General features: G+C 35.0%; 2 protein-coding genes across 4 annotated transcripts in view; one reads left to right on the forward strand and one right to left on the reverse strand.

Annotated features, from left to right (window-relative positions):
* Positions 1-51,342: 51,342 nt before the first annotated feature.
* LOC126728138 (glycine-rich protein 2-like) lies at positions 51,343-55,172 on the forward strand. The gene is made up of 2 exons (XM_050434007.1): positions 51,343-51,568; positions 54,997-55,172. The coding sequence occupies exons 1-2, from the start codon at positions 51,343-51,345 to the stop codon at positions 55,170-55,172; spliced, it is 402 nt and encodes a 133-aa protein (XP_050289964.1).
* An 8,543-nt stretch (positions 55,173-63,715) lies between these two features.
* LOC126725830 (protein RAE1-like) overlaps positions 63,716-72,089 on the reverse strand; it is an 11,960-nt gene continuing 3,586 nt past the window's right edge. For 2 of the 3 annotated variants that reach the window (XM_050430803.1, XM_050430802.1), the window contains exons 7-12: positions 70,968-71,075; positions 66,730-66,858; positions 66,458-66,535; positions 66,064-66,135; positions 64,278-64,358; positions 63,716-64,162 (exon numbers count right to left, since the gene is read on the reverse strand). In XM_050430803.1, the coding sequence (XP_050286760.1) occupies positions 64,115-64,162; positions 64,278-64,358; positions 66,064-66,135; positions 66,458-66,535; positions 66,730-66,858; positions 70,968-71,075 (516 nt within the window). In that variant the 3' untranslated portion in view covers positions 63,716-64,114. The remainder of the gene's footprint in view (positions 64,163-64,277; positions 64,359-66,063; positions 66,136-66,457; positions 66,536-66,729; positions 66,859-70,967; positions 71,076-72,089) is intronic. The other variant, XM_050430804.1, reaches the window with a different exon arrangement.

Genomic DNA, 72,089 nt, shown 5'->3' on the forward strand with positions numbered 1-72,089 from the left:
ACCATCACAAGGTTTACATGTGTTAATGTATGCTCACTAAACTGTCTTAACTTATTTTTGGAATATAAAATTGGTTATACTTATTTAGTATGTGTATATGTTTTGAGATCAAAATGCTTGACATTTTTCTTGTTAAGAGATTTTTTTTTTTTTTGAGAGGTTAAAATGTTGTTTGGATCCTTGGTTGAGTTGCTTGTTTGATTGCATTCATATTTGTGTTTTTCCTTTCTTGAAAAACTGTTTTTAAGTAATCTCGACACCTCCTCGACACATGGCTTATCTATCGAGATCTTTAGCTGTTTTTTATCGCAATCTTGACACCTCTCGACAGGTAGGTGGATCGATTGACAAACTTTCTGGATCCTCGATAGCTTCTCGATAGCTAGGTGGATCGATCGAGCTTCTTTATAAACTATTTTGTTGAATTGTTCCTCAATAGAACCTCGATGGATGGCTCAATAGCTGGACACATGTTTAAACCTCGACACCTCCTTGACAAATTCCAATCGATCGAGCTTTATGAGGTTCCTATTTAAGTGCTATTCGCGATTTCTTCTCACTTTTCTCAATCTCTCTCTTGACAAACTCGTCTCCTCACCTTCCAAACACTCTTTTCTCTCTCAAAACCTTCAAACCCACATAATTTTGGCCTTTCCTTGCTTTAAATCACTTGGTCTGATCTCTTTTTCTCTCATTATTCATGCATTTCATGCATTTAGAACTAGGTTTTGGGGTTTTTGAAAAAATTTTGGGGCTTTTCAAAATTGTTGAGTTTTTGTTGAAATTTTGGGATGGCTCTTTGTTTAAATGATCTTTAAACCTCATGCATTGCATCACATGAGCATTATAATAGTATTATCACGCATTTAGATGTGTGCAACTGATTTTGTGCTGGTAGGATTAGATTAGGCTGAGCCCATGATGCTTTTTATATTGCATGTCACATGTTCATGCATTCCCATGCATACGTTGTTCCCCTTCAATATATCTTGATATATTTGAATTGTTTTGGGGACATTTTTTATTGTCTCTCTCTCTCTCCCTCTCTCTTCTGTTTGTGTTAGTCTATGTCTATGGCACCCAAACGCAAGTCTACTCCGTCTCGAAACCCTCTTCGTTCCGAGGCATCCACTTCATCTGATCCTACTCCTACATCTATTCGATTCCATGATGAGGATGCCCGAAAGGCCTTCTTGGAGAACTTTTCTCGACAAGGCATTCATTCTGAATGCCAAGTCATCCTAGCGGACTTCGCCGACACTAACCTACCCATTATCATTCACAGTCGGGGTTGGGAGTCCTTGTATAATGTCCCGGTCACATGTCCATCCAAGCTGATCCAGGAGTTTTACTCCAACATGCATGGATTTGATTTTTTAGTACCTCATTTCATCACTCGCGTTTGAGGCATTGTTGTCACACCGCAGATTGTTGCAGATGTGCTTCGTGTCCCTAGGGTAAAGTTTCCTGACTACCCTGGTTGTGAGCATCTGAGGACTGTATCCAAAAACGAGCTTATGTCTGCTTTCTGTAAGTGCCCTTCTAATTGGGGTGAGCATCAATTCACTTACTATTCAAGCTTTGCAAAAGGCCCTTGGTTTTTGAACATAGTCATGACTTTTGTTCTTCACCCTCTATCTCACTATAACTCTATCATAGAGCCTCGTGCTCGATTTTTGTTGTCCCTTCTTGAGCATTTTACTATAGATTTTCCTTCTCACTTTATTCTTTCTATCATATATGTCTATAGGGATACGGCGTCCCGTGATAAGCTCGTCTTCCCTTCCACTATTATAAGGATCTTACACTACTTTTATGTTGTTCCCTTTCCAGTGTTCAACCACTTTACCTACATGTGTGCCATAGACGTTGCTACCGTTAAAGGGAGTGAGGTGTAGTTTAGGTCAAGGCAATTTGGGTCAGCAGCTCCTCCCACTCATTCGGCTCCATCCCAATCTGCTCCATCCAAATCCGCTCCCTCCTCTTCTTCGAGCGATGTGACTCTCAGGGACATCATGACGCAACTTCAATGCATGGATGCTCACCTTGATACACTCTCTACTGAGCTATATCAGGTGAAAATCCTTGTCGGCTGTATTGCACGACGGCAAGCGGTCATGGGTAGCTTCGTTTTTTAGACTTCTCTTCCACCTACACCAAAGGCTTCTGAGGTTAAGGATGAGGATGGTGATGATGATGCTACTGCTTCCGAGGATGATGATGACGGAGATGCTAACTCTTCTGGTACAGATGAGTCGTCTACTTGACACTCTTACCATTTGTCACTCGTGACAAAAAAGGGGAGTAGTTTTGGATATGAGAGTAGTCATACTTAGGGGGAAAGTTAGTATAAGACCATTTTGTTAGGGGGAGTGTTGATATTTGAGGGATGTAGTGAGGATTACTTGTATCTTTTTCTTTTCTCCTTTTTAGATACATTTATTCTTGTACATGGGTCTTACGACCATTATTGACATACATTGTACTTATTTTCTTTGTATGTTGATGTATGTTCCTTTCACCTACCCTTACATGTGTTGTGCACATGTTTCTTATTACTTGCATGCAATCTATTATTTTTGTTTCACACAAATATGCCTTGATGAGTTTTGTTTAAAGTGTTTCAGAAATACAGGTTGTCAAAGTCTACTTGCCATAAACTCTCTTCTTGCAAATTTTTTTAAAAGTTTGCGTTAGGATAGATTTTATTGTATTAAACAAATGAATATGAATTGAGTGATTTATGACTTTTCTCATATGTTTATCTGTTTGTTGTGGTTTTGTCACGGATTACCAAAGGAGGAGATTGTTAGGACATATGTGAGTCACTTGTTAGGAACATATGTCACCACTTTATGTAATTGGCTAATCCTTTGACAAAACACATATTACTTGTAATTTGGTAAATCTAGGATGTGTTTAATGCTTCAAGAAACCTTGTTTCAAGTCTAAGTGTTAAAGTCATGCAAGTCTGTCCAAGATTCAAGCTGAGAAAGTGTCTGCCATTAAAGCTCGACAGCTAGTATCTATCAAGCTTTAAGAGCTGTTCTAGCCCCATGGCTCGACAGCAGCTCGACAAATAGCTATCTGTCCAGGTTTATGAAAAATAGAGTTTCAATTCTATTTTGACTCCAATCTGTGATTATGTGTTTGTGCTTTCTTTTCTCACAACCATAGACATATAAAAGAATTATTTTAAGGGCCGTCAAATGTGACATAAGTTACACAAGTGTTGAGCAAAGTTTGTTCAAGTAAACTGTGACCAGAGACAAAATTTACCCTAGTTTATCTCTCTTGTGAAGAAGTTGTTATGTTTGTGCATTGTAGGGTTTTGTGACCAAACATCTTCTCGATCTTCATTGTTTGGATGAATTGAAGAACTTTGCAGCCAACAACCTGCTCTAGTTGGTGATTGAAGTCACGTACTGGGATCCGCACAATTGATTAGTCACGTACTGGGAGTCGTGCATCAAAAGAAGAGATTGTCACTGTAGAACAAGTCCAATTGGGTATTGGGATAAGGGTTCAACTGTAGGTTGGTATAAGGTACTGGGATTCCTTTACTTGTAACCGCTTGTTTTGATAATAGTGAATTCTCGTGAGTGGTGACCTTAAAATCACCTGGTACGGTTTTTGCCGTGTAGGTTTTCCCCATTCGTAAACAAATCACCATGTTAATTTATTTTCCACTACATACTTTAGTTAATTGGTGATTTGTTTATGCTACCACGTACAATTGCATGTTAATTTGATTAATTAATAAACTTGACTAATTAATCAATTAATTTATCACAAGGGGTCAATTCGTTCTTGGCCTATCATTTTTATTGCAATTTGGATATTGAAAAATCAATTGAGGAGGTCAATGCATTGTTGGATTCTATTCCTTTCTTAAGTACTGATAGCTGGCAACCAAAAGTAGTCCCTCTTCCATTTTCTTCATCCCCACTCCCATCCTCCCATCTACTGTAAAACCACCAAAGTTGGATGACGTTTAGGAACATCAATTGGTAAGTATACTTCAAGAGCATAAGGAAGCTCTAGGTTTGAACAATTGCTGATATTAAGGTTATTAGTCCCTTTGTGGTTATGCATAGAATTCACACCCAGGTAAGTTACAACCTCATTGGACTAGTCCATTCATAATATGCATTATTTATCTCCATGGTGTTGTTGAGGTTTGGATGGTCCTGTTTATCAAGATTGATCTCTAGTTGTGTTAAATCTTTTTGCAAAAAAAAAAAAAAAAAAATTCTTTTTCTTGTTTATTTTCTGCTTTTAGATTAATATTTGTGTTTATTTTCTTGTTTAGTTTTATATTCTTTTGTTCTAGCTGATATTTGACAGAAATCAAAATTTATAACAATTAGCTTAATCAAGGTACGCCTCTTCCTTCTCCTTACCTTACCTGTTTCTACTTGGTTCTTATGTTGCATATTAATATTTTGCTCTCTTTTCATTCAAGACATATATTTGAGAGTCTCATTTTTAACATTGAAGACAATGTTTGGTTTAGGTTTGGAGGGATGTACATAGATTTCTATCTTTCTGTTGTGTTTTGTTTAGTACCCCAAAAAAAAAAAAAAAAAAAAATCTTTTGCCTATCTTGAGGTTTATGTTTTGAGATCGTTATACTACTCTTGCTTGAAGAATTTCATTGCTTTCATGCTCAATTCATTGCACATGCACGTAGTCACTCAGACACAACTTGTTGTTGAAGGATAAAAGTGATTAGAAAATCTTGAAGATAATAATGTGGAAACTATAACCCTTGTGAGTTTTGAGCCAGTCATTATTTTTGGAGGGTTATTTTTTTTTCTAATCTTAAAGTTCATTTGGAAGTGCATAACATATTTCCCTTATTGTAGTCTCATTGTTCTTTCTTTTGGCCAAGAAAAAAAATTTTAATTTTATGCCACACTTGAATCTTTTGAAGTCATTGATGTTGAATGAAATATACTATTCTTTGAGAGATGAGATTAGGCCATTTTTGTCTACTTTGAGAAATATATGTATTTTTCCTTTTTTTCTCTTGATACATTATCGCTAGTCACCCCATCGAGCCTTTTAATTAGCCTTTCTTTCTTAAAGCCCTTATCCATAGTGTTCCAAGATGGAATTTGATTAGTTTGTTTCAATGTGGTGGTTTGTGCAAGAATTCAAAGAAGAAAGAAAAAAAGAGAAAAAGTGTCGAAAAGAAGAAAATAAAAAGGGTTCTCATCAAATTTTAAGAAGTGAAATGTAAGGAAGGAGTATTGCTTTGAAGAAGAAGAGTTAAAAAAAAAAAAAAAAAAAAAAAAAAAAAAAAAAAAAAAAAAAAAAGTAGTTGAATGGAAATTCCAAAAAGAGTTGACATTCCAACAAATCTTGAAAACACTTCTTATTATTTACATTCACCAATTTTTATTTCATTCCCTTTGCTTTTACCCTACATTACATCCTAATAAAGTCCTTATTTGATCTTAAAGATTGTGTAGTTCAGATATTGATATAACTGAATAAAAAGTGTGGTATAAATTCTTTTTGGCATCCTTTCATGAGACTACTTGTTCTTTCTTGATTAAGCGTTTTTTTTTTTTTATGTGATTTATATGTGAGGTGTTTGATTTTGCTTACATTATTCCACTCACATATATTGCTGAGAGTGTTAGATCCCATTTTAGGGTGATTTCATTTGTTGAGTGATGAAAGATTTGAGTTGAAGCAAACTTTCAAATAGAGATTCGAGTCAAGTTTATTCTAAAACTAAGAGTATGCTTGGGTTGGCTACCACTTTTCACTCACATTGAGTTTCGATGGCATGAGAAATTGCTTTAGCATTTATAGTGTTTTTGAACTTGAACTAATCCTCTTTGCAAAAGGCTAATGAAAAAAAAAATGTTTGATTTTCTTTGTTTTGTTTTAATATTTGTTCTCAGAATTCTGTGGGTATATTCACTGTAAATCCTCACAAGACTACAACTTGTCCACTAGTGTAAGCTAGGGGTTTAAAGGCTTGTTGCATATGCTAAATGTAATCGAAAATTCCAGTGAAAATGGATTAGTTAGGATTTCATTTTTCTTTGTTTTCTTGTTATAAATTTCTTTGTTTTGTTTTACTCTTTATCTGTTTTGCTCGAGGACTAGCAAATTGTAGGTTTGGGGGTATTTGATGTGCATTGATAATAGCTTAATTTTACATATTTATATCATTATTAGAAAGCATTTTCATACTTATTTTGAGTTAATTCATGAATTTTATATTTGGTTTTGGAATAATGCTAAAAATAATGCTGAATAATCAATTTTGTGCTTAATTGAATTTTATTGCATGAATTTGTCTTTTGTAGGAAAATGGAATTAAATAAGTTGATTTGTGCAAAGAAGAAAGCTAGTGGACTTTACTTTTACAGGGGCCATGATGAAGTTAAAGAAGGCCAACCCAATTAAATTTAAGTCCAATTGGAGCAAGAAATAAAAGGAAATTTGCACCGAATTCAAGTCCAATTCGAATTAGGATTCTAGCCTACTCATCAGTTAGTATTACCAAAATGATTCAAGTTGGACTGAAAAGTTAACTTAAATAGCTAAAACTTTTTAGTATTACCAAAATTCTGAATTCTAACGTTAAATGGGTGAAAGTCATCGGTTAAGTGAAGCCTTTTTAGATTTTCTCCAAACGAGAATTCAACTTGTAATAAGATTCCTTGACCTATTTAAAGGCTCTTTATGGAAAAATTCAGAGGAGGCTAGTGCTAGGGCTGGGATGCAAAATAGAAAATTAGAGTAAGAGGCAGTGCCACATGTGGCTCCTCTGTGGCTTTTCTCTAGTATTGTGACTATTTCTTTCTCTATTTTATTTGTCTAGTTTAATGTTTAGTATTTTATTTTGGTGTTTTATTTCGATTACCATGAGTGGCTAAATTTATAATTGAGGTTAAGGATGAAACCTTGTTAAGCATTATCAGTATTATTTATGTGATTTGATTTTTCCCACAATATTTGTTCTTTGGTGATTTAAATTGTTCTTGCTTCATATCAATTGACTAAGATTGGATTCTAGATATGAGTTCAATCATGTTTTTCTCATGATTTAGGATTTGTCTTAATTAATTGAATGCTTGGTTTATTATTTCTTGATTTTAAAGTTGGATATCTCTTGTGATTTGTTTGGCTACAAATACAATTGATGATTTGATTTTATACCTAGGAAACGAAGAAGAGCATGCTTTAGATATTTAAATAGAAGTTTTAATGATAATACTTTCCATGGTAGCAATATTGATTTCTAGATTATCATGTAGTGGTTGGGAAATTAATGATCGTAAATATATGCTGATATGAATTAACAAGGCGAATTCTAAAACCTTAATTCCTTTCTCTAGATTGTTTACATATCTTTACTGCTTTATATTATATATTTGCTTAGTTTAATTATTTGCTTAGTATATTTAATTGCAAACAACCAATTTTTATTAAACTAGATTAGGATTAATTTGGTTAAGATTTGATTAATTTTCCTACGTTCATTCAAGTCCCTGTGGGTTCGACCTCGTTCCTATCAAACTGTACTTCGGTATGGTTCATACACTTACAAGTACTTTAAAATTTCACAACAGATATGAATAAGTTAATGGAGAGGGCAAAGTAGTACAAGAGATTAGAGGATGATCAACTGCAGGATAAGGCCAAGGCTAAAGCACATGTCGTGGAGAAGAAGGATGTTAAGGTAGATCAAGCTCCCCTACCCTAAAGGGACTTTTTCCTTGAGACTCAAAAGCTAAGATCTGAGATAGTGAGTTCCCTATACAAAGAGCTCGTGTATAAAATTGTGGAGAAGGTAAATAATGAGCCATATTTTAATTTGCCGAACAAGATGAGTAGAGATGTTACTAGAAGGAACCAAAGCCTTTATTGTTTGTATCATCAGGATCAAGGGCACACCACCGAGGACTGTCGAACCCTAAAGAATCATTTAAACCCGCTTAAGAAAGCAGGATACTTGAAAGATTTTTTTTTCTGGGATGATTCTCGGCTGCAAGATCTTAAGGGGGCTAGCACCTTAAGAACTTCGGCTCCAACCAGGGGACTTATAGGGGTAATACACACGGCCAGGAAGCGGGTTGAAATCACAAAAAGTTCACTACGGGTCTTAGCTATGGCTTCAAGGTCAGACTCAAAAGTGGATTTTCCCACCCACAAAAAGGGACGGTGGGAAGATGATAACATTGACTTTGCCAAGGAAGACCTTGAAGGCACTATTCAACCCCATAAAGATGCATTAGTGGTGTCACTGCGGATTAGGGGTTTCGATGTTAGAAGGGTTATAATAGACCAAGGAAACAGGGTAGAGATAATATATCTTGATTTGTATGAAGGGTTGGGCCTTACTTCTGACGATTCGACCAGGTATGATAGCCCTCCGGTGGCCTTTGACAGGATTGCTGTCACACCAACAAGAAAAGTGACATTGCCCGTGGAGGTAAGAGGAAGAAAAGAGTTGGTGGACTTTATAGTGGTACATTCTTATTCCCCTTATACAGCCATCCTCAGACGCCCTTGGATTCATTCCATGGGAGCGGTACCTTCATCTTTGCATCAGAAGGTAAAATTTCCAATTGAGCAGGGCATTGTAGAAATCCATGGAGATTAGATTATGGTGCAAAAATGCCAGGTAGCCACCATGAGGCACGAACAGAAAGAGGGGATCAAGTTGACGAACCCCTTGTAGCAGCTACAGTCCCCGCCCAAGGACATTTGTGAGCGATTGGAGAAGGTATTCATCGACCTCGGGGATAAGTACTTCTAGGTAGGGGCGAGCCTCCCTATCTCAAAAAAAGTAGAGCTAATTTTTTTTTTTTAATCAACAATATGCATGTATTCGCGTAGATTCCATATGAGGCGCCCGGAGTAGATCCAGAATTCATATGTCATCAACTTAACGTCAACCTTCACTGCTCCCTGAAGAAGCAGAGACCTCGTAGGTCCTCGGATATTCACGCTAAAGTAGTAAAAGAAGAAGTAGATAGACTTAAAGAAGTTGGAGTAATCAAGGAGGTCTATTATCCCGAATGGTTAGCAAATACGGTAGTGATGAAGAAGAAGAATGGGAAGGGGCAAGTATGTGTTGATTTCACGGATCTAAACAAGGCATGTCTAAAGGACCCTTTTCCAATACCTAAGATAGACCAACTTGTTGATGCAACTTTCGGACATCCTAGGATGAGTTTTCTTGATGCTTTCCAGAGGTACCATCAGATAGCATTGGCTCCGAGGACTAGGAGAATACTTCTTTTATCACCCCTACAGGTAATTTTCATTACAAAGTCATGCCCTTCTGGTTGAAGAACGCAGGGTCTACCTATCAAAGAATGGTCACTAAGATGTTCAAGAAGCAACTGAGAAGGAATATGGAGGCTTACATAGATGATATGGTGGTGAAGAGTAAGGCCACAGAAGATCATCTGTCTGACCTTGCAAAAACCTTCCAAACTTTACAGGAGCACCGATTGAAGTTGAACGCCTCTAAATGCACCTTTAGAGTTAGATTAGGCAAGTTTTTAGGGTATTTGGTTACTCACCGAGGGATTGAAGTTAACCTAGACCAGATAGTAGTGTTGTAAAATCTAAGGCCCCCAAGGAACCCCAAGAGGTCCAACGACTTACTGGAATGACTAAAGCTCTCAACCGGTTTATTTCACGATCTGCGGATAAATGCTGACCTTTCTTCTAGTTATTGAAGAAGTGGAAGTACTTTCAATGGATGGATGAGTGCCAGCAGGTGTTTGATGAGCTTAAGCTATATTTATCTCAGGCACCAATCTTGTCAAGACTGGTGCCCAAAGAGACATGTATATGTACTTAATTGTGATGGATCATGCGGTAAGTGCTATTTTGTTAAGGTTAGATCAAGGAGTTCAAAATCCAATCTTTTATGTTGATAAAACTCTTGTGGAAGCTAAAACACATTACCTCCTGTTGACACCCAATTTTACAACCTGCATTTAACCTCACACGGAGAGTAAAAAGGTAATTTCACCTTGGAAAAAAACATCTTAATTTTGACCATTAGATCCTTAATCTCACTTCATAAAAATGATCTTGATATTGTAACGATCAAATTGACTAGTCATAAGCCTTAATCGGACCATCAGATTGAAAGTTATCATCAAATCAAGTTTTAATAGCCGAGATGCACTATCACAAATTGAGTCTGACTATATGTGAATATGAACAATTGAGATTAATGATGTGTCATAATTTGATTGGTTAGGACTACATCTTATGGTAAGGTTGCACACACTTGATTAATTAGATAATTAAACATTAAATTAGGGTAAATTTGGAATTGATTAAATCTGAAATGGAAGTGATTGGATCCTATTAATGTTAATTGGAAACTAATTTGAGACTCATTAATGCTAATTGTGCTGGACTTATTTTCTAACAAATTACCTCTGCTCACCATTTCATTGATATCTCTCAGAATATTTTGAATCTGTGAATGAGGTCAATTTTCCCATAAACTAGACATCTGGGGTTTTAATTTGAGCACAAGAATGAGACAATTTTGATCAGAACTGAGTAAGATATGATTTTTTGAATTTAGCTCTATAGGCTATTACAATAGCTATGGGAAAACTGAATTTTTCTTGCACATCACTCCCACCAATCTCTACATTGTTAGGATTAGTGCCCTTAAATCCTAAGTATGACGCTATATATGACATTATGTATGACTTAATGTATAACTTAATGTTATGATTAATAAAGTTTTTTTTTTATTATTATCTAAAATAATGGTAACATGAATATTTGGACATTATCATATAGTCCATGAGATGCATAGTATGTGATTTAGTCACAGAAGATATAAGTCACAAGTTCTTCGTAAACTCAGAATTTTAGTTCGTAGTCGGTAATGAAATTGGGCATTTCATTTGTAAAGACTATAACATATCAACTAAGATGATTTGTCTTGATCATGGAAGTGGAGACTTCTAGTTGATATGTTGATATGTTTTAAGAGTTAAGACATATTGAACTGGACCGCTATGAGATTTATTATTCTCCTAACGACTGTCAAATGAATAATAAATCTCACAACTTCTAATTACATGAACTCTTAATCCTGAGAGAATAATGGACCTGATCATGAAGTGTATGTTGCTTTGATATATTAGGAGTGAAATCTAAAGTAATGGTCAAAATCTCAGTATGTTGGGCAGCCACATTTAATGTTGATAGAACATATATTCTCAAGATGGAATTCATAATCTCTTAACAGAGATATAAAATATTCCTTTGAGATAAGTTTAATGAGTTCATTTATTCAGAAAGTTAGGCCTTACCACTTTGGTAAGAAATTACTGAAGTATATACTTATGAAATTGGATTTCATAAATATATGATGAATAATTTAAAAGAATTAAATCGGGTATTCAAGGATTAAGATGTAGTGATCTACAAAGTGACAGTCTTCATTCATGACTTCGTATTACTACAAATATTTTATGAAGAGGTTGCATGTACAATAAAGTCTTGAGATATAATTTATTAATAAGGCCTAGAGTGCAATTATATTTATATAGTGGTATTAAATATAATTAATGGTAACTTTGGAATTGTCAAGAGTTGACAGAAAAGTCCAAGACCCATTGGAGCTAATGTCTTATTTGTTCCCTTTTGGTCCCACTCTAAGCCACATACTAAAACCCAATTGGAAAGGCCCAAAAGGCTAGCCTAATTAGATAATCAGTTATAAGGAGAGAAATATATAGAATTTTTGCAAGAACATGAAATGGTATGTATTTGAGTGTTAAACACTCTTTCATTATCTCTTGAACATACACATATAACTGATTGAAAGACCACACTTCTTGGGTATCAAGTGGAATTGGAGTGAAGATTAAAAGTGTTCCCAAGTGCTTCTAATATTTGGTTTTGAATTTCACCACTTCAAGGTACACTCTCTTGTTCTTATATTTTAAAACTTACATAGCACATATTATCAATTACGAATGAAGTAAATCCGTTAATTTTCCGCTGCATATGTATTTATCCAACATACATTTAATGCACCAAATTTCCCCAAAGTCTAAAATAAGGTCTAGGTTCATGATTCTTTTTGACCCTTTGTCAACCCTCATTAAATGACCTTCTGTTCATATTTTCTCCACCACTACTATATAAATCTCCCCTCTCCTCCATTCCAAAGCACACATAGAAACACCCTCTCTTCTCCATTTTTAAGTTCTAGTGAAATTGAGTAATCCTATCATACCTTAGTCTTCCTGAGACTCAAGGTATTGAGTAATACTTACTCTCCCTCTCCTAGTTCTTCTTTTCTACTCCACCCTTATGACTTCCACCAAGAGCCTCCTCCTCCACCTTGTGGATCTTGCATGCAGGTATAATCTTTATCCTTAACTTGTTTTTCATGTTGTTATAATGTTAATTTAAGATTAGAGCATGCTAGTGTTTATTTAAATTCCTTGAATATGTTTGAATGTTCTTATGTGTTCTTTACTTGTTCTTGGTTGTTCATTACATGTTCATACATAACACTAGCTTTGATCTTAAATCTACATAAAAAATATGAAAAAGATGTTTGTTTCACAATTCTTTCAAATCCTTGAATCTAGGATATCACCATCCACATACATTCACTAGAATTTATTTTTCAATCCAAATGCAATGTTTAATAATTGAATCAAGGTTTATCACATGCACACACATTAAATTAAACACGTAAATTGATTAATAACATATTGGATGATATGATATGAATGTTGGCCACCATAGTCTAGAAGATCGGTTTCACTGAGCAAGTTGGGTGCTTAATACCTTCCCACATTGTAACATAGCCTCTGAGCTTAGATCAAGGGTTGATAGATCAATGTTTATCCTTGCAATTTTCAATTTCTAGATTGTAACTAGGAAACAAAGCCATGTACTTTATCTTAGATTGTATCTAGAAGCAAAGCTATGTAATTTCCTATGATCAATGTAAATTCAATTTCAAATTAATAAAATAAAGAGTTTTTCAATTTTTGTTTTATTATTTATTCCAATAATTAAATAAGTGGTGACTCCATTGTAAAACCCTTAATCTAAATGGGAAAATATATGTAAGGTTGAATTTATTCAACCATCTAATTGGCTTTATTCCGTGCCAAATTTACTTGTATTTCAGCATTTAGTTACCCTGTATTTAGGTGGGTTTGTTGTAAGGGTAATGAGTGAGATAGAGTGAAGTTTGCTCAAGAGTATGCAAGAAAACAGAGACTCGCGACTTGGCCTCGCGGGTGACTCGCGGCTACAAGCCGCCAGACGCAGCACACGTGCCAAGCATGCCGGAAGGTGAACAGTCATGCTAGCTGGAGCACTACAGGACAACTAGCCATACGGTTATCTCACGACTGGATCTCGCAACTTAGTCAAGTCGCAAAGTCAAGCCGCGAGCCACCCCTGTTTTGTAAATCCTGACGTTTCACATTCCTCTCCCACTCCAGTATAAATACCCCTTTTACCCACAAATGTAAGAGAGCTTCCAGAGAAAATTTTGAGAGAGAAAACCTAGAGTAAAACAAGATTGATTCATCTACAATCTTTACATAAGTGCCTCTTCAAATTCCTCAACTCTCTTCCTCTCCATTGCCAAACCCTTGAGAGGCTTTTTACCAAAACCTTGTTCTCACCATATCCATTACTGTGAGAGAGCTGTTTGGTATTCTGGGAAGCAGTTAGGAAGGAACCAATCTTCATTGGTTGATGCTATGGTCTAGTAGCGGAATCCGGGAAGTTAGAAAAGAAAAAGGTTCGGCGCAACCTCGTTGGAGCAAGAAGCTTGGAGGGCTTAGGTGCACTGGGTAGATTAGGCTTGGAGGGTCTATTGCTGTCCATGTATCCCAACTACATTTTCTAGTGGATTGTTTACCGCTTGGAGGGCGGCGGAGAGGTTTTACACCGAGGGCTTCGGTTTCCTCTTTGATAACACATCGCATGTTGTCTTTGTGTTTGCATCTTCCTTCCCTTTTATCTTTGCCTTTTATTATCTGCTGTGGGTTGTGATTTTAATTTGGCTTAGATAGTTTTTCCAATTCCATATTATAGCTTATGTTAAGTTTCCGCACACTAGTTGTTTGACATAATACTTGAATTGGTTAAGTTGTAATTTGGGGGTCTAAACGTTCAAGGGTGTTTATACACATATTTGAACTTTCAATATAATCAGTCAAACCTCCATTTTGAGAGGCAATAACACGACTCCACCCATTCACATAGGTTTGGCCGAACATCCAAAAAACAGGCTGGGGGCACGGTCTCTCACACCTCCCCCAGGAAAAAGCGACACTAGCAATAATCCATGCTGCTCAGAAACTGCCTCATTACTTTCAAACCCATACGATAGTCATTTTGACCAAACATCCCTTGTAAGCATTGCTGAGAAGATTGGACCTCTCGAGGAGGATAGCTAAATAGGGAGCATCTTTGGGAGCCTTTGATATTTAGTATATGCCCTGAACTTCCATTAAAGGGTAGGTCTTGGCCGATTTTGTTGCGGAATTCACCCCTAGACATCTCGAAATCCTGCAAGTGAAAGGAGGTAAATCGTTTGAACCCTAGGAAAACAAATGGTGGGTATATGTAGATGGAGCATCGAACTGCTGAGGAGTAGGAGTTGGTATTATCTTGATCTCTCCAAAAGGAATTAGATTGGAGAAATTGTTCAAACTAGGATTCCTGGCATCAAACAATGAAGTAGAGTATGAAGCTCTTCTTGTGGGGCTCCAAATGTCCAAGAAAGTGGGAGTAGAAAGGATACGGATGCACTTTGACTCTTAGCTAGTTGTAAGTCAGGTTAATGGTGAGTTTGAAGCTAAGGATCAAAGGATGGTAAGTTATTTAAAAGAGGTTGGAATCCTAAAGCATCAGTTTAAAGAGGTGGAGATTTCACAAATCTCTCGGGGAAGTAATAGCCATGCCAATTCTCTAGCTACACTAGCATCATCCTTGGCTGATCCACTCCTGAGGATCGTTTCAGTTGAGCTTTTTCCTTTCTCTAGTGTTTCTCCCTCCGATATAGTCTTAATCTTGAGTATTCACTCGTCTGCTAGTTGGATAGATCCTCTCATACCTTACCTCCGAAGTGGGATTCTACCTGAGGATAAGAAGGAGGCTGTTCGGATTAGATATAGGTCTCCCATGTATTGGGTATCCGAAGAAGGGAAATTGTACAAAAGGTCATACTCGGGACCCTACCTGCTATGCGTGCATCTTGAGGCAGTCGAGGTGCTTCTAGAAGATCTACATCAAGGAATATATGGAAGTCATACAGGAGGAAGATCGTTAGCTACAGAGTCCTTACTCAGGAGTATTGGTGGCCGAACATGTAGAAGCAAGCACAAGAATTCTCCAAAAAGTGTGATCAATGCCAAAGGTTTGCTCCTAGTATCCATCAGCCTGAAGGTCTATTCAACCCAATATCCAACCCGTGGCCATTTGCCTAGTGGGGGCTAGACATAATAGGGCCTTTCCCTAAGGCGACCAGTGGCAGAAGATGGCTCTTGGTAGGAACAGACTATTTTACTAAGTGGGTTGAGGCTGAGCCCCTAACTAATATTCGAGACACTGATGTTAAGAGGTTCGTGTGGAAAAATCTCATGACACGGTTTGGCATACCAAAAGTTCTCATATCAGACAATGGATTGCAGTTTGATAGCAAGGCTCTTCGATGATATTGCTCGGAGTTGGGTATTGTCAATACGTATTCTACCCCATCTTACCCCCAAGGCAATGGTCAGGCTGAAGTGACTAACAAATCCATTGTGAATGGCTTAAAGAAATGACTTGATGACTCAAAGGGGAGATAGGCAAAAGAGCTTTTGAGTGTGCTAAGGGCATATCGGACCACTCCGCAATGATCAACAGGTGAAACTCCTTTCTCAATGACATACAGAGTAGAAGCCGTGATACTTGTGGAGGCTGGACTACCTACTTCTCAAACTAATGTATTTGAGGTAGGAAAGAATGATCAACTACTTTGTAAACATTTGGATCTTATGGAGAGAACCAAGATTTTGCTTCAATAAGGTTAGCTAATTACCAATAAAAGATCAGCCGAGGATACAACAAAGGCATCAAAAAAAAGGAGTTCATATAAGGAGATTTGGTGCTAAGAAAAGTTTTAGGAAATACTCGAGACCCTGCTATGGGAAAGCTAGGCCCAACTTAGGACATACCTTATGTAACATCACAGACACTAAAAAAAAAGAAAAAGAAAAAGAAAGTGATGGTTAGATTTTATTTAGACCATATGTGCCCACCTACCCATTTAACCCCCACCACTCATCTCACAAATATCTCTACTCTCTTTGGTCAGCCATCCCTTTCCTCTCATTTTTTTTTTCTTTCTTTTTCTCACAAACACACAAACACTACCTCACACTCTCCCGGTACCTCCATGCCACCATCTCCACCATCATTTTTTCAAGCAATGTCACTAGAAAATCCTTAGAAACCTATAAGCATCTTTATCTTTTATTTGAGATAAAATTTCTAATCCTTTGAGTTATAACATGTGATGGTTGGTAAATCTAATTTTCCATTGCTATTGGGTTTCTTTGAAGTTAGTTGAAGTTCTAAATTTCTTGTTTTGGAGGATATTTTGATTTTTCTTACATGGGTCTCTTGATGATGTTGTGTAAATCTTATGGAAGCTAGTCATAATGTTGGAGATGATATTGAATGGGTTAACTTTATGTTATTGATGAGGTTAAATACTAGGCTTGCCTAATTAAGTGCTTATTTGGCAATTCCTAAATTGTAGCTAGATACAGTTTTAAGCTTTATGCTTATTGTGATAGGTTTACTTGATATTGTTTAGGTTATAGCTAATCTCCTTGGAGCTTGAAGAATTAGGCTTTTGCAGTTGCGAGGTAAGTAGCTTTTTAATGGGATTTTTGAAAAATAACCATGTTACATAAATGTTGTTTTTGGGTTAGACACTCTTTTGGAAACTATGTATGGAAACTATATTTCCTAAAAACTATTGTGTCGTAACCTTAATATATATATATATATATATATGATTATATATATGAAAATGCATCATATTTGGTATTGTATTTGGGGAAATGCATGAATTATTGACATGAAAAATATTAGCATCTTTTATTTAATCTTTGACAAGGAAATCATGGATTTTATGGTTTATTAGAAAATTTAAAGATGCTTATCTTGTCTTGTTATTTGGGAAATTGATAAAAATCTTTTTGACAAGAATGAAGTTGAAAACCTTAGAAGCTTTGTGAAAGTTGGATTATTTAAGGTTTTTCTGAAACTACCTGGATATAAACTATGTGTTTCAAAGTAATGTAACATGTGAGCTTTATGTGGTTTTAACATCATGCCATGTGTGATTTCCCAGTGATCACCCGATTTGGTTTTCGTAGTCTTTGTGAGAACGGAATCAAATCCAGGTCAGTGCCCTTTCACTTTGGATGACGCTTTCTTCCCTACTGCCCATAAGGGGAAGAGGTTCCTTGATTGTGTATAGGTGAGGCTGCTGCCCATGAAGCCAAGAGTCTACATACCAAAGAGGACAATATCATGCCAGTTGTGAATAGGCAGATCCCCTGACTGGTTTATGTGGTAGTGTGGTATATTTGTGATAATTTACCCTATGTTAGATATTATGGCTTTGGAAATTATATTATTGGTGCTCATAGATTATAGTATATAGTTTCAAGGTATCTACTTTGAGAAACTTTGTGTTTCAATATTCAATCATTCTTGTCATATCATATTATTATTATTGAAGATGAAACTTGCATTTCCCCCTCCCCCATTAATTATGCTACTTACTGGGCTTTAGCTTATCCCACTCTTTAACAGTTTTTTAGATTAATTAGCTATATCTTGGGTATGGAGCTTACTTCTTTAGTGATGATTAGAGTGCTATGTTAAATTTGGAGACTTTTACTGTAAATGGTTGGTCACTTGATCTTTCTATTTTTAACGAGAGCTTAATTAAGTCTATTGGAGGTTGGTCGCTTGAGGTTTGTTAGCCTTTAGCGTGGTAGGCCTACACTTGATGTTAAGGTCCTTATTCTTGATAAGATTGTGACTTTTTGTAATTTAATTGGAGTTTTGTATTATATTCATGTATTATGTGGAGGCACATGGTTTTAGTTATTTTTTGTAAATGTGTTATAAAGCTCTAGCTTGTAATGTAAAGATTTTAGTATGGTTATATATATTCTTATCCTATGGAAAAGAAAGGAAAATGAAGATCTCTATATTTTGATTTGCCATAAAGGAAAAAAAAATCTACAGACACATTTGGGATGTATTTCTCATGATTTGGACCTTTTTAGGTTTAGGGTGTGACACCTTATAGGGTCACTTCCATTGCTGGAGTTGGGGCATATCAACTAGAGGACTTAGAGCTATGCCATGGAATGTGTTTAATTTGAAGAAGTACTACTTTTGATTATTATATAAGAAAATATGCATTATTCATACTTCTACTATGTATAAATTCAATGAACAACAACAAATTCTATGATAGGCTAAGAATGAATTGACCCATTGTGATAAATTAATTGATTAATTAGCCAAGTTTATTAATTAATCAAATTAACGTACAAAATGCATGGCAGCACAAACAAATCACCAATTAAACTAAGAACGCAACAAAAATTAAATTGACACAGTAATTTATTTACGAATGGGGAAAAACTATATGGCAAAAACCCCACTGGGTGATTTTAAGGTCACCACTCTCGAGAATCCACTCTTATCAAAACAAGCAATTACAAGTAAGGAATCCCAATACCTTATACCAACCTACAGTTGAACCCTTACCCCAATACCCAATTGGACTTGTTCTGTAGTGACAATCCCTCCTTTCAATGCACAGCTCCCAGTACGTGACTAACCAATTGCACGGATCCCAATACGTGACTTAATCACCAACTTGAGAAGAATATTGGCTACAAAGTCCTTCAGTTGATCACACAATGATGATCAAGAAGCTCCTTGATCACAAAACTCTACTGTGTATAAACACAACAGCTTCTTTAAGAGAAAGATGAACTATGGCAAATTCTATCTCCGATCACAATTTGCATGAACAAGACTTTTCTCTACACTTGTGCAATTGTGCGTAACTTTTGACGACCCTTAAAATAATCCTTATATATGTTTAGGGTCGTGAGAAAAGAAAGTCTAAACACATACTCACAGATTGGATGAAAAACAGCTCTGAAAAATTGAGTTTCATAAACCTCGATAGATAGCCATCTATCGAGCTAGCTGTTGAGCCACGGGCTTCAACAGCTTTTAAACCTCGATAGATGCTAGCTGTTGAGTTTTAAAATCCAACACTTTCTCACTTGATTCTTGAACAGACTTGCATGGTTTTAACACTTGAACTTGAAATCTTGTTTCTTGAAGCATTAAACACATCCTAAATCTACCCAATTACAAGTAAAGTGCATTTTGTCAAAGGCTTAGCCAATTACATAAAATGTTGACATATGTTCCTAACATTGAATCACATATGTCCTAACAATATCCCCCTTTGGTAATCCGTGACAAAACCACAACAAACAAATGAACATATAAGAGAAGTCATAAATCACTCAACTCATACTCACTTGTTGAATACAATAAAATCTATCCTAACACAAACTCTTGAAAAAAATTGCAAGAAGAGAGTTTATGGCAAGTAGACTCTGACAACCTATATTTCTGAAATACTTTAAACAAAACTCATCAAGGCATCTTAGTATGAAACAAAAATAATAGATTGCATACAATAAATAAGAAACATCTGTATAAAGAGAAAAGAAACAACACATGGAAAAATATGTGAATAACATACAACATATCCTCGAGAAGGAGGAGAGCCTTGCCTACACATTTAGCAACTTTAGCACCACGACCTTCCCTCAAAGGCCTAACCCTATTCGTGGCAGAAAGTGCCTCCCTGTCCACCATAAAAGCCTTAATGTAGGCTAGAGCACCCATCGCATCAATATGGGTGTTGCCTAGGTTGGGAGGGGAATTTTCGGAGTTAGGAACTGTCAAGGGTTGGTTAAAGCTCGACCCCCTAGGATGCTTTTGCCCAACCCTAGTTTCACGGGCAGGAGTAATAGTTACTGTAGTAACTAGAGGAGCAGGAGGAGCAACAGAAGTTATGGCAGCTTGATTAGGAAGAGCCTAACCTTGGGGCACAATAGGAGTAGCTTGGAGTTGGCTGAGAGTCATTCGTCCTCTCTGGAACGACATCTTAGCAGGAGTTTCTTCTTATAGGATAGTGGTTTGGATTACAGTTTCTTCATGACTTAGTGATGGACTGCGGGAAGGAACGTTGCCCGTCTTTTTCTTTTGGCAGTGCCGGGGATGATCGACCAGGGTTAGGATAGCAATAGTAACTCCTAAGTCTACTAGGGTAAAAGAAGGAGGAGAACTGCTTTTGTATCTCCCTTCTTCTCTCTGAGCATGTTCAAAGGGAGATAAAATGTACCCCTTGCACCTAACATCAATAAAGGGGAGTAATGGATGATTTTAGGTGATGACTTTTCCTACGGCTTGAAAACTTCAATATACAAGACAATAGCTAAGGATGAGATATGCTACCCGAAGTTGACCATTAGAGTGAGGATAGATCGAGGACCGCAATAGTCTATTCAAGTCGGTTGAATTAATTAGTTGCCTTCTCTTTTTGAAAGCGTGATCCTCTATATAAAAATAATAATAAAAACAAACAAACAAAACAAAACAAATAAAGATTATTAAACAGAGTGTATGTTATAGCTTGGGAATAAAAAACAATATATCTATAATAATAAATTAATAAAGAAGTTCCTATTAGATCTACCCACCTACTTTACCTGCACTTGTGGGCCAGTGGATTCCGGTAGGGTACCAATTCCCCGAGATGATCAGGTAATCTCCTTCTATCTCTTTGTCGAAATTCAAAAGGCTTAAGATAAGCCTCACCTCCCATGCCGTATTTTAAAGTAAAACCTTTGTCTTGGAAACTATAAATGTAGTTGATATCATGCTAGGTAAGCTTTAAGCGAGCCTTTTGTTAAGAGTATCTACACTACTAACTACTCTAAATACATTAGGGGACACTAGTTGGGACAAACTTTAAAATGCCATAGAAAATTGGTAAGAAGATCACTCATAGGGATTCTAACTCCCCCTTCTACAATGGCCACCAATGGAATTACCACACTGCCCTCCCTTCTTGAGAGCATTACCTCGAATTTCGGGCAATACCTCACCTCAACATCATCAGGGATGTTGTACCTTCTCCAAAACTCAACTAATCTTTCAGGGGTATCGACCATAGATCTAAACTTTCCCATTATCAACAAGATTCTATGATTTAAAAAATAAATAGATAAATAAGAAAAGAGGAAAGGAAGAAGAAGTGAACTAAAAAAAAAGATGAAAAGATTAAACTAATCTTAAGAAAGAAAAGGAAATAGACTTACAATAAGAAGAAAAAGCAAAAAAGGGAGCACTGATGGTCGCCTTAAGGTCGTCAAAAAAGATGGCAATTGAGAGGAATTTTTTTTCTTTTGAAGTTTTGGTGAAAGATCAATGAGAAATGAACCCAGAAGCAAGTCTGGGATCCTCCTTATATAGAGAAAAATGAGGGATAGGAAGAGATGAAAGAAACCCTTCCTTTCCCACCCATTTTTCGTTTTCCAAAAAGCCCATCTAGTCATCCATCTTATCTGATAATTGTGTGGGGGGGGAGCTCAGGCATGTCCGTGGAATTTATTGCCTGATGCCGCCACTATTCATAAATGTCAGTTAATGATTGCTCCGTTTTTCTCGAACCACTATCCTCACTTCACTGATAATGACTTGGAGATTGTGTGTGTGTGTGTGGGGGGGGGGGGGGGGGGGGGACTATTGTGGGGAGTGGAAGAGTCCCCATCCAGGCCTCAAGCCCAAGAAACAATTGGGCCATGGGGAACGAACTAGGCCAAGCACATATACTTGAAGGAAGGCTTAGAGGGCTATGGGATATGGAAGAAAGGTAATAGGATCATCTCAAGTACCAAAAAGGAGGAGAGCAACATGGGAAAATAGTTCCCATGAAAAAGGTAAGAAGCTAACCCTACCCGAGGTGAGGTGCACGGATGATCCACAAATGGTTTCTAGAAGATGCCTGGAACCACGAGAAACTTCCAAAACACGCAAGAAGATTGAAGATCTTTACCTCCGCATTAATGAGGGGGTTCTCACCTCACCTCTACCACATTGAATGCATGGAGATAACCTATACAGTACAAACACCCCCCAAAAGAGGTGAGAGAAGAAAGAAAAGTGAGCAGTCTAAGAAAAAGAGAGAGTGTGTAACACCACAGGAACAAGAAAATTTCCTGTTGTAACACTTTAGCTTCATCTGAAATATGTGTGGTCAATGAAATCAACTGTTTGAGTTTGCCATTATGGAGTGTTCATTCCTTATTGATCATTTACAAATAGATTGTGTTGGACCTTACAACTGTAATTCGCGCATTTCACCACGGGCTAGTTTTTGTTGCCCACAGTCAAATCATTAACTTTTTAGTCTAAGATTATGTATAAGATTACAAATGATTATGTATAAGATTATTTTAAACAATTAAAATTGATATAAAGAAATTTAAATATAGTCTTATCTAAAATATGGTATAAATTCAAATACTAGCTAGGTATATCTGAAAAATATAAATATGAATTCTTAAGAAGTTCAATTTTATATATATATATATATATATATATAGTTTAAACGTTCAAAATTAAATTTAAAATTCTTGAAATTAGAAAATTTATAAAATAATCTTAGTGACCATTTGGATACAAATGTGTCTGTGTTTGTGCTTGTGCTATGGTTTTTCAGTGGGTCCCGTGTACTGTTCATAGGACCCACAAGTACTTTATTTAGTAAAAAAGACTTTAAAACGAGGTCTCACGGTACTATTCACGCATTTAAAAATTATTTTGTTACAATATTTTCAGTTTTTAGCAATAAGCGGTATCCAAACAAACCCTTAATAGTGGGCTATTTGGGAATTTATATTTAATTAGGGCAAGGTGATGTATGGTTGTCAAAATTGTGATCTGGATCGTAGGATCGCACGATTTTACGATCCCACCTCAACAAAACATTTAGAATCGCACAAGGATCGTAAAAATTGTAGGATCGCATGTAGGATCATATAAGATCGTAAGATCGTATGGGATCCTACCAATCCTACCAAAACGTAAAAATCAGTTTTTTTTTTTTTTTTTTTTTAAGTTCATCTTTATAAGTTGTAATTTGTAATCTCAATACTAAGACACAGGGCCGGCTCAAGGCCTAGGCAAGTTAGGCCTAGGCCTAAGGCCCCACCAAAAAAAAAAAATTTCCTTGGAGAAAAAGGCCCTATTTTTTATAGTTAAAGGCCCAAATTTTTATAAAATTATATATATTTTTTAAAGGTTGTACATTTTTTTTTTATTAGTGATGTACAAATTTTACTATTGGCTTACAAATTGTCATGTTATTAATCACAAAAAACATGATATAAACATTCATTAGTTAAATTGATGAAGTTCATCAATGAGAGATAATATCACATTATATTTTGAACATTTTAAAATGCTTTTAATTAGCATATTTTTCTTTTTCATTTCATCTAAGACTCTCAAAGTATAAGACCAATAGAACCTTAACTCAATTGAAACCCTAAAATATTTCAAAAAGATGTTGCAAGTGTGTTAAATCATCAATTATAGATTAATTTCTCCTAATAGTTTGAGACTTTGATTTTTGTAAATTAATATCCTACAAAACCGTACACCAAATAATATTTGTCCCTCTCTCTCTCTCTTGAAATCAAAATATAAAATTAAAAATTAGATTACAACTTTATTTAACTATACATCGTCTTATATCCAAAATAAAGTATCTTTTTCAATTGCAATATATTTTTATTTCTTTTTATTAATATTTATAATTCAACTATGATATTCAATTCACTATATGAAATTAACATTAGTCCAGTTGGTATTATTTATGTATTTAATGTATCAAATTAACCTTAATTTGATTAATATTAAATAATTTTATTTAATTAATATTTACATATTAAAGGCCCCGCATTAATTTTTCGCCTTAGGCCTCAAATTATGTTGGGCCGCCCCTGCTAAGACATTGTACTTCATAAATGTATCAACTAAGTGGTGGGACTCATATGGAGATGATTTTCTAGAATTAAAAATTTTTGCTATAAGAATATTGAGCTTAACATATAGCTCTTCAGGTTGTGAAAGTAATTGGAGTACATTTGGAATAATAAGACCAAATGATTTTGGTATATTATCCCCCAGTTGAGAATTCTCTATTAAAATTGGTACAACTTTAAGTACACTCAAAAAGGAGAAAATTGTTTAAACCAAAAAAAAAAAAAAAAAATGAATGAGTTGGTATTTGTTATGTGAAACTTGAAGATAGAAGAGAAAATATCTAAACCATCAAGTGCAAAAGAAGAAATTGGTTTGAAAAACTTGTCTTCATATGATGAGTAATTAGCAAAAGGTGTCGACCAGAAGATGATCGTACAGATTTTGATGAAGATAATGAAGTAACAATTCTAATGCCTTCCTTTATAATTTTTTTTTTTTTTTTTAAAGTTACATGTGTATAGTGTGAATGTGTGATCACTATTGTATCATTTGGTTATCAATGTTAGGTGATGGTGAGGGTTTAAGAGCTACTGAAGGAAAAAGTGTGCTAGTATTTTGGTAATTGGTTGGTTTCTAATTAAACATTTACTGAACTTTTTAAATACATTGCGTTAAAACTTAAATATATTTGTTTCATTAGTATAAACGTAGCGATGTAAGACATGCAAATTACATCATATGATCAAAATCTTTATTTTATTTTATGGAAGATTCATATTTTACGTGATTATTCAATATACAAAGTCACTATCAACGTATTTTTTGCTTCAAATTTGAAAATAGGTAGGATCTTACGATCCACAATCCGATCCTACCTACCTCTTGCAATCCTATGTAGGATCCCGATTTTGACAACCTTGGGGTGAAGGTCACGAGAACATCAATCCTTTTCAAAAGAATTAAAAAGAAATGGTTGAAAGGGCAATTTCTCAAAATTAATTTTGTGAGAGACTCATCTATATATAATAATAATAGGTGAAGTTGAGAGAAACTCAAATTAGAATTCCAAATTAGAGTTCTAATTTTGCGCCATGTGTCCTAAATTATTTGTTCATAAAGAGTTTTATTTCTTAATTTTAAAATCAAATGTGGGACCACATTATAAATATTCATCCAAGTGAGTTATTAAGTACAAAAATCAAAGAGTCTAGAGTAAATGAATCATAAAAAAAAAATTAAAAAAAAGCTTCACAATAATAAATAATTAAATAACATGAACAATTTATATTTTATATCTAATAATATCCTTACAAATTTTTTTTAAAGAGTTAACAAAATATAAAAATGATTATCAATAGTATTTAAATCATATATATATATATATATATATTTATAAATTATATAATACATTTTATTGTATATTTTTAAGTGTATCCATGCATATACATAGGATTACAAACTAATAAATGTAAAGAGTAAAGATGAAGTCTCTCCATGCATAATGAGGGGACATGTGGCAGATTAGCCAAAAGAACAAGGACATATGCGATAGATATTTAATGTAGCCAAATTGACAATACGAGGACTCTTATTTTTCAAGTTCATAATTAAGGTAATAATTAGTATGAACTATGAAATTTGCTGATGAGGTCAAATTAAAGTAGAATGGCAAGAGCAAATGGCCCATAATCACCCTTTTATATTAATGCATACATAGTATATAAAAAGTTGGTAGGACTTGATAGAATGTTATTAGAGTCTTAGAAAGCTACATTTCATTAGAATTAATTTAAGTTTTTCATGATTATCAATGGCCATCGCAGACTATATTCCTATCACTTTTATTTTTGGATGATATATATATATATATGAAGTTAATACCAGTACATTAGGAGCTAGAGATTCTTTTGTAAAACTGAGATTTTCCTCCATCCACGTTACTAAATCAGAAATGCCTTCAAAATGTTGAGCTAACAAGTGGGCAGGTTTATTTCCTTGCCATCCCACATGTGAAAAAGTTTATTAATTATCAAAATTGAATTCCAAAAATTACAAAACAGCTACAATTTTTCATAATTACGCTCTCAACTTAGCATAGAACCAAAAGAAATTCCTAAATAAAAAAAAATAATAATAATAATAAATTCTCCTTCAGAAGTTGTCATCTCAAGTCTTAACTCAGCAGGCAAAAAGACTGTTCATATAATTAATGATATTTTATCTGGAAAATGAAAATGATGTTTAAATGAGTAACATCGGTCGGCCAGAATTGTAACTAGAAGTATCTCTAAACTATTTTATATTATATAGAGCCAAGTCCTAATTAAGTTTGGTCTATACTGCCAACTCATGAGTAACTCGATCGGCACGCAACAAAAATGTAAAATTTTCATTTGTTTATTTGCAGGCTCAATTCATCAATTCCATATATCCCTAGTGGGGTCCTTCTCCAATACCCCCTATATTTTTAGTGGGTATGGTACCCACACAAATCTCAGCCATTAAAACTATGTTGTTTTAATCTTAACCGTTAATTTTAGTTTAGTGGGAAACCTATTACCGGTAGACCAAGTAAACATATAAAAGCCAAAAAGAAAAAAGAAAAAAGAAAAAACTGTGGTTCCTCTTCTCCAACCTTCTCCCGTCCTCCCTCTCTGGTGTTCTCTTAAAAAACCCAGATTCCTTCTTTTCAAATGGGTTCCTTATGTCCATCAATTTCACTGTCATCTCCATGGTATCCCCATTTACCAACCGCTGAAGGTTTCTTAAAGGATCAAATCTTTTGATTTTTAAGGTAAGGATCAAATAAAACCCTAATTTCTTTGTTGGGTTTTGAGAATTTTTTTCAAATTCGCTCTTAAATTTCATTGTACCACAATGTAGGCAATACTTCTGTGCTGAAGAGGTACTAATTTTGTTATTTCTTTTCAGGTGGCACGTAAAGTGCTTGTTGAAATGCTTCATAGGAATTCAGTTTTTCCAAACTTGTTATGTCTATGTTTTTGATGATCAGGGGGTTTGGGTTCTTGTTAGTGTGGTGTTGAAATTTGGGTTTTTTTTTTTTTTTTTTGGGGGGGGGGGGGGGGGTGTGGATTAGCGGAGGGAAATGCTCTTCCTGATACATTTGGTCCGCTTGATAATTTGACCAAACTCAACCTGGACCAAAATCCTCTTGTAATACCACTAGTGGAGGTTGTCAAGGAAGGGGTTGAAGCTATCAAAGTTTTCATGGATAAGAGGTGGCTAGATATACTGTTGGATGAAGAAAGGAAAAGCATTCTTGAAATGCAAGAACTGACTCAGACTGGATGGTTGACTCGCAGCACCTCCTGGTTTATAAATTATGTTACAAACGTTTCAAAATACTTGGGATCTCCTAAAGACCTGTTTCTTAATCAGCAGCTATGATGCTCTGATAATTCATGACTCATACTTGTTTCTTTTCTACTGCATCCATTTCAAGCTTAAGGGTGATGAATATCTTACTAAATTTTGTTCTTTTTTTTTCCAGTTCAATTGTTGGGAAATATAAGTTTTGTAGAAAAAAATAATAGGTATCCAACTGTGCATCCTGTTTTTGATGACAATAGTTGAATGCTTATAGTTGTACTTGTACATTCACTAAATCTGGAGTGTCAAATTTTGGCACCAATCTTGCAATTTTCATTACCTTAATCAAAATTGTTTCAACTTCTTTTATAGAACATCATGCATCGAGAAGCTATGTCATCACTCTTATATATTGGCTCATCGATGAAATGATCAGAAATGTATTTATAGCTTTTGTTTCCTAGATAGGTATTTACAGTTGCAACTAAAAAAGATGTCCAACAAATTTGGGCCATTATTTTCTTTGCCTTTTGTTGTTATTGTTGTTGTAGTTTCTTATAAATATTTCAGTTTTACCAAGGATTTTGCACTACTTTCATGAGGAGTGTAGGTAAAAGAACAAGCATAAGCACCTACTTTCAAATGTGACGTAAGTATTGCCTAATGTTGACAATGGAACCATCAAATATGAATAAAAAATTATAAAAAAATTATAAAAAAAAAAAAAAAAAAAAACCACCGAATGTGACAAAAATACAATCACATGTGATGTTGGTACTACATAATGTGTGAATGGAACCGTCAAATTTGAGGAAAAAAAAAGAATCACTAAATGTGACAAAAGTACTGTCAAATGTGATATTGGTACTGCCGAATGTAACAATAGAAATATCAAATGTGAGAAAAAAAAATAAGGAAACCACCAAATGAGACAAAGGAACAATCACATATGATGTTGGAATTGCACAATGTGAGGATCAAACTGTCAAATGTGAGAAAAAATAAAGGAACCATCAAATGTGACAAAAGAACAGTCAAATGTGATGTTAGAATTGCACAATGTGAGGATGAAACCATCAAATGTGGGAAAAAAATAAAGGAACCACCAAATGTGATAAAAGTACAGTCACATGTGATGTTGTACTGCATAATGTAAGGATGAAACTGCTAAATGTGAGGAAAAAAACCACCAAATATAACAAAAGTATTGTTAAATGTGATGTTAGAACTGTACAATGTGAGAATGGAACTCTCAAATATGAAGCAAAAAAAAAAGGGAACCACCAAATGTGACAAAAGAACTGTTACATGTGATATTGGTACTGCACAATGTGAGGATGAAAGCCTCAAACGTGAGAAAAATAAGGGGAACCACCAAATGTGACGAAAGTATTATCAAATATGATGTTGGAATTACATAATGTGATGATAGAACTGGCAAATGTGAGAAAAAATAAAAGAACCACCAAATGTGACAAAAGAATTGTCACATGCGATGTTGGAACTGTAAAATGTGAGGATGAAACCATCAAATGTAAGAAAAAAATAAGGGAACTATCAAATATGACAAAAGAATTGTTACATGTGATATTGGTACTGCATGATGTGATGATGGAACCATCAAATGTGAGAAAAAAAATAAGAGAACTGTCGAATGTAACAAAAGAACTGTCACATGTGATGTTAAAACTGCACGATGTGATGATGGAACCATCAAATGTGAGAAAAAAATAACCCGATATAGCAGGTTACCTACTAGTAGGTACCGTACCCTCTCTTTTTTTTGGGGGGTACGATAGAATTACTCCCAATAATATATATGTCATGTTATGTGTAATTTACATGATTCACTTAGTTGATTGGATTAAATGACTCATGACAAGAACTAATTAATGTCAGCTCTTATTGATCATTGAAGCCCAAGACTTCAAACATGGTTAGAGCCGAACTTTGTCCTTAACATAATTAAGTACCAAATATGTATGCCATGGGTTTTGTAACTTAATTGGCTCCTCCTGGTGTTTCTAACAGAAACGTCCATAGTTAAAATTCTACTCCCATGACATGGTCAAATATGTATATTAAGTTCTTAGCAATTTTCTTTTTAATATAAACAACTAAATTATTTTCAATAAAACTTGTCCTTGGAGATCCTTAAGATGTTCTTTGGGAATTGAAGTTTCAAATGTTTTCTAAATTGTCAACATCTTTATTTTAAATAATGTATCAATACTTCTTAATTTGCGTATACTTACAATATATAAGGATTAATAGTGAAATATCCAAATTGAAGGAATTATTGTGGCTTTAAATTGAATTATCCTTAGCAAAGATAATATTATTTGTACTTTATTAATCAATATGACTATATATTTTAATTAAATTAAAGAACTTAATATACTGTACCTAAATTTTTTGCTCATGAAAAAACTCCAAGCTTAGTCAAGCCCGGGGTATGGCCACTTGGCCCCTTAAGCCACTGATGAGGAAACATAACACACAAAAGTGTGTGTGATTCTGCATAAAAATGAAGGTAAAACCATTAGTTCATGAAAAAGATTTAAGAGCACACACTTTGTCACAATTTACACACGTATTAAGTGGTCATTGAATTACTTTTCATTAAGTACCAATAATGTGGAATCCATGTGTAAGTGTTATAATTAAATTACAAGTTGACATATTCACAAGTTGTGGTAAAATGTATGGCTCTAGAACAGCTGTTAGTTTAGGGATTTGTTTCTTCTTTTGTGGGTCTTGCTTAGGGTTTTATTTAGTAATCGTCGCTCTAGACAGGTTCTTGTGGATGGTTTGGAGGAGAAGAATTTGAGAGAGACAAAACTGAAGAGAGAAAAGTAGACTAAAGAAAAACTGAGAGAGAGGAGAAGAAAGTCAGAGAATCAGAAAATGAGTACTCCCCAATGTGAAGATGGTACCATTCAAGTGGGAAAAAAAAATAAATGAACCATAAAATGTGACAAAAATGCAATTACATATGATGTTGGTATTCCATAATATGAGAATGGTACCATCAAATGTGAGAAATAAATAAGAGAATTATCGAATATGACAAAAGTATAGTCACATGTGATGTTAGTACTACGTTTTGTGAGACTAGTACCATAAAATGTGAGGAAAAAATAAGAGAACCACCAAATGTGACAAAAGTACAGTCACATGTGATATTGGTACTACGCAATGTAAGGATAGTACCATAAAATGTGAAAAAAAATAAGAGAACTATCAAATGTGACAAAAGTACAGTCACATATGGTGTTGGTATTGCGCAACATGTGGATGGTACCATCAAATGTGATAAAAAAACAAGGGAACTACAGAATGTGACAAAAGTACAGTCACATGTAATGTTGGTACTGTGCAATGTAAGGATAGTATCATCAAATATGAGAAAAAAAATAAGGAAACCATCGAATGTGACAAAAGTACAGTCACATGTGATGTAGGTACTGCGCAACGTAAGACTGGTACCATAAAAGGTGAGGAAAAAAAATAAGGGAACCACCGTATGTGACAAAAGTACAGTCACATGTGATGTTGGTACTGCACAATTTAAGGATGGTATAATCAAATGTGAGAAAAAAAAAATAAAGGAACCACTAAATGTGGCAAAATACAATCACACGTAATGTTGGTACTGCACAATGTGAGGATGGTACAATTAAATGTGAGAATGAAATAATTAAATGTGAGAAAAAAAATAAAGGAACCACCAAATGTGGCAAAATACAATCATATGTGATGTTGGTACTGCGCAATGTGAGGATGATACCATCAAATGTGAGAAAAAAAATAATTGAACCACCAAATGTGGCAAAATACAGTCAGATGTGATGTTGGTACTGCGCAATATGAGGATGATACCATCAAATGTGAGAAAAAAATAAATGAATCACCAAATGTGGTAAAATACAGTCACATGTGATATTGGTATTGCATAATGTGAGGATGGTACAATCAAATGTGAGGAAAAAAAAAAAAAAAAAAAAAAGGAACCACCAAATGTGGCAAAATACAGTCACATGTGATGTTGGTATTGTACAATGTGAGAATTGTACCATCAAATGTGAGAAAAAAAATAAATGAACCACCAAATGTGATAAAAGTACAGTCATATGTAATGTTAGTACTACGTAATGTGAGGATGGTACCATCAAATGTGAGAAAAAATAAGGGAACCACCAAATGTGACATAAGTACAATCATATGTGATGTTAGTACTATACAATGTGAAGATGGTACCATCAAATGTGAAAAAAAAAAATAAAGGAACCATCGAATGTGACAAAAGTACAGTCACATGTGATGCTAGTACTACACAATGTGAGAATGGTACCATCAAATGTGAGAAAAAATAAGGGAACCACCGAATGCGACAAAAGTACAATCACATGTGATGTTAATACTACACAATGTGAGGATGGTACCATCAAATGTGAGAAAAAAAAATAAAGGAACCACCGAATGTGACAAAAGTATAGTCACATGTAATGTTGGTACTACACAATGTAAAGATGGTACTATCAAATGTGAGAAAAAAATAAGGAAAAACCATTGAATGTGATAAAAATACAATAACATGTGATGTTAGTACTACACAATATGAGGATGGCACCATCAAATGTGATGTTTTGGTAACCTGATATAGCAGGTTGCCTACTAATGGGTACTATACCTCCCAAAAAAAAGAGGGGGTACCATAGAATTACCCATCCCTAGGGAATATGAGATCACAATCTCGTTTGAGTGTGTGATCTACTTCACATAAAATAATTATTAAAAGTGTAAAATCTTTAGATTTTTTTTCTTCTCTAACCTTTCATGTGTTGGTTTTTTTTAATATATATATATATATATATATATATATTTAATGGAAAAAGAGATTTGAATCTTGGATTATCCTAAAAGTCATTGGTTTTTTTGAAAAAGTCATAATTTCACGTAATTCTCTGTCTTATCATACAAATTTTGGACAAAATGGCCTTATGCCCTTTTCATCCAAATTATATAGCCTTATGCCCCCCTTCCCAAACTAATTAGGGAAATATCCTTCTTTTGTAACTCAATTTTCTCAAAATCGGGTTTAAAAAAAAAAATTCTGGAGCCCTATAGTGACGTTTTTAAGGACCTATAGTGACGTTTTAAGGACCTATAGTAACGTTTTGTAACTCGAACTCCATGAAATCGAGTTATAGGCAATTTTCATGGAACTCGAGTTACGAAACGCCACTATAGGTCCTTAAAAACGTCACTATAGGGCTTAACTTGATTTTAAGAAAGTCGAGTTTCAAAAGAGAAACATTTCCCTAATTAGTTTGGGAAAGAGATCATAAAGCTATATAATTTAGGTGAAAAAGGAATAAGGCAATTTTGTCCTACAAATTTATATCCTTTTTGAAAAGATACAAATTTATATCCTCAATTTTCATGCGAGTAACATTAAACCTCATTTTCCCTTTAACACAAAGTTATCTCCTGGTCGAAAGAAACTAGTCATGTACCCATTGAAGCTTTGATAACTGATCTAACATAGGGTTTTTACATTAACCTTTTTTCCTTTATTTTTCCCTCTGTTCACGTAATGCTGATAGAAGTATAAAAATTTTCCCTTGACTAATATTTTTAATTCTTTATATTTCTATTTGAATGTCTTTGGATAATGTAAAAAAAAAAAATGAAAATTATTTAATTTAATTATTTGATCATGAAATTATTTCTTGACTTGATGAAGCCTTTTTCTTCTTCTTCTTCTTCTTCTTCTTCTTCTCTTTTTTTTTTTTTTTTTTTTTTTTTTTTTTTTTTTTTTTGTGGTTTCAGATTAGAGACAAGAACCATTGAGAAAAATGTTTGTTAGCATAACTTTTGTTTTATGAAAGTAGATTTTAAAAACAATTTTGCAAAAACAGAATTTATATAATAATAAAAAGTCTTTGAGAGAGACTAATTAATTCGTACCAATCTGATGTTATAGATTAGTTAGAGAACTAACATTTCTGTGTGTAACTCTATTCCCAGTTTGAATAGGGAGATTTTAGATTGTCAGGGCAGATGCCCTTGTTTTTTTTTAGCCCAGTGATTCGAGTTTTCTGCTTTATATTGGGTTGTTTCTTAATCAATAAACTTTTCTGAATTTTTTTTTTTTTTTAAAAAAAAACCATAATAAAACAGGTCCATAGTTTTTACGACCTTGTTAGTCAAAACTAACAATAGTATTGTTAGACATATTAGTTGAAGTAGCACAAATCAATTGTAGGTTCGTGTACCCATAGAATACACAAATTAATCGTGAGTTAGTTTATGGTTAGCTTACAATTAGTCAAGTATTCTTTAGTATATAAACTCTACATTGGATTCACTGTAAACACACACACACACACAGAAAAGAGGAGAAAAAAAACTTAATAGTAAATGAGAAAAGTTAACTAGACCTATATATAGTAAATATTATGAGTGAAAATTGGTGTTCGTGTGTCAGGTTTGTGTCGTGTCAATTCATAAGTATTCGACTATAAGGGTCAACACTAGCTCGACATGTTTATTAAACAGATCAGGATTCCTCAACCTTAACACAACATGTTTATTAAACGAGTCAATTATGTTAACTCATTTATCAAATTTCATCAAAGTGAAAAAAAAAATATTAATATTAACCAAATTGATCTAAACTATGAAAAACTAAACAAATAATTTTTTTTAATATAAAATTTAGAACTAACGATTAACTGTATCACAAATAATTATTCAAAATAAAAATATATCTTAATATCACAAATAATCAATCGCAATATGTCAAAAAAATAAAATAAACAACAACAATTAATCAGTTTAAATGCTTAGGGTTTGAAAGATATATTGGTAAAATGTCATTTAAATGACATTTTTACCAATATAACACAAACTTGTCAAATCTCAACCCATAACCTACTAATTTTGTGTCGTGTCATGTTAGATTTACAGACTGTGTTGAATTTTGTTACCCCTAATAAATATGCAACTGGTAAAGACTTTTAACCAACATAAATATTTGTGTTTATCCCCTCTTTCATGCTTCAGCTAATGATTCAATCACACAACTTTAACAAGTATCATGCAAAAACCACTACAAGAAAACAGCCTATTGTGGTGGGCCAAAAGCGTCGCTAAAGCCCAAAAAAGTGTCGCTAAAGGTACATTTGACCTTTAGCGGCGGGTGCTATTGCAGCGATTCCTCCCGCCACTATTGCGGTGCCACTATAGATCTATTGTGGCGGTAACAAAAAACGCTGCAATAGATCCTTCATTTAGCGGCAATTTTGGTCTATTGCGGTGGGCAAAAAACTGTTGCCATATGAGGTTAGAATTCGGGCCAATTGACCTTTCAACAACGAGATATGCACGCCGCTATAGGGTTTCATGTATAACCGATCATATGCACCTTTTAGCGGCAAGTGTATGTGTGAAGTTTTAGTGGCGGGCTATAAACGCCACTATAAGGCTTCAATTATAATATAATTTTAGACCTTTAGCGGCGTTTTTTGCCTGCCGCTATAGGTTTAAAAAAAAAATTTCCCCCTAGGTTTAAAACCACAGTCCCATTACAAACAATCTATAATAATTATAGTTCTATTGAAACAATACCACAAATGTAACTAATTAACAACACCACAAATGTCTCCAAACTAACATTATATTAACATAGAAATATATTATTAATTACATAACATTATCTATAGTCATCATCAAAGTTCCAAGCTAATACCATAATTGTTGGAAAAATACATGTTTGTATTGCGTACAAAACATATGCAACGGAAAAATTAACAGATTTACTTCATTCACAATTGATAACATATACTATGTAAATTTTAGAAATTAAGAACAAGAGAGTGTACCTTGGTGTTGTGAATTTCAAAACAAAGATTAGTAGTACTTGAGAACACTTTTAATCTTCACTCCAATTCCACTAATGCCCAAGAAGTGTGGTCTCTCAATCAGTTATATGAATTTGTTCAAGGGAGAATTAGAGAGTGTCCAACACTCACATACAAACCATTTCATATATCTTAAAAATTATGTATATTTCTCTCCTTATAACTGATTATCTAATTGGGTTAGCCTTTTGGGCCTTTCCAATTGGACTCTAGTATGTGGCTTGGAGTGGGATCAAAAGGGAACAAATAAGACACTAGCTACAATGGGCCTTGGGCTTTTCTGTCAACTCTTGACAAGTCCAAAGTTACCATTAATTATATTTAATACTACTATATAAATATTGTTAGAAATTGGGCTGGTTTTGACCCAACCCATTAAACCATGGCCCATGGATTGTCCACATGGGTTATCTGATAAGTAAGTTTAAATTTAAACTTAACAAATATTGATATAAGTTATCAATATCAGTAGTGGAGTAATTTAAATTTAATAGATGAGATCTTTTAGGGATCACATATATCTGATAGTAAGTGAATATCTACTAGTATTTTAAAATACTCCTACATCAGTTAGATTAATGAGAGATATACAGTGAGTGAACATACTTATATTTTTTGAGTGCTCTCTCAAAATAAGCCATCTCTTTGGGACATCATTTACTGTTCCCTAGAATTTGGAACGTGGAAATTAGGAAAGACTCTAGTAGCCTCTCCTGCAACTTGGAGGTGCTCTACAAAGGAGATCGTGAGTTCGTAAAGCAAGCAAAGAACAAGATCCGGCAATTTGGTGATCTATTCCACCAAAAGTATGTGTCTATATGACCTCTAGTAAAGCATATAATTTATTCAACATTGGTATTAGAGCCATTTTATGCTTGTTTTCACTCTTGAATGATGCCATGATCACAACCATAATGATGCCATGCTAAAATTAAAAGTTTAATTAATTTTTAATTTTCAGATCTGTAATTTTTAGAAGCATGTTATGGCATGTAGAGAGAGAAATAAAAAAAGCTGTAATTTTTTATTGTTTACATGTAATCCGAAATTTACAGACTTATTTTGACCCATTAAATCTTGTTTAATGTCAAATATTTTTTAATGGTTTGAAAGTACATTCTGTAAGCTTTAAAACGACAGTTTACATGCTTAATTTAGACTTTAAATGAGAAAGTTGTGGTCTTTTAAAAATTATGGTTGTATTTGATAAAATCTGAAAATTTGATGTCTAAGGTTGAAGATGATGAACAATAAAAGGAATAGTGTACCGTGCGGGCTCCACTAACCGCTAATTGTTTGAGTGGTTATCTAAAATAATAATAATAATAATAATTGTGGGGGAGGATTTTGTTCCACGCCCCGCAAGCTTATTGTCCTCTTTGGGGAGCCAAGCCCGCAAGGTTTTGGTTCTCGGCCCCGAGTATGGAAGTCCAGGATTTTCACCTCAAGCCAAGGACTTTTGCCTTGTAGCCATTTTGGCTTGACACCTTTGTCCCACATCGGTTGGAGATGCGCCCCACTCATGGCTTATAAGCCCTTGGAGCAACCATGTGAATATCTTATTTACACATGTAAGTAGAATGTGATATTATTTACAAAGGATATGTACAAGAAGCATGTGAATATACATAAATGTCATTTGGGTTCCAGTTAGCTCAACTGGTAAAGTCTTTGATAGTTGAATAAGAGATTTGTGGTTCAATCTCCACTTACACCAAAAACCGATTGGTGTTTTGGTCTAATGATAAAGAGTTATCATCAGGAGCAGACGTCATAGGTTAAAACTCTTTCCAAAAAAAAAAAAAAATTATGCACTTTAAAGCAATTAGTATATTAATTCTCCAAGTATCATCCTCATGCATAAACACAACAAACCAAAATGGTTAGTGTAGAGGGAAGAGGATATGTTAGCTTGATTGTAGGCCATAATTTCACTTGAAATGAATTATAGACACGTCGTAACCTTTTAAAAATTGTGCTATTAAAGGAATTTAATTGAAATAAATTTTATTTATGTAGAAAGGTGAAAAATACTTCTTTTATATCTTTAAAAAGAACATAATTTATTTACATTTGAAAAGATGATTTCTCTTTGAAAACCTCATGACTTTTGAAAAGGCTAATTTTGAAGAAAAAAGGCCAAGAACTTTAAAAAATAAAAAAATAAATTGAAAAAAGGCGATTTCTTGAGTTTTAATAAAAGAAAAAAAAATTATGGGTGGGAAGACATAATGGAAGAGCAATTCTATTTTAAGGAAATGAATTTTTATGCACCTTGGGCAAACAATTTTTCAAGATTAAAACTAAGCTATTTAAAGATATGGAATTATTTTAAGAAAATGGTTTCTATAGTTTTTTTGTGAAAAAAAGGGTGTTGGACGTGAAAATCCATGGTTTTGTTTAACGTTTTAAAGAAAAGTTCAAACTTTGCTTATTTTAGAAAGAGCGTTATGAAGACGTATTTTGAAAATGGCATCAATTGAAGATTTAAAAATGCCCCATTGGAAGGCTTTTTATTTAAGGATGACTTGAAAAGTTTTCATGTTTATTTGGAAGAACCCATTATTGAAAAGGGATGGCTGTTGAAGCGTTTTTCCAAAACTTTATTTTTAACCACACATTTTTTAAAGAGCGTTTGCTTGAATCAAGCTTCTCATTGTATGATGGTTTAGAGTTCATGGAGCTAGCTAGAACTTTTGAACCCTTGCACCCGTGATAAGACAAGAAGGGAAATAATTAGGACTTAAAAAAATAAAGGAATGTAAAGACATAATGTCACGCCCCGAACCCAACTACAAAGATAGGCACGTGACAACCGCCGCACGCTTAGAAAGTAAGCACCCTACAAGTGTGCAAGGCCTTCTTGGCAACTAAAATTTATCCTCAAAAATTAAAATCAAATAAATCCAAAATACCTCAACAATTTCTTTATGAATAGATCTCCAATAATTTAATAGGAACAAAATCCAAACCTCATGTACATAATGCCAATTGGCCAATAAATATAAAACTATTAGAAGACCATCCAATCCCAAAATCACTAAGCTTCTTTTTCTGCTCACAACACAACATCAAAACTCCCAAAACTTGGTATTCTTCACGATTTGAAACTGGAGGGGAAAAAGGGGGTGAGTTGACAACTCAATAAGTAACCTAAGTCCTAATAAATTCTATCAAGCAATAGATCTGTAAAGTATAAAATGTAATATGTGTTTTCAAAAGTTATAATATACTATGTATTTTCAAAATAACTGAAGAAGTTTCATAATCTTAAAATAATAAGTTGCACATAGGTCACATACTTTAATCTTACACATATATCATAGATGGTTTAGAAAATGGTCAGTTTTCCATATATCAAAAGTTATAACTTACAATAGGTTCCAAAAACACATAAGCAATTTTAGTGACTCAAAATAGTTCAAATATTCAAACGTAATTCATATTCTTAACAATCTTATGACTATGGTCACGTTATATCCCCATGACTGGGCATCAGAGTACCAATGAATAACCCCCATTGGTTTGGGTATCAGAATACCAATGAACAACCCCCATTGGTTTGAGTATCAGAGTACCAATGAATAACCCCAATTGGCTGGGTATCAGAGTACCAATGAATAACCCTCATTGGTTTGAGTATCAGAATCAACTCATAGTCAAATTGTCCATAATCATATATATGAAACCATAGTTTCTAACAAAAATATATCTTATTCAAATACGTATATATATATATAATCATATATTCAATATTCAAATATATTTGTGATATTTCTATATTCTTACTTTAAATCAATATAGCTAAAAAAACAACTAAATAAAACAAATCTTATATTCAATGCTCATATTTATCGATGGAAATTCTTTATTCTTTACTTTAAATTAGTATAGCTAAAAACAATTAAATAAAACACATCATATATTCAGTAATCAAATATATTTGTGATAATTATTTACTTGAAATCAGTAATACTATAGAAATAATTTGTAACAATTGTAAACAATTTTCAGTAGTTAAAATACGCAAAAATAAAACCAATTAGGATAAGGTTACTTACCTCAAAAAGCCATATCAAAAGGAACTTCTCCCTGACACTTCCTCTAAAAACTTAGATATCACCTCAAAGGTGTAATCAATCCTTCTTTACTTCAGTCTTTTGGGTAGTCTCCTCTCTCAAAATATCTCTCCATATACGTTGATTTAATAAGCTTATATAGCTAGGGTTTCAACCTTATTTTCTAAAAAACTCCCTTATAATTATTAATTATAAAATTGTCCCAATAAACAAATTTACTTAAATAACCTTCCTTTTATTTTATTTTTTTTTTCGGGGTATTACAATTTTCCTTGGTTCATTACATATGGTATTAGAACCGGCCCGGTAATCCCATGTGGGCTCAGAGACACTACCTCACAAAGTAGGCCCTAACGAGGACGTTAGGGATTTAAGTGTGGGAGATTGTGATACCCCAATTTGATTGATTGTATGATGTGTGTGGGTGTGTGATGAGTCCCACATCGAGTATTTACTAGGTAGATCTGGACTTTTTTAACAACTACAAGGAGCCTCAATTGCGACTAGTCCTTTTAAGGTATAGCGCAGATGTGGCTGGCGCTTTTCCTTAAGTCATTACAAATGGTATCAGAGCCATGCCCTAGCCGGAAGTGTGGGCCCCACACGCGAGGACGCGTGTGCCCGTAAGGGGGGTGGATTGCAGTGACCCAAAAAGGGGGGTTTTGCATTCCATGGAATCCCACATCGCCTAGGGGAGCACATGGGAATGTGTTTATAAGGAATGACCTTCCTTCAATGTGTAGAGGCCTTTTCTCCAACGCAACCTGGGAAAGAACAAAACCATAAGGGGTATGGGCCCCAAAGTAGACAATATCTACACAGTTGGGACGAGATCGTTACACACAAATAAAGGACTTAAAACAATAAAGGAATGTAAAGGCAAGAGCAAGATATATATCTATATGTAATTTAAAGACAAGATATGAATTTAAAGACATAAAGTAAATGAAATCTTCCTTGAATAGACATCGATACCCATATAATGGTGCACAAGGATAAACCTCCACCCACCATATTGATTTAAGGTATGAGCTTAGACTAGAAATACCCATCTTAGTTAAATATTCATACCCATAGTAAACCAAAAATGATGGTGTACAAGGATAAACCTTCACTCACCATATTGATTTAGAATATAAAGATTCACCAAGATCGTTGGTTTTTCCTTTAAATTCTTGGGATTTAGTGTGTGTGCAATAGAAGGTGGAAACCTTCACAAATAGCATAAACATAATCATGTATAAAGGAAACACAAACTTCAAACCAAAAAAATAAAGACAATAATTTAAATGACAAGAAAAGTAAATAGCAAGGAAAATGAATCATATGAATGTAAAAAGCAAGGAAAGTAATGAGCAAGGAGAGTAAAGAGCATATATGTTAGAGCAAGAATAATAAAAGAGCATGAAAAATAAATGAACTTCATAGATTTAGAAAGTATATACAAGAGTGACACGTGATTGGCTATGAGCAATGACACATATCATAATTTTATTAGAGTGACTTTATTTCTTACTCTCCAAGAAACACATGGCATTATTTGATTAGCCAAAATATTTTAATGTAAAATAACACATGACAATGTTTAATTTAATTTCTTATGTCATTATAAATTAAATGTCAACACATATCGTCGTGTGATTGGCTCTTAGATATTATTTTTATAATTTCTATTTATTGACACTTAGAATATTTCCATTGGTTTCTGAATAATGACAGTGAAACCCACTAGTAGCACATGGCACTTTGTAATTTACCATTTTAAATGTACTGTGTGGACTTGATGGATGATGTGTCAATTAGTGATTGGTTTGAATTTTTCACTGTCTATAGTGGGATCCCTCTAGGGTGTGTGCTACCAGGGTGGGTGGCTCCCCTAGCAGGATCTTGCCGTCAACTCATCATTTCTTCTAGAACCCCCTCCATTCTTCCTTTCTTGATTTTCTGATTTCCCCCCCCCCCCCCTCTTTTTAGAGCCTGTTTTCGTGCGGCTATTTGGAAATCTTAGTGAGCTCTGATTTCTTCAAACAAAACATCTTCGGAAAGGTCTAGATTTCTAGTTTCCATAGGTTCTGGACTTGGCAATTTGGAGTTACGGTTGTTGAGGTATCATGTTCAGAGAGTAGGTGAAATAGTGCAAAAAAATGTATAGCACTTTTCTTGGAAAATTAACTCCTAATTTGAAAGGGATATCATTACGCCCTTTTTTTAGTAGAGTAGCTAATCCATCATACTTTAATATGGTCTAGGCCGTTTGCACCCGTTGTGGCTAGATTTGTACAATTTTTGCACAAAAACGCCCAAAAAAGAGCCTTTTAACTTTAAAAATAATGTAGTATTTTTAATTAGAGTTTTGATGTTTTGATGATATTTCATTTTTTTCAACTCTGATTTTTTGGCTCTTGGAAAATTAACTTCTAATTTGAAAGGGATATCATTACACCCTTTTTTTAGTAGAGTAGCTAATCCATCATACTTTAATATGGTCTAGGCCGTTTGCACCTATTGTGGCTAGATTTGTACAGTTATTGCGCAAAAATGCCCAAAAAAGAGCCTTTTAACTTTAAAAATAATGTAGTATTTTTAATTAGGGTTTTGATGTTTTGATGATATTTCATCTTTTTCAACTCTGATTTTTGGCCTGTAAACTATCATTTTAAAGGGAATTTTATGATATTTAAGATGGGAAAAAATTTATCGCAATTGGACAGTCAGATATTCATTCAACATTTTGACTTGTCCCGATAAGGGTTAGTTGACATCAACCAAACTTAGCCAAAAATGGCAAATTTGGGATCTTGAACTCTTGGATTACCAAAATGGTTTATCCAACATCCTATCAGGATATATAGAATTTGTTCGTGTAATTCCATATTTTTCTATGTTTAAAGACACTGATTTTGCTTTTTAAGGTTTAAGATCAAAGTTCAATTGCTATGTCATCAATAACATTTTTAAATTTCAGGTTTTGTGATAAAAAATTACGTATAAAAAATAAGTTTATTAATCAAACGGTAAATAACATCCGAATTGAACGAAATTTGACACACATGTTAAGAGCACAAAGAACATGCAATTTAACGGTCAAATTTTGAAAATTCATATTCAACGAAAAAATATAAAATGAGTTTGAAGGGTTTTCCTTTATTTAAATATATGTCACGGATATTAGAAGTAAAAATCCTCACAGTTTTAGTTATTTCAATGTAAGCCAACCTGAAGCCTATAAGTAAGAGTGTAACTTATAAAGGCAAAATAATAAGGATAAAATATAAATACTGTTTCTTAGGAGCAGCATATTACTTTTCAATTTAATCCAAATACCTACATTAAATTTAATTGTTCTTAAAAAAAAAAAAAACTTCCTATATTTTATTGGTCAATGCTATAATATATTAGATTTTTTTTTTCTTTAATTGAAGATAGAAAGTGTTTGAGAATATAATTGAAGAACTTAGAAATTGTATATACATTTTGCCAAAACTAGATTCCACAAAGAACAAATGGATAGTAGTTTGTTCCGGGCACTGCGTAGTGCGTAGTTGTGGAATGAGTTGAAATATTGCAAATGAAGTACTTGTATTTTGCTGGTTATTTGTGTCAATCGCAAATAGAATGTATTAATTCCTGTGACACGTTTTGCTCTATTTAGCCAGGAGAATTATTTTACATGCTTTGCTCGACTAGTGGGAATTGAATCAGAAAGCAACCTGACATGGACCAATCGAGTTGAAGCAAAATTATTGTGTCTTTAGTTTAGAAAAATATTTTACTACTGGATTTTAGTTATTAGATTTTATATATAGTCATGTATTCAACGGATCCGAATTTGGCATAAAATTCCACTAATCTTTGCAAATAAAGTGAGCTTTACTGAAAGAAAAACATGGTCATATATATCTTTTTTTCCCATGTGATCGAGACGAGTTATCTTAATTTTTGTATTATGGATTATGGACAAGAGGCCAATTATTTGAAAGACTATAAGCCTAGAAAGGCAGTAACTCGGCGACTTTAAAAGGAAAGGTAAGATTAGATAACGCGTGCGTACTTTGATTTATCAATATATAGACATGGTGTGGTGTCCAAAAAGAAAAAGGGTGTTGTTCTTTTTCTACATTGAAAACGTAATTTTATATATATATATATGTTCCTTTCTTGGCATTTACTCAAGGTTTCTATGACTTTAGGTTAACTATGTCTATATGATGCATATATGCAATATTGCAGACCTCAAGTTTTGACTATAATTAATTAGACAAAAACTTATCCTCAAGAAATTTGATTTGAAATCTTGTTATTCTTTCTTTCATCTCTCAATCTATAACTCCATCTAAAATCCCAAACATATCGAAGTTAAATTAATTGAAGAATCACCTATAATTCTGTCTTTGAAACTTCACCACGAGATTTGATCAAACATTCAATTGATAAAGTTTATAATAGATTTAAAACAAAGGCCTCAAATTCTTATACATATAATAAAAATATTAAAAGAGTGAGATCAATTGGAGTAGAATTAGGGACAATGAAAATTGCACAGGAGATCTCCAAGGTTGAAAATTAATGTCCAACAGATCGCTTGAACCGAGAAGAATTCATTTTCAAATCATAGTAGAGTTTCAACGTACTCATATAAATAAGTAGCAATACCAAGTACTCATAGTAGAGTTTCTACTTACTCATAAAAATAACACAATAAGTAGCAAACTAGGGAAGGTCTCCTTTCTCAGTCTCTCACTTTTTGTTTCATCTTCTTTTGGAAAAGTCCAAAAATAGTGTGAGAGTTTTATCTCTTGGTACAAATCAAATCCTAATATTTATAATCTATCACATAACACTCTATTTATGTGTTAATTAAAAACCATTACAAAATGTTTGGATTATTAATGACATAAAGTTAAAAATGGCATGATTAATAAGTTCAAATTTAATTTATCTCAAAAAGCAAGGTTCCTTTTTTTTTTTTTTTTTTTTTATAGAATTTCCTCTTCTTTTCTTTTTTCCTTGCTAAGTTTCAAATCCAAATCCAAATCCAACCAGACCTTTGTTAATCTATCTTAATTAAGGCATGCCACTGAAAAAAGCAAGATGTCTACTCATCACTAATTCGCTATACTAAAAATATACTGATGGTAAAGAAAAATAAAAGCACCAATGATTTAATATTTGACTATTTTGTTTATTTTATTTTTATTTTTTAAAAGTCAGTATATTAAGGGTATTCTAGAATGTAATTGCAAATATCATCCAAGGATTGAATCCGTATGACAATAGTGCAGGAACATGAACAAAAGTCCGAAGATGAAGTTCATCAAATTAGACATGGATAATCAAACAATCTAAAGGTCTCGTCAATATACCAAACCAAAAATAAATTAAAAGAATAATAAGCTAATTAATGTCCCATTTTTTGATGAGTTGTTGTTAGTCTTGTAATGAGAACAACCTTCACTTTCTACGAGTTTGAACTCCTTTTGGATTTGACTTTGCTTTCAACCTCAGACTCCTGGATCGAAAAAAGAAAGTTGCACTTTTCACCACGGTGTTCCGAAGGATAGACAAACAATTTAGTAAACAAACCATATACAGTTTTTTTTTTTTTTTTTTGGCTAAACCAAACCATATACAATTATACACCCTAAAACATATACAGATGACTAACTTGTGGAAGATGCAGGAAAATGTTGGTCATCCCAATTGCTAGATTGTGATTTTCTGCACCCTTATTCCAGTCATAGCACACCTTCAGAAAAAATAACAATGATCAAAAAAATTCGGTGCCAACTTAAATATATAAAAAATAAATGGACAAAAACTATTGTTTCAAGCCAATTTACAATAATATATGCTTTTGGCAGACAGGTTTCAGGCCAAGAGTGTCCATTATTAAGTTGACATTATTAGGTTCTAAGACTTTAGGAATTAATGTATTAGAACTTCAATTTGTATATGTTGGCAAACCATGATCAAAACATTTAGTTTTTTAGGTTTAGATGTGCTCAAAGTTTGGTTTGATGTAAGTTTTGTATCAAGTAATTGCAAGAAATTACTATTCAATTTTTGCAAGGCTTGATCGATCGAAAATTAAACTCGATCGAAAATTGTAGATAAGCAATTTTCTACAGAATTCTCAAACCAGCCCAAGCTCATATGACGTGTAGGGTTAAGTGTTTCACTCCAAATATAAAAGGAAAAACCCTAGCTACATTTTATAAGTCTTTGCTGAGTTATGTGTTGAATCTTTTGTGAGATCTGAGAGGTATTTACCTTCAAACACACGCATAAAGTTATCAAGATCAAGATTCACATCAAGAACTTGATGATTACTTCAGTTGCTGCATAAAGAACTTTCAAGAAGATCTAAAACCTTTGAGAGGTGTCTCAAAGTCACAAGTAGGAGAACTTGTGGTTGTTGTAGATCAAGGAAAGAAGTAGTCCATGGATTTGAAACTGTCACGTGATCATGGTAGTAAGTTTTCTACATGAGGTAGCAATAAGATGTTAGTGGTCTAAGTCTTATTGTACAAACTTCAATTCTTTCATAGTGGATCTGTTTTTACCTTGAGGATAGCTAGGTTAAATCCTCCCCAGGTTTTTTACCAGTTTGGTTTTCTTGGATCATCAAATCTGTATGTTATTTACTTTCCGTGTTATATTTGTTTTACACATATTTGTTTAGCCTAGATTTAATTAACAAACTTGTTAATCAACTTGGCTTAATATTAGGTTAAACATATTGTGTTAAGGGGTCTAAAAACTAACAGACATAACTATAATATCTACAAAAGTTTGGTGCCCAAATATTGATCCTATAAGCCAGATCTCATTCAATCACATTTCTTCCATATCACAAAGGTTATCCCGGGACTTGAAAGGTTTCTCAAACATATCACACTAAACACTATCTGATTAGACCACTCCAAGAAAATGATTTCATATTCCAACAGCCATTATTTTATTCACCATCCTCTTAGAAAACATATCCAGTTTCAGAGAAAGTGAGAACAAGAGAGAGAGCTGTATAGCCAAGACGTGGTTTACTAGAAATTTTAATCAAGAATGTTAACTAAGCACAAGATGTTAAATAGTTCGGTTGGTATATATGGATTGGCTAAATGTGCATATTATTGCAATGTGTTTACCATGCACCAAACATAGTCACCAACATGAACTGCATAAATCAATGAATATAATTATTCTTATTTCCAAAACAGAATATTTGATTAACTTCAAAGATACCTACAACATGATAATAGAAGCCCTACTTATACATCGTTTAAATATTGGATATTTCCTTTTGCGTATTTGTATGTGAAGGTTTCCAAAACAGAACATTCATTAGCTTCAAAGATACCTACAACATGATCATGGCACCCTACTGATGCAACATGCAAATATTGGAAATCCCCTTTTACATATTTGTATGTGAAGGTCTGAGAGAGAGAGAGAGAGAGAGAGAGAGAAATTGACATGGTTGATTACAAGTGAGACGTAAATGAGAAGGAAAAAGAGACTGAACTCGAGATTAAATCATTATTGATTGTAAGAAAAATGAAACCAGTATACTAAGTACGCAAATATTAGGGGGTGTTTGATACATGTGTTTAAATAACAATTTTCAATGTTTAAACACTGAAACACATATTTTTACTACACTTTTTAACCCACATATATTTCCATAATACTTAAACAACGATACTAGAAATCTCTAACCAAATAATCTTGAACCATCATTGTTGAAAGTACTGCAGGGTATGGGTTGAGTGCAAATTCCCATGGCGTGAAGAAAAAAGTAGTGTTACATAGAAATAATTCAGTTAGAAAAGTCCGTAGCCGTGGTTACTATAGAAAATAGAATGTTGTATGTTAGATTCCCCTTTTCTTTGGCCTTATATTATACAATAGATTCAGGATAACATTATAGGTCAGCAAGAATTGTGTGCGCGCGAAAAACAGATACATTTTTCTTTTGAAACACTCATTGACAAAAGCATCTATAATCAGTTTAGAATTAAGAAGATAAAACCCTGACTGAATTGAAATGCAGGAATACCATGAAAAATGGTTCAAATGTGAATTGAGCTAAAAACTATATATGTATTCTCAGGAGATACCTTGAGTCTCTGTTTGCTGTCTTTGTCCCAGAAATTAAGACCACCATCAGACCCTGCAGTTGTGAAAGTGTGATGCACCTGAAACAGAAGGTTGCCAGATAAGAACTTAAGCAGGAAGCAGATCAACATAGAGAAAGCACCAAACAGTTCAATGGCAAAGATATAAGTTATCAGTAAAAGTACAACTACGAGCTATCAAAAAAATAATTTATAAAGAGATCAAATGGAAATACAGAATCTTACAGGATGAAAGTTTAGAGAGTTGACAGAGTATATGTCATTGCCATCTCTATGGCATTTGAAAGTGAAGGTTTGACTTGGCTGTGAATCATAAAGGTGGTGTACACCAACTCTTCCCTCTATTGAGCCAACCTAGACACAAAACAACATCAGATTCAATTATCTTGACAGTCCATTACGGTCCAAATCAGAATAATACTGGGAAAATCTAATCAAAACGGTTGACCAATACTAATAAATGTGGTAAAAAATGTGAAAGTGCAACAAGACATTAAATTTAGAAATATGATACCAGTAAGCACATTTGTACATATTTGTAACACACAAAATAAAAATTTGACAACAGAGTGCAAGAGAATAAATAACACATTTTTGTGAAGATGGAAAGATGACACAGCCAAACTTGGCCAAAGGGGGCATTTTGAAATCTGGGATAGGGAACTAGCAAAGATCATACCTATATGAGCACTAGAAATTTAACTAGGAAATTGAATCATTTAATGAGTGATTTAGATTATAATAATTTTCAAAGGTTACTATAGGTGCATAAAACTAAAGTACTTCGAATTCTTAGAATGAACTACTTTTGCCGGAAAGTAGATCTTTAATTTAACATTAAATTTTCAGGAAGTATCATCCAATTATTTACTTATTAAAAAACATTAACTTCTCAAGAAAATAGCTAATAAGTTTATATCCAACAAGTGGGTTCCAATTAGAGATCTAGAGTTCAATCTCCGCCTATACCAAAAACTGACTGGTGTCTTGGTCTGATAATAAGGGGGTGTTTGGATTTCATGTTTCCATAACTCATAACTCTATTTCCATCACCCATAACTCAAAAATGGTGGGACCCATGACTGAGAGGCTTGTTTGGATTTTGTTTTCAGTTATTGTTTCCATTACTCAATTATCTGATTTTTGAGTGATGAGTTATGGAAACTAAAAACACATTTTAGGTATTTTCAATTTTCATAACTCTGTTGACCTTTTTTTTTTTTTGTTCTCACTGGGTTCAATGAGGTGGTCTTCTTCTTCTTCTTCTTCTTCTTTTTTTTTTTTTCCTTTCACACGAGTCTTCTTCTTCTTCCATTTTTCTTTTCCCTTTCACGCTGCTGGTATGGTCTTCTTCATCTTCCCTTTTTTTTTTTTTCCTTCTTCTTTTCTTTCCTTTTCACATTGGGTTTCTGGGTTTGGTTGCATTTTTTTTTCTTTTTTCTTTTTCTTTTTTCTTTTTTTTCCATTCCTTTTCACTGGGTTTTTGGGTTCTCTTCTTCTTTTTCTTTTTTTTTTTCTTCTTTGTCTTTCTTTCTTTCTTCACTTCTCACAATCTTTTCTCTTCTTCACTTCTCACGATCTTTTCTCTAACACACAAACACAAACCCACAAACATGTGCATCCACACAAAAATAAAATAAAATAAAATAAAAAATAGCCGATTTCAAAAAAAAAAACCACCCCATCGCGCCGCCGTACACGTCAGAGAGATGGGTGTTGTTCACCGATGACAGTCCTGACGAGGCAAGGGAGTTTCTGAAATTTTTATGGGTTCGGGTTTGTGTTTTGGGAGAGATGGGTGTTGTTGCTGCTATTATTGTTGTTGTTGCTATTGTTGTTGTTACTGTTTTTGTTTTATGGTTGAAGCTAATTTTGTTAACAGAAGGGTCCGACCACTTTACAGGAATGGGTCCCACAAAAAAGTAAAAAAATTGAGTGATGAGAAGGTGAGTGAAGTGTGCCAAATGGGTGGGTATAGAAAATTGGGGTATTTTAAGTGATGAGTGATGAGTAACGAAAATTGAGTGAGGAGTGAGGAGTGATGAGTGATGAGTGATGAGTGATGAAAAAAAAAATCCAAACAGGGCCTAAAAGAGCAATTATCAAGAGTGGACGTCATAAGTTGAAACTCTCTCAAAAAAAAAAAATTATATCCAACAAGCATTTTACTCCATAAACTCTAAATTAACATGGTTCTCATTTTATAACTAGGTAGCTTGAAGAGATCATCAATGTCAAGTTTCCAAGCTAAATCTTCAAATTGTTAAGTTTCATATGTAGGAAATTCAAGCCTCCAAGGTTACCAAGGAACTGTCCAACATGTCATGATCAAGCACATGGTGAAGACAGCACCAACATACTTTTCATGCTTTGCCTTGATAGATTGATTCTCATTTTTTCCTTTTATTTCTTTCAGCTTCTTAAAGCCGTTTTTTACTTCTTCTCTGCCCCTTTGTTTCACTTGCTTTTCTTTCTCTGGGTGGCTTTTACGTTTCTGAGTTCTGACTTCTTCTCTCTCTATCCCTTTAGTTTCATTTCATTTGCTTCCTTTCTTTGGGTTGCTTTTTAGCTTTTAGGTTTGTGATGGACAGTTAGGCACGTGTGTCTTGGGATTCCAATTTAAGAATTTACTTTTCAGTTTTTTTTCTTTTTTCTTTTTTTGGGTTAAACTTTTAGCTTTTCAGTGCTATAACTAAGTCCCTTAGAGCACTCACAGCAGTGAAGCTAAATAGCTATATAGCTATTTTAACTCCACCAAAACACCAAAAACAGCCACATAGTAGTGAAGCTAAACTTATTTTTTTTAACTTCATTACTATAGTGCACATCTATCTATAGATGTACACTGTAGCTGAGAGCTAAAAATAATAATAATTTTTTATTCCTCCAGCCTTGTTAAAATATTATTTTTTTTCCTTTCCTCAACTCTCTCTCTCAACTTTCAGACTTCTCACACCGCCACGGACCCAGCTCTGACCACGGCAACCCCCACCACCACATCAGCCACAAATCCAATCACACCCACACTCATCAAACCCACCACCACCAATATCAATCACCACCTCCACTACCACGGCAATCCCCACCACCACCCCCACATTAGTCACAAACCCAACCACACCCACACTCATCAAACCCACCACTACCAGGGGAAAAAAAAAAAAAAAAAGCAAACGTCGGCAAAACCCACGACCAAAATGGTTTCTTCTGCAATTTTTTCCTTTGAACCAAAAAAAAAAAAAAAAAAAAAACCATGAACCAGAGGTTGATAGAGGCGTGGTGGTGGACCTAGTGGCATTGCTTTAGTTGGGCTAAGTAGAACTGAAGCTTGGTTGGACAAAGAAATAAAGAGAGAATAGTTGAAAAATGGAAAAGGAAATGAGGAGAAAAAGTAACAAAAAGATAAAACAATAAAAAATAAGAAATGGTTGAAAGTTAAAAGGTGTGGCTGAGGGTGGATGAGATAAAAGGAGTACGTGTGTGGAGGAAAAAAAAAAAAGGAGAAGAAAGAAACGTGTATTTGGATGAAAAAATAAGATAATGGGAAAAATAAGATAAAGGATAATAAGAAATTAAAATTAAGAAATGTTACCATAATATTTTTGCAATAAATTTTAAGTGGTAGGTTATTACTATCTAATATTGATGAGAAAAAAAATAATTTTTTTGATGGTGGCGGTGGTGGTAGTGACAGTGGTGGTGGTAATGGCTGTGATTGTTGTTTATTGTAGAGAATATATTATTCTATCATGTGGCGGCGGCAGCGAAGGAGGCAGAAGAGTTGGTAGCGGCAACAGTGGCATTGGCAACGGAAGAGTCGGCGGCAATGGCGGTGGCGATGGTAGTGGCGGTGGTAGTGGCAACGATAGCGATTGCAGTGGCGGTGGAAGAGTCGGTGGCGGCAGCGGTAGTGGTGGTGATAGTGGCAGCGGTAGCGGTTGCGGTTGCGGGTGGTTGTGATTGTTGTTTATTGTAGTGGATATATTATTTTATTATAGTGGATATATTATTTTATTGTGATGTTTATATTATTTTATTGTGTTAAAAGCTAAAATAGATCCACTGCTGCAACATGTGAGTAGGTAAAACAGATAAAGTTAACTTTTTGTGATGCTAAATAGCTATATTTTTAAGTCCACTGCTGTGAATGCTCTTACCTTTAATATTTTTGGTGGGGTGTTCAACTATCAATTCTAAAATGAGTTTTTAGCTCTTCGACCATGGGAACTAGGAAGAGTTGGGCTTGGCATTAATATTATGTAAATGGGCTTGACTAGAAGGTGGGGCTCAAGGCTCAAGACTTATGTAAATGGGCTTGACATTGAGGTTCAAGGTTTTGGGCTTATAAAGTTTATTAATATTATGTAAATGGGCTTGACATTGATAAATTATTAGATATTAACTAAAATATAGATTTATAGTTTTAATTGGAATATTTTAGTTAACTTTTTTTTATTTGTACCAAATTAATATATTTATTTATATTTGAAATAATTATTAAATTAATTATAACGTCATCATAGTTCGACCCCGGTTCAACTTCGGTTCGACCTCAAAAATCTTGAACCTTTTCCCTTTACGGTTCAATGAACGGTCCGAGTCTGAAAACCTTAATTACAACTCGATGATTAGTACATGGCTTTGAGGGGCTCTTTGGTTTGGGCTCTACCCTAGACATGGCTTCGAGAGTATGCTACAAGCAATAAGCACAAAGACTAAGAAAGGAATCACTACCTGGTTTTCGATCCAAACCCTATATGCAAAGGTCAAACTGGCCCAAGCTAAGTGTTGATGGTACCTTCTTGAAAAGGTGTTAGGCGCCTATTATTACCGAACTATAGTTGGCCTTCACTCGTATTACAGGATTATCCTTAAATGAACATTACTAAGTAGGTTTCACTAATCATACACTTGCACCCTAATCGTAAAATCTAAACTAGTAAAGTAAATCATAAAATTAAAACAAAGAATAAGAAAAAAAACAAAGTAAAATCTTCCAAAAATAATAGCTAACTAATCAAGTTTTGAAATTTAAACCTAATTGACTATCACCTTGTATGGAAAAGTCTTTGACCTTCAATACATTTAATACTTTTTTTTTAATTATAGAGTTTCTGATTTTCATTTCTAATTAATCTACTATAAAATTAAGCTCCTAGTTAATTTAACCTAAAATCAAGGAAATTCTACTCTAATCTAAAAGGAAAATTGTATTTATTTTTTGTATTTTAAGTTTTATGACATTAAATTTTTTATAAAAAAATTCAAAAACATACAAAATTTAAAAAATATATATACAAATTTGCAAATATGGCACGAATTTAAAGGCAAAGTAGGGTTTTTCTATAAGGTGGCGTAAGCTACATATGGTTGGTGTACTCCACTGAGGTTTGAGCAAAACCCTAAAAAAATAATTAATACAAGAACAACCAAGAAGAAAACTAGGAAGTGGTTCGGATCATACCAGCTGACACTGATGTTAAAGTGGCATACGCCCACCATATGCTTTAGGAAGAAAGCCTAAACTTACATAATTCAAAAAAGTCAAACAAACAAGCATGTGACTGACCTGTTATCATCAAAATACACAAAGACACAAAATAGAGCATGTTAAATATAAAGAAGAAAGAACTATACGGTGCAGAATATGTATCATTGAGAAGATTCATGCTTCTTTCCATCTACAACCGAAGTAACTTTTATGATCTGCACCTTTGGTTAAATCAACTACCATAATTGTGTGTATTAATAGGAATAAAAATGTGTGAATGTATCTAGCATAAATCGAATCAAAAGATCATTAACTTCAAAACAATAATAATAGGAATGGAGCTGATAGGTGGATCGTGATAGTTGGAGCTCAAGAATGATAGACTAGTTTTCTAATGATGAATAACCAGGAAACATAGCCAAACTTTCAAAGGTTCGACCCTACCACTTCATTGAAGAGAGAGAACTAAGTTTGAGATGAAACCAACAGAGTTTTGGTATGGAATTTGGGGATGTCCTGAGATTTGAAAATGTGAGATGTCACTACAAAAAAAGAGGGCTATAGCCGCATTTGAAAAACGCAACTTTAGCCTATAAAAAACGCAGCTATAGGCTATAGCTGCGTTTTTATAGCCGCGTTTGCAAACACGGCTTATGCAGCGAGGCTATAGCCCTCTGCGGGGACCTAGAGCTGCGTTTCTAAAAACGCAACTCTATACTATTCTATAGCCGTGTTTCTTTTGCCCTATGGCCGCGTTTTTCCACACCCATAGGTTCGGGACCTATAGTTGCATTTGCATTTAGGGTGAGTTTGGTTCAGCTTTTTGTAAAAGTGCATAATCAAAAAGTGGAGTTTTCAAAAAGTGCATAATGAAAAAGTGCATTTTCAAAAAGCTAAGTGTTTAGTAAAAGCTGTTAAAAAGTGATTTTTTTAAAAGTAGAGTGTTTGGCTAGCACTTATAAAAGTGGTAGTTTGAGGGATAAATTACCAAAAAAGACAATGTATATACAAGGGAGTTTATTTCATACTTTTTTTTTTTTTTTTTTTGGTTGTGAGTTTGTTTCATACTTAAATCAACTATTTCATCATACTTAAATCAATTTTTCTCTTTCTAAAAAAATTATTTTTTTTCTCACCAATATTAGCTAATAATAACCTACCACTTAAGATTTATTGTGAAAGTATTGTGAAAATATTGTGATAAAAATTGATACTGATTTTAATTTTAACATACTATTAAAATTATTTTTTTCTCTTTTTAAGAAAATTATTTTTTTCTCACCAATATTAGCTAATAATAATCTACCCCTTAAAATTTATTGTGAAAGAATTGTGAAAATATTGTGATAACATTTCCTTCTTCTTTTTTCCTTTTTTTTCCCCCTCTTTTTTTATCCTCCACACACGGAATTTCTTTCCATTTTTTTTCCTTTTTTTTTCCTCTTTTTTTTCTCCTCCACACACGTACCCTTACTCTTTTCTTTTTTATCCTTCTTTCCTCTTTTTTTTTCCCTACCATTCCTCCAAACTCCAGAACGTTCCAGAGCTCTCTTTCCTCTCTTCTTTTTTTCTTTTTTTTTTTTCTTTTTTCTTTTTTTTTTTTTCCTTTCTCCCTTTTCTCTTAGCACTTCATCTGTTGGTTCTTGGCGGTGTTGTTGACGCAGGATTGTGGGAGAGAGGCCCATTGCTAGGCAAAGGAGCATTTGGGTCTGTGTTTCTGGCCAAACCCACATCCAAGTTTCGCTCTTTTCCTTCGTTGATCGCAGTGAAGTCAGCAGAGATTTCTATTTCTGCTACACTTCAAAAGGAGAAATAGGTTTTTGACAATGTTCAGGGCTACCCTTTTGTCATTCACTGCTTTGGTGAAGACTCCACGGTTGAAGATAACGGTGACATGGTTTATAACTTGTTGCTTGAGTACGCTTCTGGTGGAAGCTTGAGAGATTTGATTCACAATTCTGGTGGGTGTGGTTTGCCTGAAAGTGATGTCAAACGTTCCAGAGTCGGTGTTGTTGACGCATTCACCTTCAATTTCGTCTTGTAATTCTATCATTTTGCTATATTTTGATGTTTTTTTGTTTTGCATTTTGAGGAATCCTAATTTGCAAGGGATTGATTTTTTTTTTTTTTTTCCTTAACTGATTGGGGAATTTGTTATAGATTTTTTTGTGTTTAGATTTGGAAATTTGTTGGGAGAGCAGAGAGATGAGATTAGAGGAATGAGCTCGGACAGGCATGAGAACTGAGGAATTTTTATCAAGGGTAATTTGGTAATTGAAGGAAGAGCCCAACGGATACTACAAAACGCGCATTGGACGTTTTGTTTATGGACCTCCAGAGCTCCATAAGTTTTGCGCGTTCTCAGCTCATTATCAGTCTTGGCCCAAAACGCAACTTTTTCTTGGTAATTGAAGGAAGAGCCCAACGGATACTACAAAACGCGCATTGGACTTTTTGTTTATGGACCTCCAGAGCTCCATAAGTTTTGCGCGTTCTCAGCTCATTATCAGCCTTGGCCCAAAATGCAACTTTTTCCAAAAAGTTGCGTTTTGGGCTGAACCAAACGCACTTTCAAGTGGAGCTTTCTTCAAAACGTGTGTTTCAGCTCCTAAAAGCTGAAACAAACGGGCACTTATAGGGTCTATGGGGTTGGTGAATGTTCTGGCCAGCAGGAAGATGACCAGAATCAATCATCAAATGAAAATTTAGTGATTTTAAGGTTCTTGTCTCTAAGAGCTTTAGTACCCACACTACCATATGCCATATGTTGGTATATTTTACCATCAAAACATAAAAAACATGCTTTATCCGGGCTTCTAATTGTAAATTTTTTTACAATACTGCTACAGTACCATCTTATGTGTAAGATGGTAATGTAGCAGGCTTCTATATATTTTTTACTATTTTTTTCTCCCTCCTTCATTAGCTGTCTCCCACTTTGTCTCTCCGTCTCCCACATCTCTCTCTCATTTCTCTGCATCTTCCACATCTATCTCTCTCTCATTTCTCTGGTTCTCTCTCTGTAGCAATGTAGCCTTAGTCCTCACTCGTGTGTTTGAGATCAGCGTGGTGGCGAGGCGGCTGGCGCAGTTGAGATCGCCGTGGTGGCATGAAGGTCAGCATGGTGGAGATCGGCATGGAGACCAGCGTGGAGATCGGCATAGAGACCGACATTTGGTGGGTTTGGTGGTGGTGGCATAGTGGCCAGTTTCTTGTGGTTGTTGTGGAAGTTTCTTGGTGGTTCTTGTTGTGGGTGTCCATATGGATATGGGGTGATGGGTTTTGATTTGGGTTTGATTCTGTCCTTTGATTCTCACCGTGGCTGTGACTAGTGTTTGGTGGGTTTTTTAGTGGTGGTTTTGTGGGTTTTATAGGTGGAGGTGGTGGTGGATTTTATGGGTTTTGTTCCCAGTGGTAAGGTGGGTTTTTTTCACGGTGGTGATGGTCGGTTTCTTGTGGCAAAGGTGGTGGTGATGGTGATGGGTTTTTTTGTGGTGGTGGTGGTGGGTTTCTTGTGGCAGATGTGGTGGTGATGGGTGGTTGAAAGAGATAGTAACGAAAAGATAATCAGAGTGATGGGGGGAGATGAGAGAGGGAGACAGAGAGAGATTGGATTATATTATTTTATTGGGTAGTATATATTATATTAATGAGTTGAATAGGAAAATAAAAGTTGGGATGTTGGTTGTTGGTTGTTGGTTGTGTTGTAAAATTGTATGGTATAAATAGATAAGTAGCTTTTGAGATGGTAAAATGACATTTTTTGAAGAAAACAGATGTGAATGCTCAGTAGCATATGCTACTTTCACTTGATTGATTGTATTATTGTTTCCATGTGTACTAATAAATGTGTGCCATGTGTCCAAAATTTTTTAAAATAAAATAGTTCAATCCAAGTCAGATACCACATCAACAATCCTTTATACCACGTAGAATATAAACTAATGGACATATACAAATTGACGTGAAGCAAAACGTTTTGCAAAATTTATAGATGAAAAACAAACTTTTTAAATTTTTACCTTAAAAATATTTATGATGATACTATAGTTGGACATTAAATTTAAACCTTAAATGTCTATCTTGAAAACACTAGAAAGCCAATTAAGCTACAAAGCTCCCACTATATTAAAAATCTAACAGTAAAGAATAATGAAACAGTAATGATCCTATTTGGTTCCCTCATATCTAATAACTCATATATCATTTCTCATAACTCATATATAATTCCCTATTTCCTTCTAACTCATTCTCACCATGTACGGCACCCCAAATCCCCTTGGTTTTCTTTCTAGAAAAAAATAAATAAATAATACTTTAGCTCACGTTGTGGTATCCACTAGTCAAAACATCTCCTTTCCCCTTCTCTTCAACACCTGTAGGAGTCAAACTGTCATTTTTCTCTCCCCACAGAAACCAAACTCATAGGAACCGAAGGAGCCAAACCCATAGGAACCCAAACACTCACTTGACTCTTTTTCCCCAAACCCACAAATCGACGGTTGTTTCTCTCTCCCCTACAGTGTGTATTTTCTCCTTTCGATACTCTCTCTCTCTCTCTCTCTCCTTCCTTAAAGGTTTGGTAGGATTTTATTTTTTGGGCTTTGGGTCGGCGGAGTTCAAACGGAGGGCCGAAGAGTCTTTTTTTTTTTTTTTTGGTAATCTGGAATTTTATTAAACAGAAAAACAACTAAAGGCCAGAGGCAACATCAGTGCCTAATCTGACCGAATACAGCCCACATCTATCTGCCTCAATAAGAGGGATCAAGTCCACAGGCGGACTAGACAGAAGAACAAAATTTATAGATTGAAAGAGGCCTAATCTAGATAGCTTGTCCGCGCACGAGTTGGCTTCTCGAAAGATATGTCTGATATGGCACCGAGGAAAGAGAGCTAACAGATGTTTACAATCGTCAAAAAGAGGGGAAAGTATAGTGTTAGCGAAGGCCGGGTTATTGAGAGCAGCAACTACTGCACTGGCATCCAATTCAACCATGACAGATTGAAGATTCAACTGGTGGCAGAGCTGAAGGCCATCCCGCAGCGCCCAAACCTCAGCTATAAAACTGTTGGTGTTTCCAATATGTCTCGAAAAACCTCCAATCCAGTTTCCTTGCTCATCCCTTATCAGACCTCCACAACCAGCAGCATTCGAAAGATCTGAAGCCGACCCATCTGTATTTAATTTCACCCAACCTGTATCTGGTTTCTCCCATCTGATTTGTCTAAACATTCTAGCTTGGTTTCCTTTAGACCGACTGATGCACAAGGTATATTCTGTGGCTTGCATGATGATGTTCTTGACCAAAAGCGGATTTGCTCCTTTGCCTTTAAAGACCGCTTGGTTGCGTTGATTCCAAATAAGCCATATGGCAAACGGAAACAGAACATTCCAAGGGGGATGATTTGAAGAGGACAGCCTCTTTGGCTTTGTGTTGGAATTTAGCCAATCATTGATTCCCTGCAAGAAAAAATTAGGATTGTTGCTTTGAGCCCCAAGATGATGCCATGTTGGTTTAACCACATTGCAGTCTCGGAGTGCATGGAGAATGGATTCATTTGCTTCATGACACATCGGGCAGGAGCCATTTACTTGCATACCTCTTGCTGCCAAACAGTCTATCACACCTATGGCCTGGTGAAGGCACTTCCACATGAACATTTGGATTTTTGGAAGGGTAGACAGCTTCCAAATCCACGTGCCATCAAAGGTGAAAGTGTCCTGGTAGTCCGAAGCTAAGAGGTAAGCACTCCTAGTATCAAAACCCCCTTTAGGGGAGAATTTCCACGCTAGCTTATCCCCATTTCTCGCAAAGATAGGAGTAGGGACAGCCTGGACAGAGGCCTTAATTTCCGGGGGAAAAACGAAAGGAATAGAGCTCCACTCCCAACCATTAGTAGTGCACACATCTCTGACTTTTAAGTTTTCAGTCCCATGGGGGAGGGGGCCTTGTAAGAGATTCCTTAAGGGGCCAAGATCTGACCAGCAGTCAAACCAGAAATTCAGCTCGCTATTGTGGCCGGGCACCCATTTCACTCCCTTTTTAAACACCTCTTCCCCTTTTCTCAACCCTCTCCAAGTGGGGGAGCAAGCAAGTCTAGCTGCATTTCTAGAATTAATGCGTTGTCTAGTGCAATACTTCAGCTTAAGGACTTTAGACCAAGGAGCATTGCCTTCCGTATGCAGCCTCCAGTTGAGTTTAGCCAAAAGGGCTGTATTCCTGCCTTTGGCTGTTTGAAGACCCAATCCTCCTTGATTTTTTGGTTTGGTGACTTTGCTCCAATTAACCCAGTGCATTCTTTTGGCTTGATCAGTGGTCCCCCAAAGGAAATTCCTGTTCACCCGGTCTAATCCATCTAGGATCTTGCTTGGCAATAAGTTGCACTGCATTACATAATTAGGAATAGTGGATGAGGAGGATTGAATAAGAACCATTCTACCCGCCATGGATAAAAGGTTAGCTTTCCAGCCCGCGAGTTTTTTCTTAACTCTATCTAGGACAAAGGAGAAGTCTTGCCTACAATTTCCTGGGTGCTTAAGCGGAAAGCCCAAATACTTTCCCAAATTAGAAGTTGGGGTAAAGCCGAGACTATTTGACAAAGCTTCTCTTTGCTCCGAGTCTACATTTGGAGAGAAATAAACCCGGGACTTCGCTGCACTAATAGTCTGGCCCGACTTAGCACAAAAAACATTAAGAACTTCCCTGATAGCTAAGCAATTCTTCGGGTTAGCATGAGCAAACAGAACCAAGTCATCCGCGAAGAAAAGATGGGAAAAAGGCAACCCATTCCTAGAGGTTTTTACTGGGTTCCAGCTCTTATCCGCACATTTCAGCTCTATCAAGTGGCTCAAAAACTCCATGCAAATGATAAAGAGATAAGGGGAAAGGGGATCCCCTTGCCTAATGCCTCTTGAAGGCCGAAAAGGCTCCAGGCAGCCCCCATTAAAGAGAAGGGAGGAAGAGACTGAAGAGAGGCAACTCATAATTAACTCAATCAAACTACAAGGGAAGTTTAAGTTCAGAAGCATTTCACGGATGAAACTCCATTCAATCTTGTCGTATGCTTTTTCAAGGTCAATCTTGATGGCCATAAGGCCAGTTTTCCCTTTGGTTCTACCAATAGAATGGACTAGTTCTTGGACAATGATAAAATTATCCACCCCTCTCCTCCCCGGAACAAACGCAGCTTGGAGAGGTGAAATTAATCTCTCTAGATGAGGCCTGATTCGAGCTACAATAATTTTAGTGATGATCTTATAGACCGAGTTGCATAAGCTGATAGGTCTATAGTTGGCGATAGTTTCAGGCCCTTGCATTTTAGGGATAAGAACAATATGGGTTTTGTTGAGGTAATCAGGGATTTTCCTTTCAGCAAATACTTTCAGTACTTCATCCTTGACTGAGTCACCCACAGTAAGCCAAAAACGTTGGAAGAACCCCGCATGAAGGCCATCAGGGCCTGGAGCCTTATGAGGTTTCATAGACCATAAAGCATGCTTAATCTCATCAATGCTAACCCTCTCTTCAAGGGAATACTTCACCTCATCAGTAAGTTGAGCACGCCACTGGTATCCCACATTTGGGACCCACTGACCACTTTCCTGAGAGGTGGTATACAACTTGATAAACCCTCTTCTAAAATGCTCTATCACCTCCCTTTCCTCCGTCAACCAACTCCCCAAATCATCCATAACTGCTGCAATGTGATTTCTCTTCCTTCTTGCAATAGTAGAAACGTGATAGAATGATGTATTACGATCGCCCTGAATCATCCAGTTAATTCTGGATTTTAGGGCCCACAGATCACGCTCCTGATCAAGAAGAAGCTCAAGCTCCTGATGGAGATGTTTTTCTACAGTAATGAGATCATTTCTCGGTTGGACAGCCAACGCTTTCTGAATCCCATATAGTCTAGCAATAACTCTCTTTTTCTTATGGTGAACATTACCAAAATGAGTTTTATTCCATACCGACGCATCCCTAGAGAAAGTGTTGATACACTCTGCCAAGTCTCTGCCTCCATTCCAGGCCCGAGACACCACACTAGGAAAGGTGATATCAGAGAGCCAGAATTCTTGGAATTTAAACGGTCTAGTAAGATGAATGGCCCTATTGGGATGAGACTCCATAAGAACCGGGCAATGGTCTGAGTGACATCTAGGAAGATGCGTGACTTTTGCATCAGGAAAAAGCAGACACCAATCCGGGTTCATAAAAAACCTATCGATTCTCTCAAGAATAAGATTATTAAGATCTCTTTTGTTTGACCACGTGTATCTCGGACCCGAGAACCCCATATCAACCATGTTACAAGAATCAAGACAATCCTTAAAAGCTAAAGAGCGATTAACATGAACTCCTCTGCCCCCATACTTATCCTCCTCAACTAAAGGTTCATTGAAATCACCAGCCATAACCCAGGGTTTATTATGAAGCTCAGCCACCTTAGACAGATTATCCCATAATATATGCCTTTCCTCACTCCTAGGACTAGCATAAATTGCGGAAAAAATCCAGGTAAGATTAGAAGGGCGTACCTTAACTTCAACATGGATTTCCTGCTCTGTGTTGGCTAATGCTTCCACTTCCACTCTGTCCGAATTCCACAAAAGCCAAAGACCTCCAGTGTATCCTATCGTTTCAGTGTGAATAGCCCCATCAAACGGGAGCCTGTCTGTAATCTCTTTGGCTCTAACACCACCAAGCTTCGTCTCCATGATTACCATAATGTCAGGACCATGGATTTGAACCAAATCATGAATGTGACTCTGAAAGTTGGGCTTCAGAGCGCCCCTGCTGTTCCAAATGATGATCTTCATTATGGGGTAATGGACGGTTTTGGGGTACCCTTCAAAAGGATGATTTTGCATCACCCCCTTCCTCGGAGACCATTCTGTCCTCTTCACCACTTTCGTCACTAGACCCATTCCTGGAATGCAAGCTAGCTGAATTACCCACGCCCCCAGCTTCAAATCCCAAGCTTCCTTCACCTTCAAGATGAACCATCTCGTCGTGCACATGGCCCCTGCTATGATCTGGACTTTGCTGACCTGAGACTTTTTCCTCGCCTTCCCCCTCATTAATGGTGCCCACACCATCTTCAGTATTAGCCGTGAACATGAAGGTGTCACAAGGAACCATCTCAGACCCATGGTTGGCGATTTTTGAGGCACTAGCAGAGAGGGAAGTAAGTGTTGACGACAAACTTTGGAGTGGGTTTTTGACAACGCACCCAGGGAGAGTACCAGAAGGGAAGTTTCTAGCAAGTTTCTTTTTGCTTCTCACTGAGTGAGACTTTTCCTTTTTGTTTAAAACTAACTCGGGTGGAGTTTCTGGCTTACCAACACAAGCGGCAATGGGCTTGCCTTTTGTGTTTGACTTCAAATGTGGGCCAAAGCCCATCGATGAGCTACTTGCTGCCAAATGCTTCATATTGAAGCCCATCTCTGTTTGCTCAGCCCGTAAGCCCATCTCTGTTTGCTCAGCCCGTAAATTCTTGGACGGGAATTGGTTAACAGACTTCCCATATGATTTGGTGGTCCCTGCCATGTTGGGATTTTGTTTTTTCCCCCTTGCAACTCCTTTTTTCCTGGTAACAACCATCCAGGGACCGTACTGGCACGAGGCCTCCTCCACTACACTCGTACCCGACGTGGATTTGTCAGTCGAGGTACTGGGCAACTCAGTACGACATTCCTCATGCCCATTGCATGACCCATCGTTCTCAACCGGAGAAGCCGCCGCCGTGTCCACCGAAACTTTGTTCTTTCGGACTGTGTATGGGCACGCTTCCTTCAAGTGACCCACCCTTCCACAGGAAAAACAGAGCTTCTGGATTCCTTCGTAGATCACGGCCTGTTCGAACCGCCCGATGAGAATGGTATCAATTGGGGGCAACTAGTGCTTTCCAACTTGAGTAAGACAAATCACCCTAGTAGGTCCCATTTTTGTATGTTTTATTAATCATTGGGAGCACCTAGTGCATTCTAACTTCAGTAAGACAAGTCACCCTAGTAGATCCCATTTTTATATGTTTTATTAATGTTTTGCCACTAAACTTATTTTTTCTCATAACTCATTCTCACTTTTTTGAATGATTAGTTATGAGGCTGAAAAAAAAAATAAAAAATAATAATAATAATAACACATGGCAGGCTCATGAAAAGCAAGATATGAATGACAGAAACCAAATGATCTAGCCTAAACCAAACATAGCTTTATTATTTAGCTATTTTGTTACGTGTTTTAGGTTGTATTGAGAACGACGTAAAATATTTTTCAACTGTAAACCAATTTTTGCTATAAGTGCCTTTATTTTATAGTTAACAGGAAAATAATTTCCAGTTGACCAACATTTTTCATTGCCCAAACACCCATAAATACAGAAAATTTGTTCCGAAAATCAGTTTCCTTCAAACCAAACAAGCCTTCTTCCTTAAAAGGCTGCATGCGAAGGGATCTAGAATTTATGGGCAAATATTATCCAAAGTATTGAATCCGTACGAACTCTAAAGGAACAAAAAGCTGAAGATAAAGGGAATCAAGTTAGACTCTGATAATCAAACAATCAACTCACACAGATATCTTGAACGGGAAGAAGATTCTGCATAACCGGACTAACATTTAAATGCCATTTAGAAACATAGAAATTTGCACACAACCAGCTGTGAGAAAGCTCAGAAGCTTGTTAGGCATGGAACAAAAAACCAAATGTAAAATCTTCATATCCCTTCATGTCATGATACGGGAAAGGACAAACAACCCCCAGAGGAACCTCATTTCTAAGTTTCTAACTATGTATCCACACAGAAAATTAACTCAACAGTAATTGGGAAAGGGGAGGAAAAAAAAAAAAAAGTCTCATTAATATACCAAGCCGAAAAAAAATTAATAATTTATAAAAAAATAATAATAATAAAAAAAATAAAAAACTAATGTCCAATTTTTTGACGCGCTGTTGTAAGTCTTGTAACGAGCACAACCTTCACTTTCTAGTTTGAACTCCTCGTGGCTTGCTTTTAACCTCAGACTCCTGGATCCAAAAAAAAAAGTAGCACTTTTCACCAGGATGTTCCGAAGGATAGACAAGCAGTTTATAAAACAAATTATATACACTTTAAAACATACAGAATTACAGATGAATATACCTGTGGCAGATGCAGGAAAATGTTGGTCTTTGCTGTTGCTGGATTGTGATTTTCTGCACCCTTACTCCAGTCATAGCACACCTTCAGATAAAATAATAATGATAAAGAAATTCAGTTCCAACTTCCAACTTAAATAAAACAATAAAAGGAACAAAAACTATTGTATTCCCTTATAGCCAATTTACAATAATATGTGCTTTGGCAAACAGGTTTCAGGCCAAAAGTGTCCATTATTCAGTTGAAAGAACTATAATAATCTCCATGAAAGTTTGGAGCCCAGATATTGACCCTATCAGCTAGATCTGATTCAACCAGATCTCTTCCATACCACAAACGTTATCCCAGGACTTGAAAGGGTTCTCAAACATATTAATCTAAATGCTAGCTGAATAGACCACTCCAAGCAACTCATATTCTAAAAGCCATTATTTTATTTACCATCCTCTCAGAAAACATATCCAGTTTAGGAGAGAGGGCGGTATAGCCAAAACATGGTATACTTGAAATTTTAGTCAAGAATTAACTAAAAAACAAAGAGTTGACATCGGTTGGTGTGGATTGGCAAAATGTGCATATTACGTGCAATGTGATTACAATGCACCAAATATATTCATCAAGATGAGCTGCGTGATTCAATGAATATAATAATTATTATTATTATAAAAAAATTAATATAGTTATTGTTAAATTGCTGATTGTCCCAAAAGTTTAAGTTATTGGAATATAGTAAATTTAATCATTTACCCACACAACTCTAACACTCCCTCTCACGTGTGAGCCGAAATTATCTTTTAATAAGTGAGGCCCAAGATATAGGAATTTAAATGGGAGGTAGAGTAGAGAAGACAGGATCAAACTCAAGATCTCATGCTTTGCTCTGATATCATGTTAAATTACCTATTGTTCTAAAAACTTAAGCTATTGAGATATAGTAAATTTAAATTATTTAATCATTTAACTATATACTTCTAACACTCCCCCCTTAAGTGTAGGGCGAAACTACATTTTAATAGGTGAGGCCCAACACGTGAGAATTTAAATGAGAGGTAGAGTGAAGGCAGGGATCGAACTCAAGACCCCTCGCTCTGATACTATATTAAATTACCGACTGTCCCAAAAGTTTAAACTATTAGAAAATGGTAAATTTAATCATTTACCCACACAATTCTAACTGTTATTATTATTATTTCCAAACCAGAATCTTTCATTAATTTCAAAGATACCTACAACATGATAACGGAAGCCCCACTTATACATCTTGTAAATATTGGATATACCCTTTTATCATATTTGTATGGAACAAAGTTTGGCTCCAAACATGTTTTGAGCTCTCTTTTCCAACTCATTACATGGCGATTTATAATAATATTCATGTATATTATTTAAACAAGTCACGTGACTCATTAACAACGTCACGTGACTAAAATTACACATGGTCCTGGTCTCTTCAATTGCCACATAGTAGGTTGGAAAAATATAGATCCAAACATGTTTGAGCCAAACTTTTTCAATTTGTATGTGAATGTTTCCAAAACAGAATGCTTCAAAGATATCTACAACATGATAATGGCAATGCTACTTATACATCCTGTAAATATTGGATAACCCCTTTTACACATTTCTAAGAAAAGGTCTGTGTGTGTGCACGCACGTGCATAAACTGTGCGCATGTGCATGTGCATGCACGCACACGCACGCACACATGCGCGCGCGAGAGAGAGAGAGAACTTCATGAAATTCACACATTATGTTGATAACGGGTGACACTTAATGAGACGAGGCATACCGCGTACGCAAATATTGAACCATCATTGTTGAAAGTACTGCAGGGTATGGGTTGACTGCACCTTGCCATGGCCTGAAAAAAAAATTGTGTTGCAAAGATATACTTTAGCTATTTAAGTCCACAGACATGGCCTGGAAAAAAAAAGTTGTATTGGATTCCTTTTTCTTTGGCCTGATATTGTACATTAGATTCAGGATAATATTATATAGGTCAGCAAAAAATGTTTGTGTGATTTTGTGTGCACAACAAACAGACATTTTTCTTGTGAAACAATCATTGGCAAAAGCATCTGTATTCAGTTTAGAATTAAGAAGATAAAACCTTAACTTCATTGAAATGCAGTAAAACCATGAAAAAAGGTTCAAAAATTTGAATTGAGCTTATCTGAAGATACCTTGAGTCTCTGTTTACTGTCTTTGTCCCAGAAATTAAAAGCACCATCAGACCCTGAAGTTGCAAAAGTGTGATGCACCTGAAACAGAGGGTTGGCATATAAGAATTTAAGCAGGCAGCAGATCAACATAGATATAGCACCAAACAGACATATATTTCCACTAAACTTGAGGAAATAGAGCTACATCTAGTGAAGATTCAAGTTGTCAGTAAAAGTACAAGCTATCAAATAAATAATTTGCAAGGAGATCAAATGGAAATACAGAATCTTACAGGATGAAAGTTTAGAGAGTTAACAGAGTATATCTCATTTCCGTCTCTATGGCATTTGAAAGTAAAGTTTTTAGCATGCTGTGATTCATCAAGGTGGTGTACACCAACCCTTCCCTCTATCGAGCCAACCTAGACACAAAACAACACAGATTCAATTATCCTGAGAATCCAATATAGTCCAAACCAGAATAATACTGGGAAAATCTAATCAAAGCAGTTGACCAATACAAATAAATGTGGTAAAAAACTGTGAGGTGCAACAAGACATTAAATTAAGAAATATGATACCAGTAAGCACATTTGCACGTATTCAGAACACAAAAGAAAATTTTTTACAACAGAAAGCAAGAGATTAATAAGACATTTTTGTGAATGTGTAAAGATGACAAAGCCAAACTTGGCCAAATAAAGGGGCACTTTTGAAATCTGGGATACAGTACTAGCAAAAAGATCATGTCAACCAGAAAATTGAATCATTTAATGAGTGATTTAGATGTTATAACAATTTTCAAATGTTACTATAGGTGCATAAAATACTTTGAATGCTCAGAATGAACTACTTTTGACCAAAAGTAGATCTTTAATTTAACATTAACTTCTCAGGAAAATAGCTAATAGGTTTATATTGAGCAGGCATTTTCTACTACGTAAACTCTAAATTAATACCATTCTATTATTATTACTGGGTAGCTTGAAGGACCATCAATGTCAAGTTTTAAACCTAAATCATCATATTGTCTATTGTTAACAACTCTCAAAATCAGTCACTGTATTAATTATTGATCCAATAGTCTAAAAAAATTCTGCAGTACTGCCTTCTCCCAAATCTACTTTTCTTTTCTTCTGATAGTTATAGAGATCAAAATCCAATGTGTCCCAGATTTTGGTGACCTGTCCACACCAATCACAACATCAGACCACACTTACTTTAATGATCCTCCTTGTCCATGAAACCGCACTCTAAACACAATTCAGTTATGCACTCAGATAATCAGTCCACGCCTCAATTTCAGCTCTAGTTGCCCAAAACTCTGACAAAAGAATCCCAAAACCAAAACACTCATTTCCAGACACCTCAGTCTTTCCACCACACCCTCAGTATTAGTGCACTCAACCAATAAAAAGCCTAGAAGCATGAAACACCTCTTGGAGATATCTGGATTGGACAAGCAAACCACACCAAGACAATCTTTCTAGAAAAAATTGGAACAAAAATTGGTGAGTTGGACATTGGAATCAGTGGAGAGTTAAGGATCACAACGGGTAGTCATGGGGGATTTGAGTGCATTGGGGTAATGGAGAGAGGAGTAGTTGAATAGGGTAGTGGTGAGGCTTGAAGGGACATGATATTAGTAGTGTTGGTAAAAGCACAAGGCGCACTTAAGGGAAAAGGCCTCCTAGAGCCTAGGCTCAAGGCACAAAGCGCAAGCATGCGCCTTATAGAAGTGAAGCATACATTTTTTAAAATATAATGTAATAAATTTGAAAATAATTATTAATGGGCATACAAAAATAAAGTGATCAAATAAACATATAAATTGAAATATAACATTTTATATAATTCATACAACATTTTACATCATTCTCTTTATCACTTATTCACTCAATGAGTATTAGTCAATACTCCCTCCGTCCCACTTTGTTTGTCCTGTTTGAAAAATCAAACTTTTTAAGGGAACATCATTTATTGTCTTGTCTACCTCTTAAAAATGTATAAGTTTCCAAAACTACCTTTAAATAAATTTATCAAAAAATTGAATTAGTAAATTAATAGGGGTATAATAGGAACATTAGTAAATTAATGACTTTTATTTTTAGAAACAGGATAATATTTTGGGACATACCAAAATGGAATAGAGGATAAACAAAGTGGGACGGAGGGAGTATAAGTCTAAGTGCATAGTTCATTATATGTTTAACATCAACTACTAAAATAACTAAACAATTAGTATCACAAATAAATTAGATCATTTTTTTAATGAATGAACATGAAGTTTCCAGACATACTGAATAAATAAATAAAAGTTTCCAGACATAGGAGTTTTGGTACCAAGTAGATTATTCAACAGAATATACGTAGAGGTGGAGGGGAGTGGGCTTAAGTGTATAGTAGTTTACCATAAATCACTGGTTTATTTCAATAGTGTAGTGATCAGCTGGCTGCAATTCATTTTTGGTTCATTTTTTATAATAATAATAATAATAATAATAAATAAATAAATAGTAATAAATAATGATAAATAAATAAATAAACATTTTAAAAAGTTCAAAAAAGCATGCTTTGAGTTTATTGATAAAGCTCCAAAAGGCAAGCTTTAGGTGCACTTCTTCAAATGTGCCCAACTTTAAAGGCGAAAAGCACTAGGACTTTGGCGTTTCATTTTTTTTTTAATATACGCAAAATGAAAATTAGAATATTGATGCCTAGGCACGAACTAGGGATGTTTCACACTTAAAAGTGCGCTTTTACCAACACTAGATATTAAATTGTGGTTCCAGTGTAGCTTCTAAACCACTGGAGCAGTTGGATTTGGTGGCAAAAGGGGATGGGGGAGAGAGAGAGGGAAGCATTTTCAATTTTAAAAAATAAAAAGAGAAATTTTCTTTGCTTTAGGGTAATTGAAATAAAAAAGAGCACATAAATTTAATTGGAAGAAACCACAAAAAGATAAACAAAAGGATGAATTAAGTATGTGGTCAAGTTGCATGTCCTGAGCTTTGTGGTATGGAGGGTGCACAAGGATTGGGATATAGGTTTTGATCCTAGTTTAAGGTTCTATGTTTTTCATCCCACCGGATGATGTTTGTTAAAAAAATTTCCTTGAAAAGCACCCTTATCCATTTGACAGGGTCATGGCCTCAATTTTCATTTTTACCCTTTCTGATAATTTGATAATTGGGGGAGGGGGATTTGAACCTAAATGTCTCCATTGGTAACACCAGGAGATGCTAACTAGTAGGGCTACAATTCTTGGCAATTTTTATTTTCACCCTTCCATTATTAAATTTGCTAGAATTTCCATGATCTTAAACACATCTAAAGAATTCCAATTGAAAAGTCATCCAACTCAAAATTTCCATCTAAATGCTCTCAGTTTGTGGTTACTTTTTAGCTAGGACCTTGTACATGGCTGTGCGACCTCTTTAGCTAAAATAGACTGAGACTCAGTGGTATGGCCTCAGTTTGTGGTGGTTAATTTTGGTAAGGACTTTGTATGTGGTTCTGACACCTCTTCAGCTGAAAGTTTTACAACTCATTGATATTGTGTAAGATTTTTTGTTGCTTGATTTGATATACAATTTCATAAATAATGGATTTCCATTTTCACTTCTAATTTTCAGGTCTTGTGATGCTACATCTTTGGATCCTCATTCCAAGATATTCTGTCAGCTGATCTGACAAGTTTCAGGAAGATAACCTTTTTGATGTTTGCAGCACTTCATAGAGACACTAAATATAAGATAAACCAGATGAAAAATTCTCTAAATGCTCAGATATTAATTTTGCACTAAAAAAAGAAAAGACATGACACATATCTATTTATAACTCTCGTATAGTTTGTAGCAAAATCTCTTTCACAACATGTAACATATTTAAGTCTCCAAGGTTACCAAGGGGCAGTCAAGCAACTAAAGCATGATCACAACATGTAGTATATTTAAGTCTCCATGGTTACCAAGGAACAGTTAAACAAGCCATGATCAAGCACACGGTGAAGACAGCACCAACACACTTTTCATGCAAGTGAACAATTAGAATAAAATCCACTACCTTGAGGGGAAAAACATACCCCTGGCACAGAAAGGTACCAGATCACAGACTGCATATGAGGAAGAAAAGATTGTGTATTCAATAGATTACAAGACAACATAGGCAACCCCAGAAAATTCTCCAGCTCCTACCCTAGATAAGACCCTTATTGAACCACAAACAATCAGCCTCAGTCCCCTAACCTATCAATGTCTAAATTCAAACTCCACTCAGAAAATATGCTCTATCAACTATTTGTGCATCTATATAGAGCATACTAAGAACAAAGTTTTCATTTTTCAACAAATACATTACACTGTGCATATTGGGAAAGTAGAGAACATCCAACAATACAGAATTATCAAAATAAGGGAGTAGAAGACTGAAATGTCAAAAGTCAACCATTAAGAAAAGGTAATAATAATAATAATAATAATAATCATAAATAGACAATTTAAACTTAATGTAATTACAAGCAGTTGCATACCAAGAAACCTTGCTGATCTGGAAAGGCAGCAACACATCTTGTCTGGTACTTTAGAGGTGAAGTGATTCTCTTGAACTCAGTCTGTTGGCATTTGGACCCATGATTAGACTTGAAAATTGAAAGCAAAATAAAGGGAACATAAGACAATGAGCACTCTCAATGACTCAAACACAATTTACATTTTAAATTTCACGGAATCCCAACCATTTGCTCATTATTATGTATGTTAGAATTGTGTGGTTAAATGATTAAATTTACCATATTCCAATAGTTTAAGCTTTTGAGACAATCGGTAATTTAACATGATATCAGAGCAAGAGGTCCTAAGATCGATCCCTGTCTCCTCCACTTTACCTCTCATTTAAAATCCCACGTGTTGGGCCTCACCTATTAAAAAGTAGTTAATTTACCTTATCCCAATAACTTAAGCTCTTGGGACAAACGGTAATTTAACAATGTACATATATACTTTCTAATAACAATACATGTAGAAAACAAGGATGTCTATAAATCCCATGAAGAGGCATTACAAGGCCATTGTAAAATTCAACTCCTTTTATACTGAGGCTCAAAGTTCTTCTTATGCTTATTGAAACAACAAAGAAGTTACTCAACTCGTATCACCATGATGCAAACCACAAAATACTATGTAGTTTAGTTTCTGGTATAAAGAGACAGTAAACCAATAGAAACGAGAAATGGCAAAGAAACCTATTCCATTCCTAAAAGGGACACGCATAAGAGGAGAAGAAGAAGAAAAAAACAAAAAAAAACTGGTCATGCCCAATTCACAAAGCTTCCAAATATTTATCAAAGATGTAAGCCAATACCAGGTATATAAGTTTATGTCAACAAAATATACATATTTCCAAAATCACACTTGTGCAATGATTAGATGATAAAGCCACCCATTTGTTGAACCATAAAAGCAAACAAAGGAACATGCCAACCAAAATAATGTATCATATTCTGTCTGTGGGACTCACAAGAATCCTTAGCAACAAGAAATGATGAAGCACTTGTGAGTCGTGCTGCTAGCATCCGCAAATAATATGCAAGGAGTCATGGTCGTAAGATTAAAATTCCGCATCCAACTTCTGGAGGTTATGAAAAAAACAATGC

This window comes from Quercus robur, chromosome 5 (assembly GCF_932294415.1).
Source record: "Quercus robur chromosome 5, dhQueRobu3.1, whole genome shotgun sequence".
Classification (NCBI taxonomy): Eukaryota; Viridiplantae; Streptophyta; class Magnoliopsida; order Fagales; family Fagaceae; genus Quercus; species Quercus robur.

Excerpts from the sequence above, each read along its gene's own strand:
- LOC126728138 (XM_050434007.1), top strand. The coding sequence starts at position 51,343 with ATGGCTGTGATTGTTGTTTATTGTAGAGAATATATTATTCTATCATGT. Across the intron at positions 51,569-54,996 it reads TGGTGGTGATAGTGGCAGCG|ACTCCACGGTTGAAGATAAC; the intron begins GTAGCGGTTGCG and ends GCTTTGGTGAAG.